At 44.5% G+C, this 72,089-nt stretch overlaps 1 protein-coding gene across 2 annotated transcripts; it reads right to left on the reverse strand.

The window, feature by feature from the left end:
• Positions 1-5,182: 5,182 nt before the first annotated feature.
• Positions 5,183-25,487, reverse strand: ECHDC1 (ethylmalonyl-CoA decarboxylase 1). Of its 2 annotated transcripts, none has more exons than XM_040426974.1 (6): positions 25,404-25,487; positions 22,483-22,698; positions 20,701-20,843; positions 17,592-17,644; positions 13,456-13,536; positions 5,183-5,737 (listed from the first exon to the last, which is right to left on the reverse strand). In XM_040426974.1, the coding sequence occupies exons 2-6, from the start codon at positions 22,694-22,696 to the stop codon at positions 5,335-5,337; spliced, it is 894 nt and encodes a 297-aa protein (XP_040282908.1). In that variant the 5' UTR covers positions 22,697-22,698; positions 25,404-25,487; the 3' UTR covers positions 5,183-5,334. The 2 variants fall into 2 exon arrangements, with proteins under 2 accessions (XP_040282908.1, XP_040282909.1); XM_040426975.1 differs by having other exon boundaries at positions 22,483-22,701; positions 25,403-25,472.
• Between the last annotated feature and the right edge of the window lie 46,602 nt (positions 25,488-72,089).

A 72,089-nucleotide genomic window follows, 5' to 3' on the forward strand; every position in this document is an offset into this window, starting at 1 on the left:
GTGACTCCCATGCAGACAGATATGATCAATCATCTGTAGCCTGTGTGTGATAAAGGTGGGTTTTGGTTGGTTCCACGTTAGTGATATCATTTTGGTGGCTCATGATCGTATAAGAAAGAGTTGTTGAGTGATCTTCAACATTTGGGGCAAGTGGATATTTAGGAGAGCGGCCGGCCTAGTTAACCCCTTCAGGACACAGCCTTATTTCACCTTAAGGACCAGGCCATTTTTTGCAAATCTGACCAGTGTCACTTTATGTGGTGATAACTTTAAAACGCTTTTACTTAGCTAGGCCATTCAGATTTTTTCGTCACATATTGTACTTCATGACACTGGTAAAATTGAGTAAAAAAAAATTCATTTTTATTTATAAAAAATACCAAATTTACCAAAATTTAGAAAAATTTAGAAAAAATTTGCAAATTTCTAACTTTCAATTTCTCTACTTCTACAATACATAGTAATAACTCCAAAAATAGTTATTAATTTACATACCCCATATGTCTACTTAATGTTTGGATCATTTTGGGAATTATATTTTTTGGGGATGTTACAAGGCTTAGAAGCAAATCTTGAATTTTTTCATAAAGTTTCAAAAACCCAATTTTTAGGGACCAGTTCAGGTCTGAAGTCACTTTGCGAGGCTTACATAATAGAAACCACCCAAAAATGACCCCATTCTATAAACTACACCTCTCAAGGTATTCAAAACTAATTTTACAAACATTGTTAACCCTTTAGGTGTTCCACAAGAATTAATGGAAAAAAGAGATACAATTTCAAAATTTCACTTTTTTGGCAGATTTTCCATTTTAATATTTTTTTTCCAGTTACAAAGCAAGGCTTAACAGCCAAACCAAACTCAATATTTTGGAAGGCAGGTTTTGCTGGACTGTTTTTTTTTACACCATGTCACATTTGAAGCCCCCCTTGATGCACCCCTAGAGTAGAAACTCCATAAAAGTGACACCATCTAAGAAACGACACCCCTCAAGGTATTCAAAACATATTTTACAAATGTCGTTAACCTTTTAGGTGTTCCACTTAGAGTTATTGGCAAATGGAGATGAAATTTCAGAATTTAAATTTTTGGGCAAATTTTCCATTTTTCCCAGTAACAAAGCAAGGGTTAACAGCCAAACAAAACTCAATATTTATGGCCCTGATTCTGTAATTTACAGAAACACCCCATATGTGGTCGTAAACTGCTGTACGGGCACACAGCAGGGCGCAGAAGGAAAGGAATGCCATACGGTTTTTGGAAGGCAGATTATGCTGGACTGTTTTTTTTGACACCATGTCCAATTTGAAGCCCCCCTGATGCACCCCTAGAGTAGAAACTCCAAAAAAGTGACCCCATTTTAGAAACTACGGGATAGGGTGGCAGTATTGTTGGTACTAGTTTATGGTACATATGATTTTTGGTTGCACTGTATTACACTTTGGCAGTTTTTATTTTTTTGTTATTTACAACATTCATCTGACAGGTTAGATCATGTGATATTTTTATAGACCAGGTTGTCATGGATGCAGCGATACCTAATGTGTATACTTTATTTTTATTTATGTAAGTTTTACACAATGATTTCATTTTTGAAGCAAAAAAAAATCGTTTTAGTGTTTCCAAAGTCTGAGAGCCATAATTTTTTCAGTTTTTGGGCGATTACCCTGGGTAGGGTATGATTTTTGCGAGATGAGAGGACTGTTTTATTGGCACTATTTTTGATCGCTTGCTATTACACTTTTTGTGTTGTAAGGTGACAAAAAATGGTTTATTTAGCACAGTTTTTATTTTTAATTTTTTACGGTGTTCATCTGAGAGGTTAGGTCATGTGATATTTTTATAGAGCCGGTTGATACGGACGCGGCGATACCTAATATGTATACTTTTTTATTTATTTATGTAAGTTTTACACAATAATATTTTTGAAACAAAGAAAAAATCTTGTTTTAGTGTCTCCATATTCTGAGAGCCATAGTTTTTTGGCGATTATCTTAGTCAGGGTCTCATTTTTTTGCGGGATGAGATGACGGTTTGATTGGCACTATTTTGGGGTGCATATGACTTTTTGATCGCTTGCTATTACACTTTTTGTGATGCAAGGTGACAAAAAATGGTTTATTTAGCACAGTTTTTTTTTTTATGGTGTTCATCTGAGGGGTTAGGTCATGGGATATTTTTATAGAGCCGGTCTATACGGACGCGGCGATACCGAATATGTATACTTTTTTTTTATTTATGTAAGTTTTACACAATAACAGCTTTTTTGAAACAAAAAAAATTATGTTTTAGTGTCTCCATATTCTGAGCCATAGTTTTATTTTTTGGGCGATTGTCTCAGGTAGGGGCTCATTTTTTTGCGGGGTGAGGTGACTGTTAGATTGGTACTATTTTGGTGGGCAAACGCCTTTTTGATCGCTTGCTGTTGTACTTTTTGTGATGTAAGGTGACAAAAAAATTGTTTATTTAGCAGTTTTTATTTTTTACGGTGTTTATCTGAGAGGTTAGGTCATGTGATATGTTTATAGAGCCGGTCGATACGGACGCGGCGATACTTAATATGTATACTTCCCCTCCCCCCCCCTATTTTTTACCAATTTTATTTTTACTTTATTTCGGGAAAATTTAATTTTGGTTTATTTTTACTTGAAACTTTTAATTTTTTGGGGGGGGGGGGAACTTTATTTTTTAAACTTTTTTTTTCACTTTGGGACTTGAACTTTTGGGGGTCTAATCCTTTACAATGCATTCCAATACTTCTGTATTGGAATGCATTGGCTGTATGAGTAATACTGTGTGTATTACTCATACAGCTTACGGCCTGTGAGATACAGGGGGCTGGATCTCACAGGCTCGTCACCGGAAGGCAGCGCGATGCCTTCCATGCCATCGGGTCCCCCCTACAGCCGCATGGGGACCCGATGGCACCGCCGCCAGCAGCGTAAAGCCGCAAACCGCAGGTCGGAATTGACCTGCGGTTTGCGGCGATCGATGACACGGGGGGGGGTCACGGGACCCCCCCGCGCATTTAGCCAAGGTGCCTGCTCAATGATTTGAGCAGGCACCGGGTTCCGATCACCGCTCGCCGGTGATCGGAAATACACAGGACATACCCGTACGCCCTGTCCTTAAGTACCAGGACATCAGGGCGTACCGATACGCCGTGTCCTGAAGAGGTTAAAAAGAACATTGCCACCACATATGAATGTAGGTTCCAGGCAAGTGTGCACCACCAATGAGGCCCGGTGAGGCGATTGCCTCAGGCAGCACCAGGTAGGGGCAAGAGGGGGGGGGCAGCGGAAGGGCCATGGGCAATGAACGCTTTCATTGTGACAAAGGGGTTAGATTAAGAAATTGGCATTGGGGGAGCGTTTCAGTTTTCGCCTCAGGCAGCAGAAAGGCTAGGTGCACTCCTGGTTCCAGGTTCTCATAGACACCTTCAGCAGGTATCAGATAGTAGTCTATTCATTAGTTTGAGTTTAGCCAGAGTGTAATACCACTGAGAGATTATTTTATGAGTTTTTTTGCATATAGATACAACATGATGGACCATGAGACCTCAAACTTATCTGTTTTATTTCTCCTGTATTTAGCGAGATTGATAAATATTTTCCCATGAAGAGATAAAGGGCCTCTTGGAATATTTAAAGAAGCATTCTGGAATTTTCTTCCCCTTTCCCTATATAGTACAGGATAGACCATTATTAAGATAGAGGCTCTTGTGTATACCTGTTTTATTTGATGTGTCATTTGTGGGTTGTTGTCCATCTTGATTCCTTTCTCCCCTCAGCTATGGTTTTCCTAATGGATCCTACATTTCCCATCATGCCTGGCTTTGCAGAGACATAGGGGGTGCAGTCTCGCCACACTGCATTGCTCTGTGTAATGGCAGCCAGAACAGATCAGTGACACAGAGCTGCTGTCCCTTCACACTGCAGGGTCTCCATGCTTTCCTATGCGATGCACATTCATCCTGTCTGCCCTCTCTCTCTCTCCCCATTAGCTCTTACATGCAGAAGGCATGGAGACCAGTGTGAAGCTGCATCTTATAGAACTAAACAGTATAGACAGGCAGTGTGAGTCAGGAGGTTTACATAACTGCAGCTAATCACTGTAGACACTCACTCACCTACTATATATCTGCACTCCTGGTAATTTACATAGGGGAGACGTTATATCATCAACAAAATACAGAGATATACAGCGGCGTGTGGGGATGGGCCTGAGAACTGCCAGGAAGGATTTGATTGGTGAGGATGTCATCCTGTAGTTCACAGGTAGTCAGCCACAGCGGAGAGACCGAGTCAAGGAGTCTTGAGATCACATGACCAGATTCCCATAATGAAAAGGTTCAAAACGTACAGCTAAGGCTACTTTCACACTAGCGTTCAGAGCGGATCCGTCTGGGGTCTGCCCAGACGGATCCGCTCATATAATGCAGACTTAGGATCCGTTCAGAACGGATCCGTCTGCATTATAGTTTAGAAAGTGTTAAAGGAGCTTCAGACGGATCCGTCCAGACTTTACATTGAAAGTCAATGGGGGACGGATCCGTTTGAAGATTGAGCCATATGGTGTCATCTTCAAACGGATCCGTCCCCACTGACTTACATTGTAAGTCTGGACTGATCCGCTTGTCTCTGCACGGCCAGGCGGACACCCGAACGCTGCCTCACTGCGTATGCGCCGAATACTGAATGGCCCGGCCATTGGAGGTGAAGGCTGCCTGTCAATGTAGTGTAGCAGGGTATGACCAGAGGTGGGGGAACGGATCCTCTAGGAGCAGGGGCAACACCCCTCCTGCACCTAGAGACTAATTAGCATATTATAAAAGTTATATTTCTGGAGTAACGGGGGCATAGATAAAAGTAGGAATAGACTAGTTAGGTTCAGCTGATGGATTGAGATACCAGAGCCCAGCATTCAATCTCATTTGACCTGCCACCTCTGTGTCTTTCTCTGGTCTTTGTTTATATAACTGCAGAGGTTACATGCCCGTATACATACATGACCACTGCAGTCAATCATTGGCCTCAGCAATATTTGTGCCATATGCAGCTGAGGCCAGTGATTGGCTGCAGCAGTCATGTGCATATATGAGTATCTCACTGCTGCACCTAAGTAAACAGAGACCAGCAGGGAGGACTGGAGCTATGGCTCTGGAGGACGCTGGACAAAGAAAGTAGTCAAACATTTGTGTGTGTGTATTTATATACGTCATCAGTCTCTGCCTTTGGCCACATTTTGGCATAACAACTTGGCATAACAAGGAGATCCCCTTCAAGCAGATATTATTAAAATATGTACAGTGTTTAATAACACCTGATGCAGAACTAATTTGGCTTCATTGCTTTTGACAAGGCCTGTAAATGGGCAGGACTACCCCATACTGTTCCAAATATGTCTTTTTCCTTCCTCAGTGTGTCTTCGAACAAGTGTTCTCTCCCAGAGGCAACTATTTTTTTCATTGCCCTAGTTGTATCGGCTGGCCCTTTAGTATATGGTGTTAACCACGTCTTGGCTTCTTCCAATGCTCTGTCTGCAGCTGAAGATAAAATGTCATCAGTCAGTCCTATGCGTAAAGCATATTCAGGGTGAATTCCAAGAGCACTGCTCAATAATTTAAGAGCTTGTCTACTTCCAACGAGCTGAATTAATCTTGATGCTCCACCCCAGCCTGGAATTATTGCCATATGCTTGTGGACAAATCTTATTTCACTTCCTTCAGTCATCAACCTGCAGGATGGAAATAATAAAGAAAAAATCTGTAATATTCACACATGGTACATTTGCTCTGTTACATTAATTTCAATGGGTTTATTTTGGCAGAAAGCACATGGACCTCTGTAAGCCTTAGGGTGCAAATTGTGGGTCTGCATAAGGCTACTTTCACACTAGCGTTTTTCTTTTCCGGCATAGAGTTCCGTCACAGGGGCTCTATACCGGAAAATAACTGATCAGTTTAATCCCCATGCATTCTGATTGGAGAGCAATCCGTTCAGGATGCATCAGGATGTCTTCAGTTCAGTCATTTTGACTGATCAGGCAAAAGAGAAAACCTATCTCTGGCGAAAAAAACGGAAGACTTGCCTGAATGCCGGATCCAGCATTTTTATCCATAGGAATGTATTAGTGCCGGATCCAGCATTTAAAATACCGGAATGCCAGATCCGTCCTTCTGCATGCGCAGACCTTTAAAAATTAGGGGGGAAAAAATACCGGATCTGTTTTGCCTGATGACACCGGAAAAACGGATCCGGTATTGCAATGCATTTTGCTGACTGATCAGTCTGAAAAATGCCTGATCAGTCTGAAAAATGCCTGATCAGGATCCTGATCAGTCTGAAAAATGCCTGATTAGTCAGAAAAAATGACATCCGTTTGCATACAGTTTGCCTGATCAGGCAACAGAACTGCCTGCCAGAATCAAACAACGCAAGTGTGAAAGTACCCTAACACAGATACCGACCCTGTGCATTCTGCATTTTGAGAACTGCACATGACCAGCGCTATATAAAAATACCGCAATTTGTGGTCCCCAATGCACAGGCAACATCCATGGGGCTGCCACAACGGATCCAGACCCATTCAACTTAAATGGGTCCGTGATCCGTCCGCACCGCAAAAAAATAGAACACGTGGTACTTTTTTTGTGGTGCTGAGGCACGGAGAAAAACCCCACTGAAGCACTCCGCACCTTCTGGATTGCGGACCTATTCAAGTGAATGAGTCTTCATCTGAGATGCTGTGCAAAAAGGCCAGGGCCCGTATATTGCAGACCCGCTATTTGCAGGGTGCAATACGGGCACGGCCGGCACATGGTCATGCTCGCATAAGTCCTTATTCAGATGAATGGGAGAGTCACATACTATATATCTGCAACCCTTTGTAGGTTTATAGAAATACAGTGCAGATACCAGCTCACTCAAATCTGCAAACGGATATACCCGCGTGCACGGTGCCCGGTTTTTCAACCTCCTTTGAAGGGTGCAACAAATGAATAAAAGAATGTAGGCTCCAGCACTCACTCTTGTTGAAGTGTCTTTTTCTCCATGCTTTATTGGCAAATATTCACAGACATATGGGACACAAATATCTCTCAGGTATATCGGCTGTTGATGCGTTTCTAAAACTTCTTATTTGTAACAGACTGTTACGAATAAGAAGTTTTCGAAACGCGTCAACAGCCGATATACCTGAGAGATATTTGTGTCTCATATGTCTGTGAATATTTGCCAATAAAGCATGGAGAAAAAGACACTTCAACAAGAGCGAGTGCTGGAGCCTACATTCTTTTATTCATATATATCTGCAACAAATTAGGGATTTCTGCAGTGGAATTTTTACTGCCGTTTTCCACAAAGTTTATTCTACGTATTACAACGGGTGAAATCCGCAGCATAAATTGACATGCTGCGGATTTAAAATCTGCACCACAGGTCATTTCCACACAACTTTTGATGCTGCTCTAGTGGGTTTTAGTCCACAATTCTAAGACAGAAAATTCACAATGTATCCCCGCTCCCCCCACATGGAGATGGGATGGCCACTGATCATCTGTTAGCAGGCGCCGCATCCACCGAAACTAACTCAGTGTATGGAGATGCTAACTTTCAGCTGCTGTCACTTCCAACCCACGTTCTAAAGGCTATATTTCCTGATGTAGAGGAGATAATGCTGGGATTCTGGTCTTGTTTCAAATCTTAAATGGCCAGCTTTCAAACAAGACCATGCACATATATTTCTTTCCTACAGATTCGGGGATTTTTAGACTTAAAGCAGCTAGGTCATCAGTATGTGATCGGTTGGGGTCTGACATCTGGCACCCACTGCCAAACAGCTGCTTGAAGAGGTTGCAGAACTCCTGTGCGTGCTCCTGCCGCCTTGCAGCTTAACAAGCACAGAGTAGTCTATTGGATTGCAGCCAGAACTCGAGTCGAGGGGGAACGGGTGGGAACGGCGTTCCTGCACTTTTTTCACAGCAGGAACGCCGTTCCCGTTCACAGGGCCGGCTCTTCCATAAGGCAGACCAAGCGGTCTTTTTTTAATCACTTACTTGCCAGCAGCGCAGCGCTGCCGGGCGCCCTCCCCAGCCAGTGTTCACTCTAAGCCACAGATAGGAGCAGGAGGCTGCTGATTGGCCAGTATCAGCTAGCTGCCCTGCCATTGGTCCATCCTTTCACACCCCCTTCTCTCTGGAGCTGAACACAGCAGGAGGTTGTAAAGCCTGCGTTCTCACAGTGGATCATGTGACCATGAAGGAGCATGTGACCAGTGACGTCACAGACCTCCTTCTAACAAATCCATTCTAGCATCTACCCAGCATGTATGGCAGGACTCTGCAGAGCAAAGACCATGTGCCCAGGTGAGGTGACCACAGAAGTGCCCTGGCATCTGTCTGCTGCTGGAAGCTCAATGTGGAGCTTTATGAATGTAAAAACTAATGCCCAAGAGGCTAAAGAAAACCCTGCTTGTCTGCTTCTGACCCTAATCTTAACACATAACGTTCATTTGATTCCAATCTACCCTAACACCTAAAGGGATTTTTTTAAAGCCTGCTGTTTCTCTAGACGACCTTATGTTGATAGTAGTGTTAATAGAGTCTCAAAGGTCTGTAAAAATAGGGTAACGGCTTTTATAGACCCTTGAGACTCTATTAACACTACTATAAATATAAGGTCACCTAGAGAAAGAGCAAGTTTTTAAAATATTTTTTTTACTATAGGTGTTAAAACATAACTTATTTGATTGCTTGAACACCTAAAGGAAAACAAATTAAAAACCTGCTGTTTCTCAAGATGACCTTATGTCGATAGCAGTGGTAATAGAGTCTGAAAGGTCTATAGAAGCAGTTACCCTATTTTTACAGACCTTTGAGGCTCTATTAACGCTACTGTCAACATAAAGTCATCTAGAGACACAGCAGGTTTTTAAAATGATTTTTCCTTTAGGTGTTAAAACATAACTTTCATTTGATTGCTGTAACACCTAAAGGAAAAACAGAATTAAAAAAACATGCTGTTTCTCTAAATGACCTGATGTTGATAGTAGTGTTAATAGAGTCTCAAAGGTTTGTAAAAATAGTGTACCTGCTTCTATAGACCTTACTATTACCACTACTTTTAGCATAAGATCATCTGGGGAAACATCAGGTTTTTTAAATTATTATTTTTTATTTAGGTGTTAGAGCAATCAAATGGAGGGGGAGAAATGTGACCTGGGTGAGGATGGGGTTACATGATGGGCCGGAGACAATGTCTGTAGTCTGTCTGTGCCATGGACGGGGAGAAATATGACATGGAGGGCTGATGGCTGACATGGGGGTCTGATCTGAGGCATTGGGGCTGTGCCTGCGAGCTGAGGTCTAATTAACATTGCGGGTCTGACCTGAGGTGGAATGAAAAATATTGTTTCCTATTATCCTCCTCTAAAACCTAGGTGCGTCTTATGGGCCGGTGCATCTTATAGGGCGAAAAATACGGTACTTGCTTGCTCCTCCTCCCAACCTCCCCTGCCCTTTGTGTACGCTGCGCGCCGTGACGTCACGCGGAGGCATTTGGGTGAGTTCCCACACTTTTTTTCCCCAGGACTTGACCCCTGATTGCAGCTGTGTTTGGAATTCTAGTTCAGCTCTAGTTAGGGATGAGCATTATGTCACGTGTCTAGGAAGAGCCTGTGGTGCTCAAGAGGTGCCCTGGTCTCTTCAGACAGCTGCTTAGCAGGGGTACCGGCAGTCAGACCCCCACTGATCAGATACTGATGACCTATCCTGAGAATAGGTCATCAGTACTACTCAGACAACCCCTTTGAAGAGTCAAAACCGCCCAAACTGTAAGGGGAATTTATCATGAGGGGAATATTTGAGGTCAGTTTTGCTTGAGTCTGCGCTGGAGTACTTTATGCCACATTTATGGCAATACAGCCACGGCTGCCCAACGCCGTGTGCATGAGGCCTTAAGCACTTTTGTCTAGAAAAACTACTCCAGTTTTCTTACTTCACCCTCCTATTGGAATGAGATGGCAACTTTTTTTTTTTAAAAAGTCTCACTGAAATCTGGGGTGAAACTCATTAACATAGTTAACCACGCCAACATTCCCATCCATATTTCAAAATTGGAATGAGTGATGTAAAAACGCAAGAAGTCGCTTAATTTTGGTGCAAATCAGTCCAAAAAGTAACTAAAGCCCCATTTTGCGACTTTTTGAAGAAAAAAATTCTGGCATGAAGGCATGATTAATCAGGGCCTGTATGTTTATCAGGAAATTAGAACACTTCCCTGTGAGAAGGAAGAGCGTATAAAAAAATAATAGTGATGTCATAGCGTACACCTGAAGGTAAACTGGCCCTATCCTTGTAAAATGAGCAAATACTGACCAACTAGCTCATGTAATGACATTGAAGGCAGCAGAGAAAATCAATTCTGGGCTCATGTGCATGAATGCATAATTATTTGAATGGTGGCTGATTTCTACATACCATACAGCGTCTGTAGACACCTCTGGCTATGTATGTATATGTCACGGTGGGGAGTGGGGGAAACTCCCCACCGAACATCGTGGGAAACAGGAGTAGAAACTAGGCCAGGATGCCGGGATAAAGGAGCAGGTCACCTCCTATTGCAACCCTGATCCTAGCCCTGACTCCTATCCATATGAGTGGACCCAGATGGTAGGAGGGCTCATACACAGGAACCTCGGACCCCGAGTCGCCCTGATGATCCCTGAAATTAAAGGTCAGGAACTAGAGACGACCTGTTCCTCCACAACACGGACGAACAGGAGTCTCCACAGGCCTAGCAGCAAAGATAGGGTAAGACAATGAACAGCAACTGGATCGGCAGGTAAGAACCCAGTGATACAACACACGGAAACAACAAGCACTTACCTGCCGCAGCAACAGGGTGGAACAACACCAATAACTACCTGGACCCCCATGCAGACAGGATGCATGGCGGCACCAGGCAGAGCTGCTCATTGACTTGTAGTCCCCCCTCCGGGGAACTCAGGAGCCCTCTCGCCGAAGGCACAGACAGGCAGGGGAATGTCTAGCAACTATGCTGGACTACAAACACCAAACTAGACATAACAACAGACCCTGAACATAACCCACACCAAACATATACAAGAGACAATAGAGTAGAATACATAGAAACATAGGGATGACATTGATGTCTAACTAGGTGGCCCTCACACTGGACAGAAAGACTATCCAGACAGAAGTAAAGGTCCATCACTAACCAAGGCAGGAATACCACCGACCTTACGCTCACAGCAACAGGATAAGTAGGCCACACCCAGAACACACCTAGATCCACACCTTAACCCCACACACACACCAGACTGGGAAGGAACAAATACATATCTCCCCACAGCAAACAAATAACTGTTCCATGCTTGGACTCTACTGGTAGCTGGAACCCAGGCGAATCCATTGGTCCCAGAACCACCTCCCTGCGACATTCTGGTCTGGAGCCATGAGCCCTAATCGGTTTTGTGGCTCATGTGCTGCCAGCCCAGAAGAGGGGGGTGGACCCCTCCCAGAGGGAAGGAGGGGAGGGGCCGGCTACAGGTTAAAAGGCTTCTGCCAGCAAGCGTGTCTTTTCTCTGAAGGAGGGTCACATCGTGCCATGCGTTTAGAGGGACCTGCAACCTGCTGACATCACTGCTCGCCATGTGACTACAAAAAAGGATTCATCACAACCCAAAAGGACTCATCCATCTGGTAAACTGACTTTTGCTCTGTTTAATCCTGTTTTTACCATACCACCTGTATTTGTAACCTCAGACCATTGTATATATCCTTGTGTGTGTATAGTGTATTATCTAGTGAGCCCTTAAGGCGATTAAATATATAATTTAATCTTGTGCTGTCTGGTATCTCGATCACGAATCCCCACGTCCGTGTTTCGGCCTAGTAATACGCTACCGCGGGTTGGTTTCTTACCCTATATAATCCCATTAGCAGACCGGGCTTATATTAAACAAGGAACTGGTGGCAGTATACCCGGGAAGAGGAAGCGCTGTTTCACTGGGGCAGTGAAAAGGGTCTCAGCTTGTTGCCTTTCTGTGCCCATGTGGACAGGAGGAATCTGTGAAAACTATACCAAGACTGATCTTATCCGCTCCTCCAGGAGAGTGTAATGTCACGCCTTGGTAACCAGTGACCATACCGTATCTCGTAGGCTCGACGTAGTTGATGTTAAGCGGGTACGAGGGGTGGTATCCCTTACAACTCTTTTAAGGACAAATAGGACATTATTTCTTACAGTCATTAATATAAAAAATAGTTAAAGGTGAGTGGAACTGGATCATCAGGTAAGAATCAGGATTCAAGACATACAGTTTCTGGCTCGCTGAGATGAGAGGGAAGGAGTGCTTCCCACCTTTGAAGTCACAGATGAAAGGGTTTTCAAACATAATGAAATATCTTTATCTGGTGAAACTATTACCTTTACATAAAAAAAATATGGCTTTTTTCAAGAATCAGCAACAGTGATGTCCTGTTATACCCTGTATTGCAGCTCAGCTCCACTGAAATGAATCAGGATGAGCTGCAATGCGGACATATGTGGCACCAGAACAAAGCAGCCATGTTTTTTTTTTTTTTTTTTTTTATCCTTTAGAAACCATGCTGGTTGCTATTCATTTCACATTTGTCACTGGTGTGATGTTGTCTCGCTAGGGCTCTTCATTTGCGAATGGGCAGATGACTTAACTTCTATGCAGTGTCAGATTATAATATGGGTCAGTCTCATCATCTTAAGGGTATGTCCCCACAAGATGGATATGCTGTGGATTTGCTTCCGCAAATCTGTGTGCAGAAAATTTGCAGTGTTTTATCGCAGCAAAGAGGATAAGATTTCAAGAGATTTTATCCACACACTGCAATCCACATTCCACCGTGTAAATTCATGGCTGTGGCAGTCAGTGTGACATGCTATATATGTGAATTCCTTCCAGTCGTCAGCTGCCTCTCCACGTGCTGCTAACTGCCGTAAAGGCAGCGCACCAGCGGGCCAAGTAGATAAGAGGCCCGGCTGGCAGCTGCCCTTATACCCTACAGTAAGTAAGATAAGGTGATGTTTTTTGTCTTTCTGGCTCCTCAAAGGCCCAGCATTCTGCACCTCGTCCTTTTTTCAGGCTTCTTTATAGGGGAAAATGCCATAAAAAAACACTAGTGGGCAAAACACATTGTTTGCAAAAAAGAGTCAGGAAATATACCACAAAGCTGTGTCAAAAAATGCAGGTAAGCAATAGAAAAACACATGCAATTATTCTGGCATTTTTACTGCCCCCAAAAAGCCCCAGCGCAAATGTGTGTGTATATAGGGAACCTTAGCTAGTATTGAAAAACTTCAGCATGCTGCGTTTTGGGGAGGGGGGTGGGGGGGAATGACACTGGCTGAGGATTACTTTGTAATTATGGAGTCAACACTATCTTGAAGGTAACATACCTGAAGTCACACGCCGTGCATAGCTCAGCTCCTCCCCCGAGTGCTTTTCCTTGAACCAGGGCAACACTGATGAGAGGTAACCTTAAATAAAATATTCCTATAAATACATAAACCCTCTTACAACTAAGCATATGTAATTCACAAGTAGGAATATAAAACCATAACCATAATGTGGCCATTATTTCCCATGTTACAGGAGTTGTCCGGCCAGTATATTAAAATAAAAAGGCTCAAAAATAAAATAAAACAGGGGTATTCATCAATTCCCTGCCTCTCCCATCCCATCCCATGTCCAGCACCAGCCCCTATTGACACAGAAATGTAAACATTCAGCCAATCACTGGCTCCAGAGGTGACCTGCCAGAGCAGTCACATGTCCATGTTCTGAGGGACCTGGCAAGCACTGGAATGGGAGCAATGGGATTGGTGAGGCATTGTGAGCCTTTCCCTTTAATGAAATATGTACGGTACATTTCCTTCTATACAGTATATCAAGTTGAATACTCACAATAGATCAACATTTTAAACTAAAAGTTCACACAGGGTGGATTTGTCATGTAAATTCTGTATGAAAGTCTACAGCAAACCACAAAGCAAGCCAAGCAAATGGTAGTTTGAAAACCTTGACAGGGGAAAAAAATAGGGCCTAGGGTTGCTTCACACTGTTTTTGTTTTGTTTTTTTAAAAACACAGCGTCGCTGGTTTTGATGCACGTTTGAGCCAAAACCAGAAAGTGATTAAAAAAGGCAAGGCAAATATAAAGGAAGGACTTATACTTTTCCTTCCTGCTGGATCAATTTATTACTTTTGCTAAAAAAAATTTAAAATATAAAAAAAAAAAAAAAAAAAAAAAAAAAAAAAATGCATCTTTTTTCCCAAACACACCGTTTAAAACCATCCTTTTAGGGTATATTGACACATTGCAGATACACTGTGAATTTTCAGTTGCAGAGTTGTTTGCTGCAAATCCACAGTGTTTTACAGGACCAGAAAGTGAAAGAGATTTTACTTAGACGGGTTGTCCGGGTTTTTACCATCTATGACCTATCCTCAGGATAGGTCATAAATATCAGATAGGCGGGGGTCCTACACCTGGCAGCCCCGCCGATCAGCTGCATGAGGAGACGGCGTGTGCGGTGTGCACGTGCTGTCTCCTTTCCTGCTGCTATATTTATGGCAAAGCAGCAGCGAGAAGGAAGAGAGACGGGAGACAACACGTGCACACTGCGCGCGCTGTCTTCTTATACATAGAAACATAGAATGTGTCGGCAGATAAGAACCATTTGGCCCATCTAGTCTGCCCAATATATCTGAATCCTATGAATAGTCCCTGGCCCTATCTTATATGAAGGATGGCCTTATGCCTATCCCATGCATGCTTAAACCCCTTCACTGTATTTGCAGCTACCACTTCTGCAGGAAGGCTATTCCATGCATCCACTACTCTCTCAGTAAAGTAATACTTCCTTATATTACTTTTAAACCTTTGCCCCTCTAATTTAAAACTGTGTCCTCTTGTGGTAGTTTTTCTTTTAAATATGCTCTCCTCCTTTACCGAGTTGATTCCCTTTATGTATTTAAAAGTTTCTATCATATCCCCTCTGTCTCTTCTTTCTTCCAAGCTATACATATTAAGGTCCTTGAACCTTTCCTGGTAAGTTTTATCCTGCAATCCATGTACTAGTTTAGTAGCTCTTCTCTGAACTCTCTCTAAAGTATCTATATCCTTCTGGAGATATGGCCTCCAGTACTGCGCACAATACTCCAAGTGAGGTCTCACCAGTGTTCTGTACAGCGGCATAAGCACTTCACTCTTTCTACTGCTTATACCTCTCCCTATACATCCAAGCATTCTGCTGGCATTTCGTGCTGCTCTATTACATTGTCTTCCCACATTTAAGTCTTCTGAAATAATTACTCCTAAATCCCTTTCCTCAGATACTGAGGTCAGGACTGTGTCAAATATTCTATATTCTGCCCTTGGGTTTTTACGCCCCAGGTGCATTATCTTGCAGTTATCCACATTAAATTTCAGTTGCCAGAGTTCTGACCATTCTTCTAGTTTTCCTAAATCCTTTTCCATTTGGTGTATCCCTCCAGGAACATCAACCCTGTTACATATCTTTGTGTCATCAGCAAAAAGACAAACCTTACCATTGAGGCCTTTTGCAATATCACTTATGAAGATATTAAACAAAATTGGTCCCAGTACAGATCCCTGTGGAACCCCACTGGTAACATGACCTTGTTTTGAATGTTCTCCATTGACTACAACCCTCTGTTGTCTGTCACTCAGCCACTGCCTAATCCACTCAACAATATGGGAGTCCATGCTCAATGACTGCAGTTTATTGATAAGTCTTCTATGTGGGACAGTGTCAAAAGCCTTACTAAAATCTAGATATGCGATGTCTACTGCACCTCCACCGTCTATTATTTTAGTCACCCAGTCAAAAAAATCTATAAGATTTGTTTGACATGATCTCCCTGAAGTAAACCCATGTTGTTTTTCATCTTGCAATCTATGGGATTTTAGATGTTCTACAATCCTATCCTTTAATAGGGTTTCCATTAATTTGCCTACCTTTGATGTCAGACTCACTGGTCTATAGTTGCTCGATACAGCTGACTGGCGGGGGGTGCCAGGTGTAGGACCCCCTCCGATCTGATATGGATGGCCTATCCTGAGGATATGTAATCCATAGTAAAAACCCGGACAACCCCTTTAAAGAGGTCGGGAGTGAATGGGAGATGTTCAACCAGCGAAGCAGAACAAGCTACACGGCTTCCGTAACTCCAGCTGTTTCCGTAGGGTCTAGGGCCGGTACTTTGTCTGATCTCACCATGGAAACGACAAGATAGCACAAGCCCTTTAATTTTATCCATGAGCTGTGTAAACAAAACTAAGAATTACGAGTGGAAACTGACATGGTGCAGATTTTCATGCAATGCAAAGAAGGAAATCTGCGCCATATTATCAGCAGCATTTTCGCAACAAAATCCACACTTACTGTGGATATAGAAATCTGCGGCATGTTCAATTCTGCTACCAAAAAGATTTCGCAGAAAAAGCTCTTGCCATTACAAAAGGTTACAATCTACTGTAAAATCCACAAGGGTAAGTATGTAGATTTATGATGTGGACTTAAACGCAGCAAATCTGATCTGTGTGAACATACCGTAAGTGGTGTAACTATACAGCAAATAGGTGAGATTGTTATGATACTCAAGCAAGAAAATATCTACGGTGCATAGTCTAAAAGAAAAAAAAAATCAGGTATTTTTTTTTACCCGCATTATGGGACTGATTTCGAAAAATCCCAGTTACAATGAAAAACCCTTGGTAAATGGATTACACCTACAATACTAAATTAGTCTACAGTCTAAAATCAACTGCATTAATAAAGCAGAAGCTCCATGCTGTCACCTTTGCATGAGCTTCTCAGAAACCGTCATTTTGAGAATATATTCAATTAATAAAATAATAATACAGATGTCATAACCAATATGGCTGCCCTTCCTGTTGTCCCTTTTCAAGCACATTCAGAGGTGCAGATTTCAAACTTCTGGGGGCTACTGAGCTCACAATTCCCAGCAAGGCCTGCTAACTCAGTGTCTGTATTGGACAGTTGTGATTTGCATCCTAAGAACAACATTATGAAATCAGGTTGATGCCCAGAGAAATGGTATCTGCTGATGGTTGTGTTGTGTGTGGGACTGGTCATTTTGGGAGGAGAGGACAATAATTTCACAACTGTAACTGGATATCAGATTATCCACACAGTTTATAAATGCTTACACTTTGCTTTCTAGCAAATTGGCATTGGCACTTATCTTCAGATTACTGTAAAGGGAACCAGTATCCACGAGATCACTCCCAATGATGCTGACTGGTTGGGAGCCATAGAGCTCCCTACAATGCACCAACCAGCCTTCCATCTCTCGGTCCTGTATAGTGGGCAGTCTCAGCACCCACTGAGTTAGCCCTTTAAAGGACTCTTATTCAATGTACGCCTGTCTCATGACAGGTACAGCAAAACGCAAGGCCTGTATATGCCTGATCATTATAGACGTGCACAAAGGTGGACTTTTACAACCATTCTACTGCTATCACACTGGTAATGGGAGGAAAGTACCTCTGCAGCCTTGTCAATGTGTTCTGCATAAACATGCACATCATAAGACCATCCTGTGGATATAACAAAAAGACAAACATCCGTGTACTGTTAGAAAAATGACATTAAATATTTATTATTAAATATTAACCCCTTAAGGACCTTGTCATTTTTTACCTTAAGGATCTTTTGCAATTCTGACATGTGTCACTTTATGTGGTGATAACTTTAAAATGCTTTTACTTATCCAAGCCATTCTGAGACTGTTTTCTCGTGACATATTGTTCTTCATGACAGTGGTAAAATTGAGTAAAAAAAAATAATTTTGTATTTATAAAAAAATACCACATTTTGAAAAAAAAATAATTGAAACATTCGCAATTTTCAAAATTTCAATTTCTATGCTTTTAAAACAGATAGTGATACCTCCTAAAATAGTTATTACTTTCCATTTCCCATATGTGTACTTCATGTTTAGATCATTTTGTGAATGTCATTTTATTTTTTGGGGATGTTACAAGGCTTAGAAGTTTAGACGCAAATCTTGAAATTTTTCAGAACATTTCCAAAAACCCACGTTAAGGACCAGTTCAGGTCTGAAGTCACTTTGTGAGGCTTACATAATAGACACCACCCAAAAATGACCCCATTTTAGGAACTACACCCCTCAAGGTATTCAAAACTGATTTTAAAATCTTTGTTAACCCTTTAGGTGTTCCACAAGAATTAAAGGAAAATGGAGATGAAATTTCAGAATTTCACTTTTTGGGCAGATTTTACATTTTAATCAATTTTTTCCTGCTAACAAGGCAAGGGTTAACAGCCAAACAAAACTCAATATTTATTACCCTGATTCTGTAGTTTACAGAAACACCCATATGTGGTCATAAACTCCTGTATGGGAACACGGCAGGGCGCAAAAGGAGAGGAACGCCATATGGTTTTTAGAAGGCAGATTTTACTGGGATAATTTTAAGTTGCCATGTCCCATTTGAAGACCCCCTGATGCACCCCTAGGAGTAGAAACTCCAAAAAAAATAAAACATTTTGGAAACTACAGAAGGTGGCAGTTTTGTTGGTACTATTTTAGGGTGCATATGATTTTTGGTTTCTCTATATTACACTTTTTGTGAGGCAAGGTAACAAAAAATAGCTGTTTTGGCACTGTTTTTATGTATTGCTATTTACAATGTTCATCTGACAGGTTAGATCATGTGGTATTTTTATAGAGCAGGTTGTTACGGATGCGACAATACCAAATATGACTACTTTTTTTGTTTGTTTCAGTTTTACATAATAAAGCAATAATTGAAGAAATTTTTTTTTTTTGTGTCTCCATATTCTGAAAGCCATAGTTTTTTGTATTTTTTTGGGCGACTGTCTTATGTAGGGGCTAATTTTTTTCGGTATGAGATGACAGTTTGATTGTTACTAATTTGGGGTGCATATTATATTTTTGATCGCTTGGTATTACACTTTTTGTGATGTAAGGTGACAAAAAATGGCTTTTTTTTTTTTAAACGGTGTTCACCTGAGAGGATAGGTCATGTGATATTTTTATACAGCAGGTTCTTACGGACGCGGAGATACCTAATATGAGTACTTTTTATTTATTTAAGTTTTACACAAATAAACAAAAAATAAATCATGTTTTAGTGTCTTCATATTCTGAGAGCCATAGTTTTTTTTTTATTTTTTGGGCGATTGTCTTAGGCTACTTTCACACCTGCGTTTAGGTCGGATCCGTCTGGTATGTGCCCAGACGGATCCGCACCTATAATGCAAACGCTTAGATCCGTTCAGAACGGATCCGTTTGCATTACCATGAACAAAAAAAAAAATTTTTTTTTTTATTTGTTTTTTGTTCATGATAATGCAAACGGATCCGTTTTGACTTTACATTGAAAGTCAATGGGGGACGGATCCGTTTGAAAATTGAGCCATACTGTGTCAACTTCAAACGGATCCGTCCCCATTGACTTACATTGTAAGTCTGGACGGATCCGTTTGCCTCCGCACGGCCAGGCGGACACCTGAACGCTGCAAGCTGCGTTCAGGTGTCCGCCTGCTGAGCGGAGGACAAACGGAGCCAGACTGATGCATTCTGAGCGGATCCGCATCCACTCAGAATGCATTAGGGCTGGACGGATTCGTTCGGGGCCGCTTGTGAGCCCCTTCAAACGGAACTCACAAGCGGAGCCCCGAACGCTAGTGTGAAAGTAGCCTTAGGTAGGGGCTCATTTTTTCAGGATGAGATGACGGTTTGATTAGTTAGATTTTTGGGTGTGTATGACTTTGTGATCGCTTGGTATTACACTTTTTCTGATGTAAGATGACAAAAAATGGCTTTTATTAGCACCATTTTTATTAATTTTTTTTTATGGTGTTGACCAGACACTGTGGATCATGTGATATTTTTACAGAGCAGGTTGTTATGCGTGCAGTGATACCTAATATATGTCTGTTTTGTTTTGTTTTTTCTCTATTTTTTTACAATTTTATATGTCTCTTTTTTTGGGAAAGGGGATTTTTTATTTATTTAATGAAACTTAAATTTCTTTTTGTTAAAAACAGTTTTTTCACTTTTATTATTTTTTTTGTCCCACTATGGGACTTCAACATTAGAGGGTCTGATCCCTGTTTCAATGCAGCACAATACATCTGTATTGTACTGCATTGACTATCAGTGTATTTCACAGCGTAATACACTGATAGTTTGCCTATGAGACCCAGCTGGGCCTCATAGGCCTCCGTACATGCTGGGCCCCAAGGCCTTGGAATGGCTTGGGGCTGCCATGGCAACCATCGGGTCTCTGCCACCGCGGCGCGGGGACCCGATGGTTAAGGAGGAGTGCAAACCTCCCATATGCCACCATCAGTGCTGACCGTGGCATATGAGGGTTCCACCGGCATCGGCGTTATAACCGATGCTGGTGAATGCAGCAGGGATCCGGATGTCAGTAACAGCCGAATCTGTGCTGCTGATTGCTGGACCACACATGAAGGACCGCAGGACGAGAATGCTCGTCCTGGGGCGCAAAGTACCGGCCATTTAGGACGAGCATTCTCGTCCTGGATCCTTAAGGTGTTAAATGAAAAGACTAGCAATGAAGATGACAATCCAGATTACCTTAGGACTAGAGAGCGCTTTAACAGAATGCAAGTCTCCACCAGAACAGAAAGTATGCTCGGCACCATAAACAATGAGGCCCTTCCCTTCTTTCCAGTTTTCCAGATCACTAACCCGTTCCTCCAACTCTAGCATCATAGATCCTGGGATACAAATTCAAAGTCTGTTAAATCTTTCATAATCATCTGTCAGCCCTGAAAACATAGGGGGAAGTTTATCAAAACTGGTGTAAACTAGAACTGGCTTAATTGACCATAGCAACCAATCAGATTCCACCTTTCATTTTTCAGAACTCCTTTGGAAAACGTAAGCATCAATCTGATTGGTTGCTATGGGCAGCCAGTTTTCCTTTACGCCAGTTTTGATAAATCTCCCCCACAGTGTCTATTTGGGTTTCTACCACCACATTTTGACCTAATTAGCTGTCAGACACTAGCGATCTGCTCGTGTCTGCTCTACCTAACCATGCTATTGTAATTCCTTTCTGTGCAGCAGTTACCCTAAAAAACGTAGTTTTATTGGTATGCAAATGAGCCTCTAGGTGCTATGGGGGCGTCTTTTCAGCCCCTAGAGGCTCCGTCCACTCACCATTTCTGCCGCCCAGCGCGCATGGTTAGGTACAGCAGACACTAGCAGATCGCTAGTGTCTGACAGCTAATTAGGTCAAAATGTGGTGGTAGAAACCCTTTAAGGCCTCTTGCACGCAAAGTTTTTTTTTTCTCCGTTTATGTCCCGTTTTTTGCGTTCCATATACGGACTGTATACAGAACCATTCATTTCAATGGATCTGCAAAAAATAAAAAATAATGGAAGGTACTCCGTATGCCTTCCGTTTCCGTTCAAAGATAGAACATGTCCTATTATTGTCCGCATAACTGACAAGGATAGTACTCTTCTATCAGGGGCCAGCAAAATACAGAATGCACACGGACGTCATCCGTATTTTTTCCGGATCCGTTTTTGGCGGACAGCAAAATACTGAAAAAGCCATACGGTAGTGTGCAAGAAGCCTAAAAATGAAGAAAGAAGCTATTTGGTGTGAACTATGGATATGTTTAGAAAATTGAAATACAATTGCCGTGGAATCTGCAACAGTAAGCAGAGGCTCATTTCTGCCACAAATTTGAAGTTATACATGCCACGGATCCACAATTTAGTCCAACTGAATGGGGCTGATCCCTGTGCTGCCATCTGCCCTGGATTCCATGCAGAATCTGCTGCAAGAAGTGACGTGGCTTTTTGGCAATTGGATTTCCCATTGATGACAATAGGGTGCACATTTTTAGCATATTCCACATGGACTTTGGCATGGAATACATGCTGAAATGCTAGTTTTCTGGGGCAGGAGGGGCCCACAAAGCTGTCATTATATGGTTGTGCCCTTTATTGCTTCTGCTGGGAGAGCTGGAACCGATGCACTAGACTAGGCAATGATTAAGGCATCCAGCCACCAAATTTTCAAGGAAAGCAAAACCTGGTTGTGCCAATTTTCTATTTGCCAGCTAGATAGATAAGAGATATATCTATGATAGAAAGTATAGGCAGGGTCGGTCGACAGACGAGGCAGGGTCGGTCGACAGACGAGGCAGGGTCGGTCGACAGACGAGGCAGGGTCGGTCGACAGACGAGGCAGGGTCGGTCGACAGACGAGGCAGGGTCGGTCGACAGACGAGGCAGGGTCGGTCGACAGACGAGGCAGGGTCGGTCGACAGACGAGGCAGGGTCGGTCGACAGACGAGCTAGATAGAATAGTTAATGCATGTTACATGTGGACAACTCTACCTGAAATTGCATTCTTCCGGGATGGATGATTTATGCACAGCTCTGCTATTCCATTTTCTCCTTTGCAGAGATTAATGGACCCTCCTGACCACTGAGCCAGCTTCTTCTTTGCTTCAGTTTCATTAAATCCATGGCTACTATTATATAGACGTCTGTACAGACACCATCTGGCTGTTGCATTCTTCGGCACACATTTCAGTATGGTAAGTGCCATGTCTAGAAATAAATGAATGCATTTATTGTTCTAAAATGTTACTAAACACAAAAATACTTAGATATTGGGAGTGGTGTGTAATAATCTTAGGCACCAAACAATGGGAATGTTCCACCAGGTAAGAAAAGATCCCTACAACCACAGAAAATGGCAGGAGCCCGTACCAAACGTGTTCCGGCACATTGCAGAAAGTGCTTACACTGCAGAACAGGTATTAGGGGGGCGGCCACACAGGACGGATGTGAGTGGAGCATATACAGGGACAACAAATATGATGAGATTTAAAAAATGTATTTAATCTGCGATGCGAAAGTTGGCCCTACTTAATGAATGGGGGAGCCTTAAATTTTTGCTGCAGATTCCACTGCACCCATCTCTAGAACGGGTCCCCCAGAGTGAAAGAGAGTGCACCTGGCAAGTGCGGCCACCCTCCATTCAGATCACCAATACTGATGACACACAGCAACCCCACTGAGCAGCCGCCCCACCAAAACGAAGCAGACGCTCCGTCCACTGCAGCAGATGGAGTTTCTGATTCTGCTCCGTCTTCTGTGTTCATTTCCGCCGTAGTGATCCGTAGTTTTTATTGATACCATTATGGGGTATTTATGACTTTTTAATTTTTTTAGATATTTTTTTTAAGGCATAGCACCTAAAAAGGTCAGTGTGGCCATTATGATTGTTTTTTTTCCCCAATATGCCATTCACCATAAGGGATAAAAACTTTAGGGCACATTTATTAATAAAGTTTTTTTTCCTGCGCCAGAAATACGCCTATTTTAGGCGTATTTCTGTTTGATAAATGACCTTCTTTATTTTAATACTTCGGACATTTTTGGACTCTGTAATGTCAATTACGTTTTTTTATTTCATTTTTGAAACATAGATTGTTTACTTTTATATCTAGAACGCGGAAAGGAGGTGGTTTGATTTTTTTTTATTTTACCCATTTTGTTCACTCAGATCTCCACCGATCAATACCTGCCACATCAAAAGGTTTTTTGAGAGCTCAGCGATACTTTAACTACGTTGGCACAATAAAAACACTTCTTGGCTGCATTCCAAGACCCATAATATTTTTATAACATTTACGGAGCTGTGTGAGGGTTTACTTTCTGCAAGAGGAATTATCGCTGCTATAATACCATTATACCATTTTGGGGGCCCGGAAGAACAAAAAACACAGCATCCCTGGCATAATGTTGTTTAGTAGTTCACTGGGTGGGAATAATAAAGCAGTTTGTAGGAGAAAGGCTTTTATTTTTCGTACAAACTTTATTGGCCTTTTCTTTACCATTTTTAATTCACATTATGTGACTTGATCCTATATAATACAGCACTGTACTACAGTAACGCAGTCAATTCTGCCATTGCAGGGTATTTCACAAACCCCTACCTCTGTAATGCACTTAGGGCCTCATTCACATTTCGTTGTCAGTGACACGTCCGTGAAAAAAAAGTGTTTCATCCGTGAAGCTGTCCGTGGTTGGTTTCGTGTGTCCGTTTTTACCATCTGTAATTCACTGACGTTGCTCAGCTGAAAATTCATTTCCAAAGAATCTCCTATTAGTCTTCAGTGAAAAACGGACGTGTGTCAGTGATTTTCACGGACCCAGACACTTTAATGGGCGTGATTGGTCCGCATCACGGATCAGCGGTAGTGCATGTCTCCGTGATGACGGACGACCCATGGTCAGTAAAAAAAAAAATACTGAAATGTGAACAGATACATTTAAAGCGAACCTTTCACCAGGATTTCACTTAATAAACTATTACCAGTACCTTATAGATTATCCTCATTGTGTTTCAATGCATTCTTGTCCCGCTTTCCTGGGATGTATATTGATGAAAAAAACGATTTATAAAGTCCTCGTCTCCAGCTCCTGCAGTCACGCTAGAAGTCAAGGGGGTAGCCCTTCCCTCACTCCGGGCTGTAACTCCCCTGCCCTAACCCCTCCTCCAAGTAGTGTAACTGACACCCGGCTCAGTCGCCGGGACCGCGCTTGTACTGGCGGCGCATGCTCCGTCGGTCTCAGTAGCAGCGCGCCTGAAGAACAGAAGACAGGCAGGCATCGGGGACGGACGGCGCATGCCCCATTCAGTTACAGCATCGCGCTTCAGTCCGCACGATAGACGGGATCGCGCTGCTACTGAGACCGACGGCGCATGCGCCGCCAGTACAAGTGCGGTCCCGGCGACTGAGCCGGGTGTCAGTTACACTACTTAGAGGGCAGGGGAGTTACAGCCCGGAGTGAGGGAAGGGCTACCCCCTTGACTTCTAGCGTGACTGCAGGAGCTGCAGACGAGGACTTTATAAGTCGTTTTTTTCATGAATATACATCCCAGGAAAGCGGGACAAGAATGAATTGAAACACAATGAGGATAATCTATAAGGTACTGGTAATAGTTTATTAAGTGAAATCCTGGTGAAAGGTTCGCTTTAAAACAATTGGTAGGTGTGCTGTCCATGGAAAATGCAGACAGCACGCGTCAGTGAAAAACGGAAATGTGAATCTATTAGTGCCAAAAAAAAGGCATAACGACAAAACAATCTGCACACTATACATGTGTACTACTAGAAGGGTACATTCATACCCGGCAGACATTTCTGAGACTGTCTCACTCACGGGATAGAACACTATTCAGAAGGATGGAATGGAGTTTTCAGTGGCAGAAGCTACAATTGCACGTGAATGCACCCACTCACCTCCGGAAGGTCGGTGTCCTCTTCTGCAGGCTCCCGGCTCACTACTCCTCCAGGTGACTGAGAGAGTGGCACGCAGGCCCTTTGATGACGTCACAGTCACGTGACCAGTCCTGGGCGGGAGGCAGTGAGCTGAGAGGCGTGCACGGCTGCTGGGCTGCACGGTGGTGTTGCTTCACACACCCCATTTTATTTGGGGAAAACACCGTTTTTGTGCCAGATTTTTTTCATGCATGTTTGTTTTTTTGCCAAAGCCAGAAATCGATTCAAAAGGAAATAGAAATATATATATATATATATAGTAAAAACGTATTTTCTCCTTTCTGCTGGATCCTCTGTGTGAATTCAGCCTTTAGAGTAATACAGAATGGTTGTGTCTAAACTCCAGACACCAAACGGACCTGGTCCTTTTGCACTCCAGTATGGGAAATAGCCAGGTCTCGAAGAGCTGTCTAAACTCCAGACACGGTACGGACCTCTCAGCCCCCTGGTGGACGGGTCCGGAACAGAGCTAGTGTTTAGCCAGCTCACATTGATTTTTGCTAAACTCCATACACGGTACGGACCTCTCAGCCCCCTGGTGGTCAGGTACGGAACTATGATGGGATTTAGCAGATTCAAAGTGAATTGGCGAAACTCCATACTCCGTAAGGACCTTCTTAACCCTTTGTGGTATGTGATCCATTACAATTAATTTTGCCAAATAAAGTTGAACAGATGAGTGGTAGAAAATCTCTTTTTTATTTTTAATCCTTATAAGGCCTCCTGCAGAAGACCGGATGGTTTTGCGGTCCGTTTTTACATTTTTTTTTGTTTCAGTACTGTCTCAGTTTCCGTTCCATTTGGTTTGCATTTATTGAGGAACTTAAACAAGGCATATACAGTAATTACATTCTAAAATTCGGCTGGGCATAACATTTTCAATAGACGTTCCGCAAAAAAAATGGAACAAATACGGAAAACATACGGATGCATTCTGTATCCATTCATTTTACAGCCCCATTGACTTGAATGGAGCCACGGGACATGATTTGCAGGCAATAATATGACCTGTTCTATCTTTGAACTGAAAAACGGAAACTGAATGCATACGGAGTACATTCCGTTTTTTTGCGGACCCATTGAAATGAATGGTTCCATATATGGAATTGAAAAAGCGTTCTGCCAAACGGAAAAAAAAAACGTTTGTGTGCAGGAGGCCTAAGGGCTCTTTCACACTTGCGTTATTGTCTTCCGGCATAGAGTTCCGTCGTCGGGACTCTATGCCGGAAGAATACTGATCAGGATTATCCTAATGCATTCTGAATGGAGAGAAATCCGTTCAGGATGCATCAGGATGTCTTCAGTTCCGGTACGGAACGTTTTTTGGCCGGAGAAAATACCGCAGCATGCTGCGCTTTTTGCTCCGGCCAAAAATCCTGAAGACTTGCCGCAAGGCCGGATCCGGGATCAATGCCCATTGAAAGGCATTGATCCGGATCCGGCCTTAAGCTAAACGTCGTTTCGGCGCATTGCCGGACCCGACGTTTAGCTTTTTCTGAATAGTTACCATGGCTACCGGGACGCTAAAGTCCTGACAGCCATGGTAAGTGTAGCGGGGAGCAGCATACTTACCGTCCGTGCGGCTCCCCGGGCGCTCCAGAGTGACGTCAGGACGCCCCAAGCGCATGGATCACGTGATCACATGGATCACGTCATCCATGCGCATGGGGCGCTCTGACGTCATTCTGGAGCGCCTGGGGAGCCGCACGGACTGTAAGTATACCGCTCCCCCGCTCCCCGCTCCTACTATGGCAACCAGGACTTTAATAGCGTCCTGGGTGCCATAGTAACACTGAAAGCATTTGGAAGACGGTTCCGTCTTCAAATGCTTTCAGTACACTTGCGTTGTTACGGATCCGGCAGGCACCTCCGGCAACGGAAGTGCATGCCGGATCCCAACAACGCAAGTGTGAAAGAGGCCTAACTGTTTAATATCACCATAAAACATGAATCCATATCATGGACTCCCTTCACCCCGAGTCCTGTGAGAACAGGGTCTGAGCTCAGATGATCCTGCAGATGAGCCTCTAATCACGGAGAAATGTCCGCCGTCCAGTGTCCGAGAAAAGTAACGTATAGGCTCAAATTTTCTATTCATCAAGAGTTATCTGTGAAATGTTCCCATCAAAGTATACATTAAGATTGCAATACTCTGGCGGTAACCTGTGATTTCACCATCATCATGGTCAAAGGAAAGATCAGCATGTGGCCCCATCAGATCTCCTGCTGGTGAGGTCCTCTTCAGGTATGGAGTTTAGCCTGCTCACAGTGAACTATCTATTTCCCATACACCAGACGGACCTTTTCTATGTGTTATCTACAGAGAGGTTCTCCTGCTGGTGAGGTCCTCTTCAGGTATGGTGTTTAGCCTGCTCACAGTGAACTGTCTATTTCCCATACACCAGACGGACCTTTTCTATGTGTTATCTACAGAGAGGTTCTCCTGCTGGTGAGGTCCTCTTCAGACATGGGGTTTAGCCTGCTCACAGTGAACTGTCTATTTCCCATACACCAGACTGCAATACAGGTGCAGAAGATGTCTGGCTTTGCAGTTGGTTGCAGCAGTGACGGTGTCGAACATGACGGACAAGGTGCAGGAGATGATGTCTGGCTGTGGTGGGTTTGCAGTGGCGGCAGGAGCGGTGTGTTACTAGTGGACGAACCTAGAAATGATTTTTTTTTTGCCAAACATTTGCTAACCAAATCTACCTCTGTCTACCACACACACAATTTTTTCCAGAAACAGTTGCTTTACACCCACATTTTTTACTTTCACAAGGGGTAACAGGACAAAATGCACCCCACATGATGTATAGCCGCACGGCAGGCTTCAGAGTGGAAGGAGCACCATATGGCGGTTAGGAGAGAGGATTTAGTTGGAATGGTAATTGGGAGCTATGTCGCATATAAAGACACCCAGAGGTGGCCCTAGAGTGGAAACCCCCAAAAGTGACCCCATTCCAGAAACTACACCCCCGTACGAACATTTTAAGTTGTGGTAAGGGTAGTTTTTACCAAACAGGTGTCTCACAGAAGGCAGAAATACTAGAGAGGATTTCAAAGCACACATTTGTAAAAATGAAAAATTACTAGCAGACCCAAATTTTTCACTTACACAAGGGGTTAAAGGAGAAAATGCACCCCAGTATATGTTCCCCATTTTGCGAACACCCCATATGTGCTCGTAGCCTGCTGTATTGGCACACAGCAGGCCTCTACAGGCAAAGTGCAAAATATGGTTTTTGCAGGCCTGAATTGGCAGACATGGATTTTTGCTGCCATTCAAATCGCTCCCAGGTTATGGTCTGACTGTAATTTGGAGTCTGGTAGAAAATGTCCTAACTCCAATATTGTCTGACGTTTGGCTTCTTTACTACGCCCGTATGCAGCACGAGTCCCCAAAACTTCATCATCTCTGCTGCATCTACTGGGGTCCAACCTAGGGGTCTAGCATATGGCGAACTAGGGTTCTGAGCAATGAATTGTTGGGCGTATAAGTTGGTTTGGGCCACCATTAGATTTACAAAATCTTCAGAGAAGATTTTGAAAAAAATCTAGCTCAGTGAAGTCCGCACAATCTATCAGAATTCCTGGCCCACAAACTCCGGAATTTGGGGCTGATAATTGTCAGGGGGTGGGGTCCATGTGGGCTCACTCTGGGGGGCTGCCTCCGCTGCTACCCTGTGGCCCCTTCTAAAGCAGGCATGCTCAACCTGCAGCCTTCCAGCTGTTGCAAAACTACAACTCCCAGCATGCCCGAACAGCCTACAGCAGGGCATTGTGGGAGTTGTAGTTTTACAACAGCTGGAGGGCCGCAGGTTGAGCATGCCTGCTCTAAAGGGTCCCTCATCAGCGGATGATGATGAGGGGGTAGAGAAAAGTGGCATCCTCTTCTTCCCCACTGGCAGACTCTGTATCGGAGGCAAGCATGGCGTATGCCTCTTCAGCTGAGTATAGTCGTTGGGATGAATGGGACATTTTTATTTTATTGGGGTGTGACGTGTGAAACGTGTAAACCTTTATTTAGTGTGGGGAGTGTATGAAGTGTTTTCACACGTGAAGGGGTTTGTAATAAAATAGAAATTTACATTTAGAAGAAAAGTTCTAAAAAAAAATTCGGCAAAAAAATAATTACTTGCAAATGGACACTACTGATCGGTGCTCAGTGGTTGCAAAATGCACGCACGCAGATGGTGCGTTCGTGCTGAAATCTAAACTGACACTAACTGAAATTGAGATAGAGATATATATATATATAATAAAGAATGACACCGCAGCACGTCCGTACGCAGTGCTGGGGGGGCATTGAGTACAGAGGTTTACACGAAACCCACTGACCGGAATACCATCTTGAGGTTTGACAGTGCTCATCCTCGGATGATGGTGCGGTCATTACCCTACAGCCAGTTTATTAGGGCTAAACGTATAGTCAGTGATACCTCTGTGCTCGATGCTACTCTGGAGACTATGACACAAAACTTTAGACAGAGACAATACCCAGCTCCTATATTGCAGCGACAACGCAAACGGAGTAATCTAAAAGAGAGAAGCGAATTGCTTCAAGGCACTCAACGTGAGTATTCTCAAAGAATACCTTTTATTTCTACCTTCTGTGAAGCAAGTTCACATGTCAATAAAATAATTAACAAACACTGGTCAATTCTCAAAACTGAGCATAAAAACATTCCTGAATTCTGCAATAGACCACTTACTTCTTACAAAAGAGGCCGTAACATAAAAGACAGATTAGTCAAAAATGATATAGGCTCACAAAAAAGTACACGTCAACTACTTTTGGCCCCTAAAAAAACTGGAAGTTACCCGTGCCTTCACTGTGTAAACTGTAAATACATGGTGAAGGGACGGGAATTTATCCACCCACAAACTGGGATCTCTTACCCCCTTAAATTTTATTTGACCTGTGACTCTAGTTTTGTGATTTATGTTTTATGGTGCCCCTGTAAATTATTATATGTGGGTGAAACCACATGTGATTTCAAGTCCCGGTTCAATCAACATCGATTTTCCATACGGAAAAAACGTAAAGACCTGCCTGTCTCACAACACTTCGCGGCCATGGAACATGTTGAAGGAGATCTCAAGTTTATGATCCTGGATCATGTTCCGTTACCGCGGACTGGTGGTGACCGTATCAAAATGCTCAAAAAACGCGAATCCGAATGGATTTTTAAGCTACAATCCATTCGTCCGATGGGCTTGAATGTAGAATACAGGCCATGGCTTTTCATATGATTCCCTTTGGCTTTGTCCTTGTCGGCTTAAGTGTTGAAAAAAATGTCTTCTTGTTTTTAATGAATATATTTGGATAATATATTTTTTTATTGTTTCACTTTTCAGGACCTATTACTGGATGGGCTTAGCTCAGCGGGAGGCGTGATGCTTACTTTAAACGTGTGTGGCTTATTCCTGGATTACTGCTTATTGTACTGTTAATTACAGCTATATTTACTATTGTCACTTGCATACTTAGAAAGTTACTGTGCAGGATTCCCACCCGATAAGGGGTTAACTGTGACGAGCATAGTGGGAGGGTGATGGCTGCCGCTGTTTCACCTTCCCCCTTTTCTGTGCCCGTTGACGCCGGACGACAGCGCATCGCAAGATGGCATGTCGCCCGACCACATACCCTGGGTGTTCTATCCGTGTACTGCCACAGAATTTCTTGTTTTGTTGTTGGTTTTACCTTTACTTATGGCATTGTTATGTTACGTTGCCGCGTCACGTGACGCTTCACTAGGTGATCATGTGTTTGACCTACAGTGACGTCACGGACATGCGCAGTAGCAGTTCCGGGACGCCACTTCCATGCGGCGCATCACGCTACAGTTCATCCTCCCACCATCGAGCACGCCCCACTCCATGTTCGGTCCTGTCAACATCACATATTCACAGGTGATAATGATTCACTATTAATTGTCACTTTTTTATTTTTACTGTATTTATGACTAGTATGTATACCTGGAAGCCTTTTGTACGCCGTTTACGGCTTTGAGTTTAACTACCCTCCGGGCTTGTCACATTTGTATTTTTCTGTTACTTACTATATCTTCTGTATTTTGTATTTTTTATCGATTGCCACTTGTGCATGTTAATTAACTATGACTGCATAAAATGCTCACAGTTCCCACAATGCTGTATTGCTTGAGAATGGTCCCAGTAAGCGGACCGAAACGTCGCACAGGTGAATAAAGGGTCCCACTTTTTTCACCAAACGGATGTGCTGCGGTGTCTTTCTTTATTCTATATATATATATATATATATATATATATATATATATATATATATATAAACTAACTAAAACTAACTACCACTAACTGCAGTTATTTTTTCACACACAAATGTGAAAAAAAAACAACTCAAATGTGCAGATGCTACTGAGCACACTACTGATTGTGCGTGCTGCAGAGCACCACAGATCGTATAAAACATTACTACATTGGCTAAAATTTTTACTTATATCTTTATATATAGAAATATATAACTATATATATTTATATAAAGCCCTAACTACCAGTTCTTTTTTAACCCCAAAAAATTAAATAAGAAAAAAATTTGCAAAAAAATCAGCACAAATAATTCGCAGGTTCTGATCATGCAGGTATGCACTGAAAAGCACTTGGCGGTCACAGCTCACACACAGAAAAAGTGATGCAGAGCTGGAAAATGGTAAAAAAAAAAAAAAAAAAGTGCACGGACCAAATGGTGTCCGTAAAAAAAAAAAAAGGACGGGGGGGGGGACGACAGGAACAGCTGCAAATGAAAAAAAATGCATGCAGGGACGTTTTGCCTCTTCCTGTGCAGCTAAAGCGCTGCCATTGGCTGGAGCGTTGTTTCAGCCAATCGCAGCGCTGCCAGGGGACCCAAAGCACTGGTGTCCCCTGCCTCACCTTGGATGTGACCGGCCACTGTCCCCTGACCTCCTCCCGACCCTCCCCGCAGCTGCTGACAGCTTCCTGTGCTGTGATGTGACCGACACATTGATCATCCAATCGCAGCGCTTGGAGCTGCAGGGGGTGGATCGGCACCATGCTGCTCTTTCCCAGCATAGCTGCCTGCCGGTAAGAGCGGCCATAGTGCAGCGATTCCACCCCGATCTTCCCCCAGACCTCATGAAGTACATGTACGTCATGGGTCTTTAAGTCCCATCAAGATATGACGTACATGTACGTCATGGGTCCTTAAGGGGTTAAAACGGCACTCAGCAGCTATGGCGCTCGCGAGCTTCCGCCATATTTAAATACCCACTCACCGAGGTACAGTCTTGATTAAAAGTTTAAGACCACTTGAAAAAAAATCATATTTTACATTGTTGGATCTTAACAAGGTTCCAAGTAGAGCTTCAACATGCAACAAGAAGAAATGGGAGTGAGACAAAACATTTTTTGAGCATTCAATTAATTGAAAATAACGGTTAAACTGAAACGGGCTGTTCCAAATTTTAGGACCACATGCCTTTAAAAGGCCAAATATGTGCAAAGATGTGGATTCATTGTCATTTTCTGTCAGGTAGTCACACGTTGTGATGGCAAAGGCAAAAACTCTCCCTTTTTGAACGTGGTCTGGTTGTTGAACTGCATAAGCAGGGTCTCTCGAAGCGCGCCATCACTGCTGAGGTGGGACGCAGTAAGACAGTCATTTGGAATTTCTTAAATGATCCTGAGGGTTAAGGAACAAAAGTCAAGTGGAAGACCCAAAAAAATCTCATCAGCACTGAGCCGGAGGATCCAATTGGCTGTCCGTCAAGACACTGGACGATCCTCGACCGAAATTAAGGCCCTTACTGGTGCTGACTGCAGCCCCATAACCATCAGACGGCATCTGAGACTGAAGGGCTTCAAAAACAAAAAACTTCTTCAAAGACCTCATCTCCTTAAACGCCACAGAACTGCTCGTTTGGACTTTGCAAGAGAGCACCAAACATGGGACATTCAAAGGTGGAAGAAAGTTTTATTCTCTGATGAGTAAAAATGTAACCTTGATGGTCCTGATGGTTTCCAATGTTACTGGCATGACAAGCAGATCCCACCTGAGATGTTTTCTACGCGCCACAGTGGAGGGGGCGCCATAATGGTCTGAGGTGCTTTTTCCTTCAGTGGAACAATGGAGCTTCAGAAAGTGCAGGGGCGTCAAACGGCCGCTTGCTATGTCCAGATGTTGCAGAGAGCATTCTTCATGACTGAGGGCCCTCGTCTGTGTGGTAACGACTGGGTTCTTCAACAGGACAACGCTACAGTACACAATGCCCGCAGGACAAGGGACTTCTTCCAGGAGAATAACATCACTCTTTTGGCCCATCCTGCGTGTTCCCCTGATCTAAATCCAATTGAGAACCTTTGGGGATGGATGGCAAGGGAAGTTTACAAAAATGGACAACAGTTCCAGACAGTAGATGGCCTTTGTGCGGCCGTCTTCACCACTTGGAGAAATGTTCCCACTCACCTCAAGGAAACGCTTGCATCAAGCATGCCGAAACAATAACAGGGAGCTACTCATTACTGAGTTCATGTTTGGAAGTTGGATTTCTGTTTTGGGGGGGAATTTTTATTTTTTTTGGAGGTGTGGTCCTAAACTTTTGATCAGCTGAAAAACAGCCTGTTTCAGTTTATTCGTTGTTTTTATTAAATTGAATGCTCAAAAAATGTTTTGTCTCACTCCCATTTCTTCTTGTTGCATGTTGAAGCTCTATTTGGAACCTTGTTAAGATCCAGCCATTTAGGATTTTTTGCCATTTTTCAAGTGGTCTTAAACTTTTCATCAGGACTGTATATTTACGTTGGGTGGTCAGAAAGGGGTTAAAGCATTGTACAGGGAAGTCCCCTTGTAGCAGTAAATGCTGCTCCTCACAGATCCGCAGGGCGGTGTAATGTGTGCGTCTGTTAGGCCATTGTTGGTGTCAAGGGCAGTGAGCGTTGGAGGCTTCATCCGAAGTCGCTTTGTTTAAAACTTCGGATTAATACTGTACAGTGATTAGTCTACGTACAGTCTTAGAATGTATGGGCTCCGAGGAGCCGAAGTAAGTTATTCACGAAGTTGCGCGAGACTCCATTAAATAACTCAGGTAGTTGATTTTTAAAGTGGAAAAACACTTTAAAACTTGAAACCGAACTTGGCTTCGGTCCTGTCTAGAACCTCTGAACGAAGTTCTGTTTAAAGTTTAAAAGTGTTTTTCCACTTTAAAAATCAACTACCTGAGTTATTCAATGGAGTCTCGCGCAACTTCGTGAATAACTTACGAATCACTGTACAGTATTACTCCCAAGTTTTGAATGAAGCATCTGAAGCTCGCTTCACTCAACACTGACCATAATAGATGTCTGCGTCCGTCTCTACGCACAGCTACAAGCGCTGAGAATACAGAACTGCAATAAATATAATTAATAAAAAATTTATAGAGAAATGAACATAAATATATAGAATACTTTTTTTTGTTCAACAATAAGTTTTTATTAAAAACAGTAAAACCTGCAGCTTTCACTTCGACTTGTACAGTAGAAAATATATAAGAATAAATATCGGGTGCGGAGAAGATGAAAACCTGTTCTATTTATTAAAACATGTGACATACAACGTGGCCTCCCCAGATAGCAGACGGCAAACAAAATCACACTGCGCCCCCCCCCCCCCACATACCAAATCACACTGCGCCCCCCCCCCCACATACCAAATCACACTGCGCCCCCCCCCACATACCAAATCACACTGCGCCCCCCCCACATACCAAATCACACTGTGCCCCCCCCACATACCAAATCACACTGTGCCCCCCCCCACATACCAAATCACACTGCGCCCCCCCACATACCAAATCACACTGCGCCCCCCCACATACCAAATCACACTGCGCCCCCCCACATACCAAATCACACTGCCCCCCCCACACCAAATCACACTGCCCCCCCCCACATACCAAATCACACTGTGCCCCCACTGCATCCCAAAAAATCACACAGCGCCCCCCCTGCATCCAATATTACTCGGCCCCCTCTCTGCACAATATTACAATGCCCGCCCCCTGCATACAATATTATACGACGACCCCCCCCGCATACAATATTATACGGCCGCCCCCCTGCATACAATATTACACAACCCCCCCCCCCCAAGAATACAATCCCACATGGCAGCCCCCCATCATACAATCCCACACCGTAGTCCCCCCATCCCACACGGCAGACCCCCATCATACAATCCCACACCGTAGTCCCCCCATCCCACACGGCAGCCCCCCCATCATACAATCCCACACCGTAGTCCCCCCATCCCACACGGCAGCCCCCCCATCATACAATCCCACACCGTACCACATGGCAGCCCCCATCATACAATCCCACACCGTAGTCCCCCCATCCCACATGGCAGCCCCCCATCATACAATCCCACACCGTAGTCCCCCCATCATACAATCCCACACCGTAGTCCCCCCATCCCACACGGCAGCCACCCATCATAAAATCCCACACCGTAGTCCCCACATGGCAGCCCCCCCATCATACAATCCCACACCGTAGTCCCCCCATCCCACATGGCAGCCCCCCATCATACAATCCCACACCGTAGTCCCCCCATCATACAATCCCACATCGTAGTCCCCCCATCCCACACGGCAGCCCCCCCATCATACAATCCCACACCGTAGTCCCCCCATCCCACACGGCAGCCCCCCATCATACAATCCCACACCGTAGTCTCCCCATCATACAATCCCACACGGCAGTCCCCCCATCATACAATCCCACACCGTAGTCCCCCCATCCCACAATCCCACACCGTAGTCCCCCCATCATACAATCCCACACGGCAGCCCCCCCATCATACAATCCCACACCGTAGTCCCCCCATCCCACAATGTAGTCCCCACAATCCCACACCGTAGTCCCCCCATCATACAATCCCACACCGTAGTCCCCCCCATCCCACACGGCAGTCCCCACATCATACAATCCCACACCGTAGTCCCCCCATCCCACACAGCAGCCCCACCCTATCATACAATCCCACACCGTAATCCCCCCTCACACCTCATAGAATTGTCAGCCCCCTCCACAGGCTTCACATGTACCTCTCAGGCAGACACTCTCCCCTGTCAGTGCTAAAGACGCTGGTGCGCAGAACAGCCATGCCTAACCTTCCTACTGTAATGGTAGCACTGTAATAGAAGCGCACGCTGGCTGCCGACCCACATGACCTAGAAATGTCACGTGATAGTGTGACGTCAGAAGGTCCGTTTGGTGTCTGGAGTTTAGTCGCTACCAATACAGAATAAAGGATCGATTACAAGAAGAATTTCACCAGCAAATATTATCTGCTGTGAGTTGTGGTTCCAGCTCCTAATAAATTCCAAGATGTTAGAACAATTATGAACACGTGGTATTGCTGGCAGCCCTGGCATGCTTGGACTTGTAGTTCACTCCTGTTAGGCACTCCTTGGCGGTAATGTCCCCTGTAGGCGCTGTCTCATTTAGATCCAGGGTTGCCAATTTCTGGACACTGTCTAAATGCTCACAGTAAATGCTGATAATGGGTTCTTATCAGTAAGTTTGAGCTATAGGCATGCATTGCTTCTAATCTTTAGAATTCATTATGGTTTTACAATTTGTTTGTAAAAAAATGTTGGCCGTCCGTGATTCTGGGATAAGTTGTCCAGAAAAAAAAAAGAATTCTGGTTGGCAACCTTGTTAAGATCTTGGCTTTAGGGTTTATTCACACGAACGTAAGGGCTCCGTGGCCGTGCTGTGGACCGCAAATAGCGGTCTGCAATGCACTGGCACCGACCGTGGGGAAGCCGCATGTAGAAGATGATATCTGGTCTTATGGAGTATTCAGGCCACACATTAAGGCTAGGTCTACACGACGACATTTGTTGCGCGACAATTTTTATAATCGTAGTCTATGGTGTCGCACTGCAACATGCGACATGCTGCGACTGCGGCGCGACAGTCGCAGAAAAATCCATCTCGAATGGATTTTTTGCGACTGTCACAGTCGCAGCATGTCGCATGTTGTAGTGCGACACCATAGACTACCATTATAAAAATTGTCGCGCGACAAATGTCGTTGTGTAGACCAAGCCTTAATGTGTGGCCTGAATACTCCATAAGAATAGATATCACCTTCTACATGTCTAAGGCCTCTTTCACACGACCGTATGGCTATTTCAGTGTTTTGCGGTCCGTTTTTCATGGATCCGTTGTTCCGTATTTTGTTTCCGTTCCGTTTTTCCGTTCCGTTTTTCCGTATGGCATATACAGTATACAGTAATTACATAGAAAAAATTGGGCTGGGCATAACATTTTCAATAGATGGTTCTGCAAAAACGGAACGGATACGGAAGACATACGGATGCATTTCCGTATGTGTTCAGTATTTTTTGCGGACCCATTGACTTGAATGGAGCCACGGAACGTGATTTGCGGGCAATAATAGGACATGTTCTATCTTTCAAAGGAACGGAAACACGGAAACGGAATGCATACGGAGTACATTCTGTTTTTTTTGCGGACCCATTGAAATGAATGATTCCGTATACGGACCGTTTACGGAACGCAAAAAACGGCCCGCAAAACGAAAAAAAAAACGGTAGTGTGAAAGAGGCCTAAGGCTGGTGTCACACGTAGGTTTTTGATGCGTTTTTTTTAAGCCAAAGCCAGAATTAGACCCAGGAAGTAGAAGGGTAGGTTCACACACAATGGATTCTGCGGTGGGTTTTCATTTTGAATGGTGAATACCCGCTCTCGGTTTAGCCTGTGCCAAAAAAACTGTCCTAACATAGCTTAAAACTGCCACAAAATCCGATGTGCGACACCGATGCATGCCATATTTGCACTATAATTTGGGACTTTTCAGGGCTCCTGCCACAGATTTGCCATTGGCAGAAATTGGCACACATCATAGTACACATCTGCCCAATACATGCACTGAACTCCAGTGTATTTTACTTTAAGACCCGGATATGAAATACCAGTCTTAAGAAATTTCCCCAAGGGTGTTTTTTTAATTTGTACAGATAAAGTTCACTCTTTGTATCATGATTCTGTGTCTGTTTTTCTGATGGATTGCAAAAAAAAAAAAAAAAAGTGGACGTACATTGCTTTTAAAAGGTTCACCCAATTTCAGTTTCGCCCAATAAATCTTTTCCCATTCAAGTCAATGGGGAAAACATTGGTAAAGTCACAGCAAACACCACAAAACAGCACCCAGTAGAGCTAGCTGAGGTAGTAAGCCCTTACCACCCTGCGGCATAATAGTACATCCAACATACTATTATGCTATGGGGCACTATGAATTATAGTGACGCCCCTGACTGGCGGGTACTGTGATCAGTAGGATGGCTCCCCAGCAACTGAGCTGTGGATGGGAAGGGTGCTACTGATAAACTGGCCATATACATGGGAACATTCACAGAAGGAGCTGTGGTGCCCATAACCTTAGGAGACTGAGAAATTACAAAGATGAAGATATGGAATGCAGAGGATTAAAGATGTCAGCAGATTTGTACCTATAAACTGGCTGACCTGCTGCATGGGAGCTTGGCAGCTGAGGGCATCTGTGTTGGCCCCTGTTCATATGTGCCCGCATTGCTGGGAAAAATGATGTTTTAATTTATGCAAATGAGACTGTAGGAGCAATGGGGGCGTTGCCATTACACATAGAAGCTCTGCTCTCTCTGCAACTGCAGCGCCTTCTGCACTAATTGACAGGACCAGGAATAGATGCTTTCAGATGCCAAGTGCACATGCAACAACTCTGCTAACAGATGGCCTCTAAAGATCTACCTAAACATGGGTGTAACTACCAGGGTATCAGGCCTAGAAGCTGAAGGGGCCTATCTCCAATACATTATTTCTGTACTGTGACATCACTGATTTATTCTGTATGTCACCATGCATGTTATCATACTGTGGTGATATCACTGTGAGCCTTACTGGTGTACTGTGACATCACTGTGCACATTATGCCTGTGTAATAATGTCACTGTGCGCATTATACCACTATGGTGACATCACTGTGTGCATTATCACTGTGCATTAGGGAAGCCCATATAGTTATCAGCAACTGAATGTGGTGGAGTAGGCCCATTCCAAGAGAGAGAGAGAAGTTGCAGCATAAAGAAGAAGCTAAGTTATACAGCAAGCCTGTCAGCACAGCAGAGCCAGAGAGCAACAGATGTAGCAGAGTTAAGTTTGCCTGCCAGAGTTTTAATGCTAAAGCCTGCTGGGACCAAGACAAAGTTGGAAGATTGTTTCTGATGAAAGTTTATCAAAGTAAAGCTGCTATTAATCTTCATCACAAGGTCTAGACTCAATTATTTCTTCAAATTTCTCAACTATTCCCCCCTATTTGTCTGCTTCGGAGCCACAGCTTGGGATCCAACCGTATCCAGGTAGGAGCACCATGACACTCACTTACACTAGAAGGGACATTTTAGGCCACCCTATACCACTCGGCCATTCTTACACCTGGGTACCAACCCTCTAATAGGGCCCCAGGGGGCTGCCCGCTGCAACTGTAACTTGAAGCTTTTTATTTTATCTATGATGCTGTTAGACTGTGTCAGTAGACCCATGGTCAGCCTGGGATTTGTGACCTAATACAGGCACAAAGGTGTACCCATGTTATGCTTACATGAAACTGGCCATGAGCTCCAGGACACTATTAAACCTCAATGAGAACTACCATGTCCAAGTGGAATAAACACGGAACAATGGTGACCCTTCCCAGGAGTACTCAAAATAACTCCAAACTGGCAATTCCCAGGCGCGTACATACAGGGGTCGCAGCGGTCGCTGTTGCGACCGGGCCCGGCACTCCAGGGGGCCCAGCCGCCTGTGGACCCCTGGCCCCTGCAGTAGTGCTGTACCCAAGGCAGCTGGGGCAGCCCCACCGCAAATGATTTTAAAAGTTTTAATAGTATATGGCCGGTCGGGCCCCGGCCTCTGTGTCTGGCCGGCAGTGCAGCACTGCGCACTCGCAGTTAGTACCTTACGCGGCGGCCCCTCCTCCACCCATCCTGGGCTGCTGCCAGTGCCTTGCTCCAGACCCGTGACCCTCGCGCCAGGTCTCGCGGGATCACGCTGGTTGACGGGATGACGCGGCCGACGCACGCCAGAAGACGAGATTATGAACAAGACGGCGGGAGCAGAGCAGGTTCAGAGTAGGTAAGTTTTTTTTTTTTTTGTATGTGCCGGCTCATAACACAGGGAGCATCTGGCAGTGCAGCAAATCCTTCATAGGGGCCCGACCCCGGGGTCAAATTTAATGAAATATTTGGCAAAATACAAAAAATGACAAAAATTTAATATATACAGAGGGGGTAAAAAATGGAATACATACACAGGGGACAAATGGAATATATACAAAGGGGGCAACATCGATATATATACAGGGGCCCTGTATAATATGTATATATATATATACATATATACAGGGGCCCTGTATAATATATATATATATATATATATATATATAGAAACAGAAATGGCGGCACTGGCTCCAAAGGGAAATGGCGGGTGCACGTCCCAAAGAGAAAGGACTGGTTTCCCTGACGGATAAATTCAGAAAAATGAGCGGCACTCCAAGTATAAAAGCAGTGAACCCTTTATTCACACCGGTGGTGCAACGTTTCGGCTCTAGTCACGAGCCTTCCTCAAGCAAAGATACAACTCAAATAACAGTGATTATATAGGGAATACAGATCATGTGGTCACAGCCCAGTGGGTGTGTTCAACAAATCATAACAATACATAACAATAATTTGCAGTGAATACACATAGTACCTTATAGTGCAGAGAACTATGCTGATCATCATTGAAAAACAGTGATATGTGCTAAATATAAAGCAGTATACGGATCAAGTACATAGACATGATCAAATAGTGTGTCAACATATAGTATATTCATTATACATAAGTGTATGAAGGGGGAGGAGCAACAAAGTAAGATCGCAGAACATACCCATCCAGCAAGGAGGCTCATTCAGCGCCGTGAAGTCGGCGTTGTAGATGTCATTCTGCGCAGGCGTGGCAGCGCACCAATAGCAAGTACTCAACGAGCCAAGAATGCTACGCGTCATCACAGTGAGCCGACACCCCTACGTCACTGCAGACGTCCTCCCAGAGGGACACAGTATGTAATCCTATGCGCATGCTCAACAAAAAATCGAGCTAGACGCGCCATCTTTGTTACTGGAGAGCTGCCCATAAAACACCATTGTGCATATCGCACCCAACCAAAGACTAAAGCGGGCATAGGGGGTTAGAGAAGGGCGAAAGGAATCCCATATGACAGGGTACCCATAAGCCCCACCCTGGCAGAAAATCCACCGCAGCCACGATAATCCGCAGTACCTGCAGGGATAACGCCAGGGATTCCAACCTCCCATCCTGCCCGAGAGGGATCTCCTCTGCTTGGTCAACAGATGCTGCACAAGTGTGTACAGTTCAGCTCCCAATACCGGAGAAAAAATGTATATAACAAAAAAGGATTTAATAGGGTGTCATCACACGGTGCCTGCCATGCCTGCCAGCAACAGAACTGAACCAAACATAAATATAAAATGTAAAGTGTAATGGAATGAACCCCTTCCATGGTATGCTGCGTATACTCCGACCATATGTTCCATACCCCAAGGTGCAGAAAGCCATGAAACTCGGCCAAGTCGGTCTCAGATCCTGTCCATATGAGGAAGATGTCGTCTATCTGTCCCACCACTTCAGCCATGTGCTGAGGTGGTGGCGATATATCAACGACATCTTCCTCATATGGACAGGATCTGAGACCGACTTGGCCGAGTTTCATGGCTTTCTGAATAGCCATGATCCCGACCTACAGTTCACCCTTATCCATTCTCGAACTGAGATCCAGTTTTTGGACACACGAGTAGTGTTCAACGAGGGTGTGTTGCACACCGAGCTGTACACAAAACCCACTGATACCAACACGTTTTTGTGTTATAACAGCTCACACCCTCGGAGAATGATCCGGTCGCTGCCCTTCTCCCAATTTCTCCGTGTCAAACGTGTGGTGTCTGATGAGAGCAAACTTGATGCAACTCTGAATTCCATGGCTGTTAAGTTCCAGGATAGGGGTTATCCCAAACCACTATTGAACGAACACATGGACAGAGTGCGCACGCTTGATAGGACTGAGTTACTGACGAAACGGGGTACTGTCCAGAAAAAGGCCAGGATTCCGTTCGTAACAAAGATGGCGCGTCTAGCTCGATTTTTTTGTTGAGCATGCGCATAGGATTACATACTGTGTCCCTCTGGGAGGACGTCTGCAGTGACGTAGGGGTGTCGGCTCACTGTGATGACGCGTAGCATTCTTGGCTCGTTGAGTACTTGCTATTGGTGCGCTGCCACGCCTGCGCAGAATGACATCTACAACGCCGACTTCACGGCGCTGAATGAGCCTCCTTGCTGGATGGGTATGTTCTGCGATCTTACTTCGTTGCTCCTCCCCCTTCATACACTTATGTATAATGAATATACTATATGTTGACACACTATTTGATCATGTCTATGTACTTGATCCGTATACTGCTTTATATTTAGCACATATCACTGTTTTTCAATGATGATCAGCATAGTTCTCTGCACTATAAGGTACTTTGTGTATTCACTGCAAATTATTGTTATGTATTGTTATGATTTGTTGAACACACCCACTGGGCTGTGACCACATGATCTGTATTCCCTATATAATCACTGTTATTTGAGTTGTATCTTTGCTTGAGGAAGGCTCGTGACTAGAGCTGAAACGTTGCACCACCGGTGTGAATAAAGGGTTCACTGCTTTTATACTTGGAGTGCCGCTCATTTTTCTGAATATATATATATATATATACATACATATATATTATACAGGGCCCCTGTATATATATATATATCGATGTTGCCCCCTTTGTATATATTCCATTTGTCCCCTGTGTATTTATTCCATTTTTTGCCTCCGCTGTATATATATTCCATTTTGCCCGCTGTCCTAGGGGGACACATATCTGGCCATAACTACAGTGAGGGGGCACATATCTGGACATAACTACTACTGTGAGGGGGACACATATCTGGCTATAACTACTGTGAGGGGAACACATATCTGGGCATTACTACTGTGAGGGGGATACATCTGGCCATAACTACTGTAAGGGGGGCATATATCTGGCCATAACTACTGTGAGGGGCCACAAGCAGGACATAACTATTTTGAAGGGACCACAAGGTGGGCTTAATTATTGTGAGGGGCCACAAGGTGGGCATTAGTACTGTGTAGTAGCACTTAGGGGAAATGTATGCTATACATTGGCATGGCTCAGTGTTACAGGCCAGCACAGCGCCCCCTGCTGGTGATTTCACTGGGGCAGTCACCATCCCTTCACTATGTGATTATTCTTTTTTTCTCTATCACCACAGGGACCTTGTTCTGGATCCAGCGGACATCACGCCGACGCCAGCGACACCCTGGATGAGGTAGGACCAGATTTTATTAGTTAGGACTGGGTGAGTGTAGCCTTGCATTGGGCTCAGGGCTCTTTCACATGAGCGGATCCTGTGCGGGTAATCTGCTGCATGAAAGAGAGCCAAGCCCCGTACTGGACAGCGGAGAAACAGAGCAGTAACATGATTAATAATGCTCTTTGCCTCTCTGTGATCTATTTGCTACAAAATCACAGTGACCACTTTATCTCACTGTGATTTTGTAGTAAAAAGGTCACAGAGAGGCAAAGAGCATTATTAATCCCAATCCAGGGGGCCCAAGTAAATTCTTGCGATGGGTTGGGGGGGGGGGGGGGGCGACAGGGGGGGGGCCCAATGGATCAGTTTCGCACCGGGGCCCCCATGGATTTTGTGTACGCCACTGGCAATTCCCTATATTTCTTTTATTAAAGGGGTTTTCTGAGAGTTTTCTACTGATACCCTATCCTCCTCGATAGGTAATCGGTATTTGATTGGTGGGGGTCCGAAATTCGGGACCCCTGCTGATCAGCTGTTTGAGAAGGCACCGGTGCGCACAGTAGCGCTGCTGCCTTCTCTCTGCTCGCCAAGCGCAGCTCCGTACATTGTATAGCGGCTGTGCTTGGTATTGCAGCTCGATGCCTAGGTCATGTGATGTCACATGGCCTAGGGCAGTGGTGGGCAACCTTTATTTTCAACTGAGCAAAATCTCGCCAAAACCACAATTGAAATTTATTTTGAGAGCCACATTTTTAAAACCGAAAATACATAGGATGGTACACTGTTTTTAGTTTCAATAAGTTTTTATTGAGAATATTGGATGACGCACTGTTATTTATCTGTGGAAGACGCACTGGTAGTTATCTGTGGATGACGCACTGTTATGGGGGATCTGTGGATGACGCACTGGTATTTATCTGTGGATGACGCATATATGGCATCTTATGTGTGTGTAAATAGTATTATAAAATTAGTGGGGCTCATCATGGATATTTTAAGCAGGGTTCTCCACCTTGATGGATACACCCAAACAGTAGGCAAGAAGTAAAAGTAATAAAACAGGCATGCACACATTGCACTGGCTCTGCAGTCAAGTTGAATAAAAGTAAAAAATGACAACATAAAATGAAATAAAAATCAAGATACAACTAAAAAAGTACATATAAAAGTATGTGAAAACACACTCAAATAGTCCTCACTGGTACTGTTATATATTGACCTCAGAACCTGGCCACTAACTTATTTTAGGTCCACACCCCCCTTTTTACATCAACCCTTTTTATGTCAATCCCACAATGTCACATTTCTGCCCCTCATGTCACATTTCTCCCCCCCCCTCCATGATGGCCATCACGCCTTTCTTTTTACCCTGCCCTGTTCACATCATCTCTCATTTCCATAGTTAGGCACACTTAATTCATAATCACCCCCCCCTCCCATGATGGCCATCAGTCACCCCTTTCTTTTTGCCCTGTTCACAGTTCACATCTCTCATATGAGTACATAATTCATAATCATCCCCCCCTCCATGATGGCCATCAGTCACCCCTTTCATTTGTCTCTCCCTGGCCCGGCCCACATCTCTCATTTCCAAGTTCCAGAGGCATATAGTTCATATTCATCCCCTCCATTCCCGCCCAACCCTTCCTTTTTCTGTCACAGAAATTGAGTCCCCAGAGGCAGGCAGGCCAGGCCATTGCTACACCTACCGGATGACACGCTGCTGATTTGGGAGGCACAGTCTTCTTCTGAGGGCGGTAGACAGAGAGAGGATGGTGCCTCGCCGCCGCGGCGCTACACAGAAAGTCACGCCCCCCCTATACCACATGACCCGACTGGAGCCGCATTAAAGTGTGTAAAGAGCCGCATGTGGCTCGCGAGCCGCGGGTTGCCGACCACTGGCCTAGGGAAAGCTTAGAGAAGACCACAGCACTACTGCGAACACCTATGCCTTCTCAAACAGCTGATATGAGGGGGTTCTCGTGTCAGACCCCCACCGATCACCTATGATGACCTATCCAGAGAAAAGTCACTTTCTTCTATCATCCTACAGCAATTAGTGAATCATATTTTAGTATTAACCCCTTCCAGACATTTTTCACCTTCCTGACAAGGCCAAATTTTGCAACTCTGACAACATAGAAACATAGAAGTCTCACTTTGTGTGGTAACTTTGGAACGCTCTTACTTATCCAGCCAATTTTTTGACAGTTTTCTTGTGACACATCATACTTCCAGTTAGTGGTAAATTTCCAGATGTTTTACCATTATTTATAAAAAAAAAGCTAAAATTTACAGCAAATGTGGAAAAATTTGCAATTTTCTAAATATGAATCTCTCTCTGCTTTTAAGACAAATAGCAATACTTCATTAAATAGGTATTAACTAACATTCACCATATGCCAGTTTATGTTGGCATAATTTTGGAAATGTCATTTTATTTTTTTAGGACTTTATTAGGCTTAGGCCAAATGCACACGGCCGTGGAACACGGCCCTTGAGCGGTCCGCGGTATCCCGGCCTGGCATCCTGCTGAGAGCAGGAGCGCACGGCGTCATTGGTTGCTATGACGCCGTGCACTTCATGCCACCGCTGCACAAATGACGCCGTGCGCTCCTGCTCTCAGCAGGATGCCAGGCCGGGATAACACGGACCGCTCACGGCCGTGTGCATTCGGCCTTAGGCTGCTTTCACACTAGCGTTAAAGCAATCCTGCAGGCTGTTCCAGCAGAGGAGTTCTCCGGATCTGGCCTAGCCAGATAATGTTGTTCACCGCTGGGGCTCATTGACTATAATGGGAACCAGCAGGGATCTGGCCGCTCCCTGGCAATTATGTTGAGATTAGGCTGGACAAAAACTGTTGCGTGCAGTGATATTTGTCTGAATGTCCTAAATGTCGGATTCCCGTCTATTCCCATTATAGTTTATGGTCTGACGGGCACACAGAATGGGAGCAACGGAGCTGGGCGCAGCCTGGGCGTAGTGCTCTTTGACTTGGGGGGAATAGTGCTCTTTGACTTGGCGGGCCTGGACAGCAGGCGGAAGTGGAGGACGGCGAGGTGAGCCAGGACGACTCTGGAGCTGACGACGGGCGGATGGACGAGGATGGAGCCGGTCCGGCGGCTGCGCAGCTGAGCGGACCATCGATGGCGGGAGTGTCCGGGCGGACCGTGGCTGCTGGGCGGATACCTCAGGGCCGGTCAGGTGAGGGGCCTTCGGGTCAGCAACGGGCTCCTGTTGAGCAATCGGTGGGGGGGGGGGGGGGGTTTTCAGGGCCAGGGGTTGGCGCAGGAATTGCTAGAGGGGATGGTGTCGCTTTTGTCTAGGTTGGGGTCGGGTGTGCGGGAGTCACCTGCAGCGGTATGGGCTCCAGAGGTGTCCGGTGTTACGAGGTGTCAGTCTGGCGGGGTTGGCTCGAGTAGCGTTGGGGCGGATGTGGAGGCGCTGGGGACTGGGGATGTGTCGGTCGGTGTTGGGGAGAAAGGAAAAGTCGGGGACGAGGTGCGGTTGGCGGACGCAGCTAAGGGCGAGGTCTACGTCTGTTTTGAGGGGCCGCTGGGGGCTCATTTGAAGGCGGAGGTTAAAGAGAAGATCTGGAAGGACGAGTATGTGGAGATATTCTCTTTGCTTCAGTTGGAAAAGTTTAGTTTGGATAGGGTTAGGCCTGATGAGTCCAAAAAGGAGGAGGAGGAGAAGCGGCGGTATCGGTTGATACCGCGGACGTATTTGAATTGGCTGCAGGCTTTTGCCATTCTGGCAAGTGTGGTGGGAGAAAAAGCGCCGGAGCACTGTTCTGCGCTTTTTTGTTACATGGATGCCATTGGTGAGGCCTATAGGACGTATGGGGGTGTGGCATGGTTGAGGTACGATGAGCAGTTTCGTCAGCGGAAGGCGGTCCGGGCGAGTATTCGCTGGGATCACAAAGATATCGGTCTTTGGATGCGGCTTATGGCGGCTCCGAAGGTGGGGCATCAGTCCTTTCGTGGGGCAGCCGGGGGTCCCTCGGCGTCCGAACCTGGTGTTGGGCAAAAGAAGGGTTGCTGTTGGCAGTTCAATGAGGGTTATTGCAGATACCTCGCCGACTGTCGGTTCAAGCACGAGTGTTCCGGATGCGGTGGGGCGCACAGTCTGTCACGGTGTTTCAAGCGGGGGCGAGGAAAAGGAGTTGATGGGGCGCAGAAGAGGGGCGACGCCGGTGAAGGTGGAAGAGATGTTGCCGTGGTTAGAGAGGTACCCAGATAGGGCTGCAGCGGCTTTGTTTGTTGGTTTCAGGGATGGTTTTCGGATCCCGTGTTTTTCGGTCAGCCCGGTTGTGGCTCCCCGTAACTTGACGTCGGCTTTGCGTAGGCCGGACGTGGTAGCGGAGAAGATTGGTAAGGAGATCGCGGCGGGGCGGGTCGCTGGCCCATTTGCGGAATCCCCGTTGTCAGGTTTGTGGGTGTCACCGTTGGGTTTGGTCCCAAAAAAGGAGGCGGGCAAGTTTAGGCTCATACACCACTTGTCGTTTCCTGAGGGTAGTTCTGTTAATGATGGTATTGCTGAGGAGCTTTGTTCGGTTTCGTATACTTCATTTGATGAGGCGGTTCGGTGGGTGCGTCGTTTTGGAAAAGGGGCTTTGTTGGCGAAGACGGATATTGAGGCCGCTTTTCGTTTGTTACTCATTCATCCGGACAGTTTGCATTTGTTGGGGTTTACGTGGGAAGGCAGTTTTTATGTTGATTGTTGTCTGCCGATGGGTTGTGCAATTTCATGTTCTTTGTTTGAGAAGTTTGCTTCCTTTTTGGAGTGGGTGGTGAAGCAGGAGGCGGGTTGGACTTCTGTTTTACATTATCTTGACGACTTTTTGTTTCTGGGACCCGCTGGGTCGCGAGTTTGCTCGGTGTTACTTCACACGATGGAGAGCATTGCTGGTCGTTTGGGTGTCCCGTTGGCACCGGAAAAGACGGAGGGCCCGGCGACGTCTGTTAAATTTTTGGGTATAGTGATAGATAGTGTGGCCATGGAGTGTCGGTTGCCGGCGGAGAAGGTGGCGGACTTGCGTGAGGATATTGCCTTTTTAAGGAGGGCGAAAAAGGTGCAGTTGCAGCGTGTGCAGTCGGTTCTAGGGAAGTTGAATTTTGCATGCAGAATTCTGCCAATGGGCCGGGTGTTCTGCAGGCGCTTGGCCATGGCGACGGCTGGGGTGCGGAGGCCCTTCCATTTTTTGCGGTTATCATCTGAGGTTCGGGATGACCTGTTGGTGTGGGAGCGTTTTCTGGAGGAATTTAATGGGCGTTAGGTGTGGATGAAGGCGCCTGTGTCCAGTTTTGATTTGGAATTGTGTACGGATGCGTCGGGGTCTTGTGGTTACGGGGCCTTTTGCCGGGGGCAGTGGAGCGCTGGTGCCTGGCAGGAGGTTTGGGTGGAGGCAGGTTTTTTGAGGAATCTGGTTTTGTTGGAATTGTTTCCGATCATTTTGTCTGTTGAGTTGTGGGTGGGACGTGCTCAGAAATAAAAGAGTGAGATTTTGCTGTGACAACATGGGGGTGGTTCAGGCGATTAACAGTCAGTCTGCTAATTCGCCCCCGGTGGTGCGCTTGCTTCGCCATTTAGTGCTTAGTGGCTTGCGGTTGAATGCCTGTTTTGTGGCTGTGCATGTTCCGGGTGTTGATAACGACATTGCTGATTCACTTTCTCGCTTTCAGTGGGATCGTTTTCGCGGGCTGGTGCCGGATGCGGACGAGACGGGTCTATCATGTCCTCAGTGGCTCTGGAACGTGGCCTTGGGGTCTCCTCTGAGTTGATTCGCTGGTCCGTGAGTAGGAGTACGTGGTTGGCGTATTCTTCGGTGTGGTCCCAGTGGGAGCAGTTGTTGGATCAGGTGGGGGGTTGTGAGGTAGTAGAGGATTTTCAGATGTTGTTGATATATTTTATAGGTTTGTCTTATAGTTCGGGGGTGTCTGTTTCGGTGGTTTCCAAGCGAGTGGCAGCCGTCAATTTTTGGTTGCGGTTGCGGGGTCTCATGGATGTGTCTAACTGCTTTCTGGTTAGGCAAGCTTTGAAGGGTTATAGGCGTAGTGCCGCGCGGCCAGACACACGTAGGCCGGTTTCGTGGGCAGTGTTGCAGTCGTTGTGGGAGATGGTTGGTGTGGTGTGTTTGACGCCTTATGAGGTTTGTTTGTTTAGGGCTGCTTTTTCCTTGGCCTTTTTCGGGGCATTCAGGGTGTCGGAACTGGTGTCGGGAAATCGGTTGTGTGGGGGAGGTTTGTTGAGGCAGGATGTGGGTTTTTCTGGGGGAGGTTTGCGTTGAGTATTGCGTAGGTCTAAGACGGATCAGGAGGGCAAAGGGGTGGTTATTATATTGCGCCCTTTGGTTGGGTCGGTCTTGTGCCCGGTCAGGTGTGTGGAGAAGTTGTTGGTGGTTAGGCCGGATGAGGTGGGTTCGTTGTTGATGCATGCAGATGGGTCGGCATTGTCAAGGTATCAGTTTGTTGCAGTTTTTCGGAAGTGTTTGTTCGCAGCGGGTTACCCGGCTCAGGATTTTGCGTCCCATTCTTTTAGGATTGGTGCGGCAACGGAGGTGGCCAGATGGGGCCTGGGGGAGGAGGCCATTAAACGTATTGGCCGGTGGGAATCTAGGTGTTATCAGTCGTATGTTCGTACTCACATGTTGTGAGTGCCAAGGGGATCAATGTTCGGTTGTCCATACAGTATTTTATTACGCTGATTGGTGAGTTAGGTTTTAATTTTGTGTTTACAGGGTCGGCTTGTATGGCTTGGATCTTCGGACACTCCTACGTGTACTGGGGAGCATTGCGGGCGGACGTGCGGAGGAACGGACGGCAGTTGTGGTTCGACCCGGCTGACATGCAAGTGCGCTGGATCGGCATACGGGGCCTGTTGTGGGGTAGGGTGCTCCCGGAATTTCATGCTTCAGTTTCGTTAGATAGGTCACCTGATATTGTTGTGTTGCACGTTGGGGAGAATGACCTGGGTGTTCGCAGTACTAGGGAGGTGATTCGTGATATGAAGCTGGATCTTTTGCGTTTGTGGTCGGATGTTCCGGGTGTGTTGGTGGTTTGGTCCGAGGTTGTGGCTCGGAGAGCCTGGCGTTTTGTGAGGTCGGGTGACCGGCTTAATAAGGCCCGGGCTAAACTTAATAGGGAGGTTGGACGTTTTGTGAGGCGCCATGGTGGAATTGTGGTGCGGCACCGGGAGCTGGAGGCGGCATCGCCTCAGTTCCTTAGGTCTGATGGTGTTCACCTGAATGAGGTGGGTATTGACATTTGGGCCTTAGGGATTCAGGAGGGTCTGGAGACGGCTTTTCGGGTGTGGCAGGACTCCCATAGGTGAGGTTTCTCCTATGGTCGTTCGTGGCGTGGTAATGGAGGGTCCTGGAAGGCAATGATAGGTTTAAGAGGTGCATGCCAAGGTGGAGTGTGCATCTCAGGAGGTTCGGTAAGCTTGTGCATGGGGCTCCTGTGGGCAGATGGGCCTACAGGGGAGACTAATTTGGAGTTGGAGTATTCGGTGCTCTCGGGTCGGTGACCGCGGCCGAGGGTAAGGCGATATTACATGTGGAGGTGAATGGTGGAGAACACAGCTTACCTGTTGCCTTCTAGGATCCTATTCAATGGTTCAGATGTTATGATAATTGTTATGGTAATTGATATGTTATGCGTGTTATTACGTATTTTCTGTGAAGTGATAATTAATGTTGTTGAATAAATTGGCCGAGAAGGCTCTTTTCCCAAGAAGATGTCTCTGTGTGTTAATTGGGGAACAGGAAGGGGCTGTAAGGTAGATGGGTGGTTTATTGCCTGGGTATCTTCCATCCTTTAAGTCACTATCCAGCTACAGTGATGGCCAGTTCGCATTGTTCGCCCACGAACATATGCGGGATGCCATCTTTCTTTACAAGTCCAGCGAGGCACAGGTAAGCCCTTACCTGTGCCTGTGCCGCGAGCCGGTCTGAAAACAAATGCGGTCACCGGGAGCAGGCTGTTCCGAGAACAGCCCGATGAAGGCCCCCTGTGGCTGTTCTCGGAACTGCCTGCTCCCGCTGACCGCACTTGTTTTCAGATCGGCTCGCGGCACAGGCACAGGTAAGGGCTTACCTGTGCCTCGCTGGATTTGTAAAAAAAGATGGCAGCCCGCATATGTTCACGGGCGAAGAATGTGACCTGCCCATCACTGTACAGCTATGCTACAGCCATTTCCATAAATATTGGGACATCTACACAATTCTAACATTTTTGGCTCTATACACCACCACAATGGATTTGAAATGAAACAAACAAGATATGCTTTAACTGCAGACTGTCAGCTTTAATTTGAGGGTATTTACATCCAAATCAGGTGAACGGTGTAGGAATTACAACAGTTTGCATATGTGCCTCCCACTTGTTAAGGGACCAAAAGTAATGGGACAGAATAATAATCATAAATCAAACTTTCACTTTTTAATATTTGGTTGCAAATCCTTTGCAGTCAATTACAGCCTGAAGTCTGGAGCGCATAGACATCACCAGATGCTGGGTTTCATCCCTAGTGATGCTCTGCCAGGCCTCTACTCTCCTTTATTTAAAAGGAAAAAGTAAAATTTGGTATGGGTATACGTATTGTTTCATTTTGCTATGGCACTTGAAATTTTGCTCTGGGGGCCTCCCATTTTTCTTGATCATCTCTGACATGTTTCTGCATCTTGATTAGAGTCCAACTGTGGTAAATTCAGTTGATTGGACATGATTTGGAAAGCCACAGCCCTGTCTATAAGGGCTTATGCACACAATCGTATGTATTTGTCGGTCCGGGTGACGTCCGCGTGCATTCTGTATTTTGCAGAACGGAACAGCTGGCCCCTAATAGAACAGTACTATCCTTGTCCGTGATGCAGACAATAATAAAACATGTTTTATTTTTTTGTGGACCCTAAGCACACAGCCAACACAACACAGGAGTGGCTTAAGGACAACTCTGTGGATGTCTTTGAGTGGCCCAGCCAAAGCCCTGACTTGACCCCTGTCAAACAAACATCTGTAAAAACACTTAGCTATGAAAAGGAAAAATTTCAATTCTTCCAACAAAATGTTGCATAAGCCCAAATTTTTTATTTCACAAGGAGTAACAGGAGAAAATCACTAACAGCGGCTGCTGTACGCCGCTGTTCCCCAGCTTACTGCCGTGGTCCTGGGCGCCGTGCTCAGCGGTGATCCTTTCCATCCACCACTGCAGTCCTGGGCTCTGTCGCTGTACATGCTGTGGTGCTGAGGATTCCACTCCACAGGTTCCACTCAGCCCTGGCCACAGCATGCTTGATGCTGTGCCGTGTTACACTGCCCTAGGGGCGGCGCGCATCACTCCCTGGGCTGCATGGGTTGGGTCATGTGACCTCGCTGACCAACCCAGGCTCTCCTGTAGGTATTTAAGGGGCTCAGCCCCCTTCCCAGATGCCTCAGTGTCAAGGTCCTTGTGTTTGCTAAGCTCCTGATACCTTGTTCCTGGATTCTGTTACTCCTCTGATCCCTGCCTGCTTGCTTTGACTCCCCTGTTGCCGATCTGGATTGCCTGACCTGACCTTTTGTCTGTCTGACTACTCCTCTGCCTCATCCTTTGGTACTGCACGGTTGATCCTGATAGCGACCCCGCCTGCCTGACTACGCTTGAACTTCTGGTACCTACCCAGGTATCTCTTGGTCCGCCTGGACCAGCTGCCTCATGTGCCTTCCCTCCTCAAGAGGTAGTGACCTGGTGTTCCCCTCTGGAAAGTCTATCCCCACCATCAGGGGTACTGTGAAGAATCACATTACATGGCAACACCCCATATGTGATCATAAACTGCTGTATTAGCACATCACAGGGTTCACAAGGGAAGGATCACCATTTGGTCTTTGGAGGACAGAGTTTGCTGGAGTGGTTTTAAGACACCATGAAGAGACCCTGAGGTAACCCCTACAGTGGAAACCCCCTAAAAATTACCCCATTTTGAAAACTGCAGCCCTCAAATAATTGTTCATGGGATGTAGAGAGCATTTTGACCCAACAGATGTTTTCCAGAAATGAATGTGTAGTGGTTGATGAAAATCCATTAAGTGCATAATATGTTGTGGTCAATTTGTGCCACTGTGAAAAGTCAGCTCTCTAATTATCATACTGTGTTTCCTTATTGTAGAAACACACTGCATGTGGCCCTGTACTATTTTCTAGGGAGGGGGAGTAGAAGACAGGAATTGTGGTAGCAATGATGGTGGTAGTAGTAACTAACAGTGGAAGACCTCACTCTGATGCTCCCTGGTGCCATGCAGTGATGGAAAGGTCACACCATTTCTTTCCTTCGGGGCCCTTCCTGGCTTTGGAGCTCCTACCTGGTGGAGTTGAGGTGCAAGGCAGGGGTCCCACGGACGGGCCATAGAATGCATGATATGGTGATGCAAATGGCAGTGTAGTGCAAGGCAATGTGGTACTGTCGCAATGCAGGTGTTGGTGCATGCAATGATGAGGTCAGTTTTGCAACAAACAGTTCTTTACTGAACATGGCAGCAGAATGCAAATACTTGTACTCACAGTAGTTCTCACAGTTCAGATGATGCATGGATCGGCAGATCTTACACAGGTTACAATTTCCACAGTTCTAAGGTGGTAGACAGGCCTAGATGTTTCTAGTATCTGTACTCTCTCTCTCTCTCTCTCTCTCTCTCTCTCTCATCTAGGTGTCTCTCTCTTCACTGTCTCAGCTTAAACTCATTACATCAGTGATCCCAAGTGACCCCATTTTGGAAACTACACGCCTTTCAAGGGGTTTAGTGTGCATTTTATCCACAAAGGTACTTTCCGGAAATGAATGCGTAATGAATGGTGAAAAGTGAATGTGTAAGCTCTTAACTCGTATGTAAGCTGTGCAGAGTCATCAGAGTATAATAAAGTGATAAAATTACAGGGTACATAAAGGATAACATTAATAATTTATGGCTGAGTGGTACATTTTGAAGCAAGCCCTTTATACAGAGGCCATGTTTTCCAGGGCAGGTTTCACAGTGATAAGTGGTGTCTTTTCATATCCCCCTTTTGGAACACACTCTGCCTCTTTTCCATTCCTTGGTGTTTCGTTGACTTCACCAGGCAAATACTGCCCTGGTACAAAACGGGCACTATCACTTCCAGAAGTACTGGGGTCCTCCCATCCCCCACATCTTGAAACGAAAGGAATGTTCCTGTCTATCCTGGAGCTCGAAAAAACACACATAAGAGTTATACAACGTTGCGTGGCCAGCTTCTAGAACCACACTTTCGTTATTGCACGGCACTGTATGGCTTCAGTGCCTGATCTCAAAGATCAACGCCTCCCATGTTGATATTGTAGTTCAGGATGAAGTCTGGCTTTAGGGTATTGATACCACATACAGGGGCATGAAAGCTGCTGTTCCTGTGAACTGTAGTCAGCGCAAGGATTTCCCTCTTGTCCCTGTACTTAACCACTTTCAGACCGGGCCATTTGACCCCTTCCTAACCAGGCCTAATTGTGCAAATCTGACATGTGTCATTTTATATGGTAATAACCTTGGAACGCTTTTACTTATCCAAGCTTGTTTTCTCGTGACACATTATACTTCATGTTAATGGTAAATTTGAGTCGAATATATTGTACCTTTTATTCATAAAAAAATCCAAAAGTTAACGAAAATTTGGAAAAATTCACTATCTTCTAAATATGAATCTCTCTGCTTTTAAGACAGATAGTGATGCCTCATAAAATACTCATTAATTAACATTCACCATATGTCTACAATTTTTTTTTTTAGGGTGTTAGAAGGTCTAGAATTTTAAAAGCAATTTTTTAAATTTTCAAGAAAATTTCCAAAATCAACTTTTTTAACCCCTTAAGGACCTAGGACGTACCGGTACGCCCTATTTCCCGAGTCCTTAAGGACCTAGGACGTACCGGTACGCCCTATTTCCCGAGTCCTTAAGGACCGAGGACGTACCGGTACGTCCTGACTTAAAATCTGTATTCCGGCGCCCCAGGGGTTAATTGGAACGGGATTTCGGCTGAAATCATTCAGCCGGCATCCCGTAACAATGCAGGGGGGGGTCATTTGACCCCCCCGTATCGGCGATCGCAGCAAACCGCAGGTCAATTCAGACCTGCGGTTTGCTGCGCTTTTTGCAGTTTCTGATCGCCGCGGTCCCTGACCGCGGGGATCAGAAACTTTAGAGTGGCTAAAATCATTATTTTTCACCCCCCCCTGCACCCCTGCACGATTTGATGCCGGCGGGTGGTGCGGGGGGGGTGTCGCAGGCGGTGGGGGCGTTGCGGGAGGCGGGCGGTGCGGCAGGCGGGATCGCGATCCCCCGCCCGCCTCCCCATGAACGATCGTTGGCTTCTAGTGGGTATACCAGGGTGCCAGCACATTGCTGGCACCCTGGTATAAACGGCTGACATCTGTGAAGATGTCAGCCGTTTAACCCTTTCCATACCGCGGTCCGTACGGACCGCTGTATGGAAAAAGTTAACTGTCATCGGTCAGGGAGCTCCCTCCCTCTCCATCGGGGGGCTGCTGTGGCTTTGCAGCCCCCCGATGGAGAGGGAGAGAGCCCCCAGAGAGCCCCCCTCAGCCCCGTGCTTACCCTTCCCCGTCTGCGAAGTTCTGAGCAGACGGGGAGGGTTCCCATGGCAACAGGACGCCTGCTCAGGCGTCCTGCTGTCCATGGTGCTGAACAGATCTATGCTGAAAGCATAGATCTGTTCAGTGTAAGTAAAATACAGTACAGAACAATATATATTGTTCTGTACTGTATTATACAGACACCAGACCCACTGGATCTTCAAGAACCAAGTGGGTCTGGGTCACAAAAATGTAAAAAAAAGTGAAAAAAGTTAAGATAAAAAAAAAAACATTTATCACTGAATAAAAATTAAAAAAATAAAATAAACTACACATATTAGGTATCGCCGCGTCCGTAACGACCTGATCTATAAAATGGTCATGTTACTTTCCCCGCACGGTGAACGCCATAAAAATAAAAAAATAAAAACTATGAGAAAATTGAAATTTTGCCCACCTTACTTCCCAAAAAAAGTAATAAAAGTGATCAAAAAAGTCGCATGTACGCCAAAATAGTACCAATCAAACCGTCATCTCATCCCGCAAAAAATGAGACCCTACTCAAGATAATCGCCCAAAAGCTGAAAAAACTATGGCTCTTAGACTATGGAGACACTAAAACATGATTTTTTTTTTTCAAAAATGAACTCATTCTGTAAAACTTACATAAATAAAAAAAAAGTATACATATTAGGTATCGCCGCGTCCGTATCGACCGGCTCTATAAAAATATCACATGACCTAACCCCTCAGATGACCACCGTAAAAAAATAAAAATAAAAACAGTGTAAAAAAAGCCATTTTTTGCCATCTTACGTCACAAAAAGTGTAATAGCAAGCGATCAAAAAATCATATGCACCCCAAAATAGTGCCAATCAAACCGTCATCTCATCCCGCAAAAAATGAGACCCTACTCAAGATAATCGCCCAAAAACTGAAAAAACTATGGCTCTTAGAATATGGAGACACTAAAACATTTTTTTGGTTTTAAAAATGAAGTTATTGTATAAAACTTACATAAATAAAAAAAAATGTATACATATTAGGTATCGCCGCGTCCGCGACAACCTGCTCTATAAAAATACCACATAATCTAACCTGTCAGATGAATGTTGTAAATAACAAAAAAAAAAAACGTGCCAAAAAAGCTATTTCTTGTTACCTTGCTGCACAAAAAGTGTAATATAGAGCAACCAAAAATCATATGTACCCTAAACTAGTACCAACAAAACTGCCACCCTATCCCGTAGTTTCTAAAATGGGGTCACTTTTTTGGAGTTTCTACTCTAGGGGTGCATCAGGGGGGCTTCAAATGGGACATGGTGTCAAAAAAAACAGTCCAGCAAAACCTGCCTTCCAAAAACCGTATGGAATTCCTTTCCTTCTGCGCCCTGCCGTGTGCCCGTACAGCGGTTTACGACCACATATGGGGTGTTTCTGTAAACTACAGAATTAGGGCCATAAATATTGAGTTTTGTTTGGCTGTTAACCCTTGCTTTGTAACTGGAAAAAAAATATTAAAATGGAAAATCTGCCAAAAATGTGAAATTTTGAAATTGTGTCTCTATTTTCCATTAAATCTTGTGCAACACCTAAAGGGTTAACAAAGTTTGTAAAATCAGTTTTGAATAGCTTGAGGGGTGTAGTTTCTTAGATGGGGTCACTTTTATGGAGTTTCTACTCTAGGGGTGCATCAGGGGGGCTTCAAATGGGACATGGTGTCAAAAAACCAGTCCAGCAAAATCTGGCTTCCAAAAACCAAACCGCGCACCTTTCACTCTACGCCCTACTGTGTGCCCGTACAGTAGTTTACAGCCACATATGGGGTGTTTCTGTAAACGGCAGAGTCAGGGCAATAAAGATACAATCTTGTTTGGCTGTTAACCCTTGCTTTGTTAGTGGAAAAAATGGGTTAAAATTGAAAATTAGGCAAAAAAATGAAATTCTCAAATTTCATCCCCATTTGCCAATAACTCTTGTGCAACACCTAAAGGGTTAACGACGTATGTAAAATCAGTTTTGAATACCTTGAGGGGTGTAGTTTCTTAGATGGGGTCACTTTTAGGGAGTTTCTCCTCTTGGGGTGCATCAGGGGGCTTCAAATGGGACATGGTGTCAAAAAACCAGTCCATAAAAATCAGCCTTCCAAAAACCATATGGTGCACCTTTCACTCTACGCCCCGCTGTGTGGCCGTACAGTAGTTTACGGCCACATATGGGGTGTTTCTGTAAACGGCAGAGTCAGGGCAATAAAGATACAATCTTGTTTGGCTGTTAACCCTTGCTTTGTTAGTGGAAAAAATGGGTTAAAATTGAAAATTAGGCAAAAAAATGAAATTCTCAAATTTCATCCCCATTTGCCAATAACTCTTGTGCAACACCTAAAGGGTTAACGACGTATGTAAAATCAGTTTTGAATACCTTGAGGGGTGTAGTTTCTTAGATGGGGTCACTTTTAGGGAGTTTCTCCTCTTGGGGTGCATCAGGGGGCTTCAAATGGGACATGGTGTCAAAAAACCAGTCCATAAAAATCAGCCTTCCAAAAACCATATGGTGCACCTTTCACTCTACGCCCCGCTGTGTGGCCGTACAGTAGTTTACGGCCACATATTGGGTGTTTCTGTAAACGGCAGAGTCAGGGCAATAAAGATACAGTCTTGTTTGGCTGTTAACCCTTGGTTTGTTAGTGGAAAAAATGGGTTAAAATGAAAAATTTGACAAAAATATGAAATTCTCAAATTTCCTCCCCATTTGCCAATAACTCTTGTGCAACACCTAAAGGGTTAACAATGTATGCAAAATCAGTTTTGAATACCTTGAGGGGTGTAGTTTCTTAGATGGGGTCATTTTTGGGTGGTTTCTATTATGTAAGCCTCGCAAAGTGACTTCAGACCTGAACTGGTCGCTAAAAATTGAGTTTTTGTAAATTTCTGAAAAATTTCAAGATTTGCTTCTAAACTTCTAAGCCTTATAACATCCCCAAAAAATAAAATATCATTCCCAAAACAATTCAAGCATGAAGTAGACATATAGGGAATGTAAAGTCATCACAATTTTTGGGGGTATTACTATGTATTACAGAGGTAGAGAAACTGAAAATTTGAAATTTGCTAATTTTTCAAAATTTACGGTAAAAATTGTATTTTTTTATGCAAAAAAATTAACTTTTTTGACCCAATTTTAGCAGTGTCATGAAGTACAATATGTGACGAAAAAACAATCTCAGAACGGCCTGGGTAAGTCAAAGCGTTTTAAAGTTATGAGCACTTAAAGTGACACTGGTCAGATTTGCAAAAAATGGCCTGGTCCTTAAGGTGAAAATGAGCCTGGTCCTTAAGGTGAAAATGAGCCCGGTCCTTAAGGGGTTAAGGACCAGTTCAGTTCTGAAGTCACTTTGAGGAGTGGACTTAATAGAAACCACCCATACATTACCCCATTTTAGAAACTACACCCCTCACACTGTTCAAAACTGGTTTTAGAAATGTTGTTAACCCTTTAAGTATTCCACAGGAATTAAAACAAAATGGAGGTGAAATTTCAAAATTTCAAAACTAACTATAAAGACATGGAGAGCGGCGCCCAGGGATCTCCCTGCACTTACTATTATCCCTGGGCGCCGCTCCGTTCGCCTGGTATAGGCTCCGGTATCTTCATATGTTAGGCTCCACCCAGTGGAACCTGCCGGCGTCTCCTTCTCCCATGCTGTAGCGCTGGCTGAGCGCTGCGATTGGCCAGCGCTGCAGCCTGGGAGAAGGAGACCCCGGCAGGTTCCACTGGGTGGAGCCTAACTATGAAGATGCCGGAGGCTATACCGGGAGAACGGAGCGGCGCCCAGGGATAATAGTAAGTGCAGGGAGATCCCTGGGCGCCGCTCTCCATGTCTGTATAGTTAGTTTAGATTTTTTATTCTAGTGAAAGGTCCTCTTTAACTTTTTTGCTGATTTTCCATTTTAATCCATTTTTTTCGTTAACAACAAAACAAACCTCAATATTTATTACCCTGATTCTGCAGTTTGCAGAAAACCCCATATGTGGTCATAAACTGCTGTATGGGTACATATGGTTTTTAGAGGGCAGATTTTGCTAGAATTTTTTTTAGGCGCCATGTCACATTTGAAGAGACCCTGAGGTATCCCTACAGTGAAACCCCCCAAAAAGTGACCACATTTAAAAAAAAATACACCACCCAAGGAATTTTTATGGGGTGTAGTGAGCACTTTGACTCAACAGGTGTTTCATAGCATTTATAAAACTTGGCTGTGAAAATTAAAAATTATATTTTTTTTTATAAGAAAATTGTGCTTTTTCACAAATGATAACAAGAGAATATACCCCCACAATTGGGGAAAAAGACTTTTTATTTTTATTTTTTATTTTACACTTTGTGTCCCCCATAAGGTCATTCAAGACCTCTGGGGACATTTTACTTTCTTTTTTTTTTTAACTATTTATTTCTCCTGTAGCTGGGGCTGACATATTAGCCCCAGATACAGAGGAAATACAACCACCAAAGAGGCTGAACAGCACTATACAGTGCTGTACACCCTCAGTGCAGGGATGATCATGGTCTATGGAAGACCCAACAGCTCTTGCACTCCCCCAGCCCCAGCAGTCACATGACCACCGGAGCAGGAAGCAGCATAGTGCTTCTTGCTGTATACACAGCGCGTACACACAGGAACGGTCCCTGCCTTCTCTATGGGGTGCCCTGCTGTCACCGACAGGAGGCCCACAGCACAGCAGCTGCCCAAACTAGAGTAAGTGGTGTATAGTGTAAGTGACACCGAGTCCGGTAATGTAATTTTATCTTAATAGTCACTTGCATTCCGACACCGTGCTCAGCATCATTTACAGTATACATCGCTTACTCTAGTTTGGGGGGTATTTCAGAGTTGACAGATTCCCTTTAACCACCACCATGTTCTCATTAAATAGAACCTGCTGTTGCCCTGTTAACTGCATTTGGATATGTACTTTACAGCACCCACATGGACCAACATGAACCTGTAGACTAGAGATGACTTGTTAACTGCTATGGAGGAGTTTTCTAGCTATACTGTCACCTGTGCAGAAGTGAATGTGCAGGGAGGGGGAGTATATAAGCTGTGACCATCACCCATTGTTAATGGTGGATCCTGTGTTATCTATATATAGACAATACCTTTGATTGTAATACTGCCTGTGATGATAATGATATCTCTGCTGAATGGTGATCTTTACAGAATAGGAATCGTTAGGGAATTATGAGGCTGAGTGGCCAGAGCTGTCAGAACTATTGGATATAAAAGGAGGCCATGGCCGAGGGAGCATGTGAGCGTCTGACGCTAGGCCCCGCCCCCCCTCCCCCTGCTCGCTCGCCTGCCGCCGCCGGGATGCGTTTGTTGCGGACGCTGATATCATCGATACCTGAATGGTGACCGCCCTTCCTCTGCTTGTTTGTCCACCTGCTGTTGCTGGACGCTGGATGCCGACATCTTCATGCCTCGAGGGTGAGGGTGAGATTCCTTCTGTGTGAGGAGCGGAGGGATCCAGCCTAGCTTTCGTTCCTGTGAGTTGAGTGAGGCTGGGAGCTGGGGGTCTGGACCGGTGCTGGAGAGGGCAAAACTCAAAACGACCTGTGAAGTTGTCTCTTCGTGCTGCCTGAAGTCTGGCTGAGAGTCAAGTCTGCAGAGGGAGGCCATTGCCAGTGAGCGTTTGTTTAGAGGAGAGAAGTGGGTGTTTTTCCGGATAAGTGGGACTCATCTCGCAATAGGGAAGCTGTGATACAGCCGCAGAGGTATGAGAGGGGTTGGAAGTCGGAAATTGGAAAATGGAGGCTGTGTGGACATTTGGCAGCTTTTGGTATATTTGTGGGGAATAAGTTGTCCCTTGTTGAAGGAAAGAGAGAAGAGGGAAAGGAGGAAGAAAAAGGGGGTGAAGATATACAGACGGCTGTAGAGTATTGTATGTAGTGGACTGATCCATATATACTGATTTCGTACAGTCTTGATTCTGCCCTTAACCCTTTCCGGAATTTCGCTTGTTGGACTAATCCCTTCTAACCCCTTAGACTAATCACGGACTAACCATTCCTAATCCCCTCCCTCAAGGTATTACGCTGGCACCTCTCTTGCTGGTTTAGCTATTGTGAACCTTTGGTTTCCCCGTCCCTCCCTCCTTGACCAAATATATTCAGACTAAGGAACTGTCCCAGAGGTGTCATATTCGAATATCTGGAAAGATACTAACCTTTTGCTAAACTGGACTCTTATTCGAACATGTGGAATTATACTAACCATTTGCTAACTGGACCTTTTTTTTTTTTTTCTCTCTCTAATATTGTTTGCCTTAAATATTTTATTTTATTTTTCCTATTTCCTAACAACAATAATATTAGGACTAAGACGCAGTTTATGGCCTTGTTTAACTGGACTATTCGTCGATAATACACCAACATATTGCAAATAGTATTTTTGACGATATCTGGTTTAATGCTTGTGATTAAGATAATTCCTAATTATAGCTTTGAGATAAGTGTTGGGTAATAGTTACAATAGCTGAGAGTGGAGAAAGAGGAAGAGAAGGGAAGGAGAGAGAGAGGGGAGAAGGGGGAAGAAAAAGGAAGGTAAAGGAAAGTATAAAAATGCCTCCAAAGAAAAAAGAGGAACAGCGCGGCCTTACAGGTGCTAGCGGTAGGAGATCAGTAACAGGGTTAGAGAGTGGGCAAAAACAGCACAGTCTAAACAAATTTCTGATCCCTAATTCCCCAGTCTCCAGTTCTTTACAGAAAGAAAAAACTATAGATACCGAGACACATGTTCTGACACAGGAGAACGGGACTGCAGGTACCACTGGAGAACACGGAGCCCCCGTGGTAGCCGCAGAGATGGATGTAAAAATGATGAAAGACATATTTTGCACTGTCTCTAGGATGGAAAATGTAATGGTGAGTATAGTGACACAGATTGGGGCAGTGCAAACGGATGTTAGCGTAATACGTGATGAGCTGGAGAAAATAAGACAGCGATTGCATGAGATGGAAAAAAGGATCCCGTCTCTGGAGCATTCTGTTGAAAAATTAGAGAAGGAGGTTGTATCTCTAAAACAGATAAATAATAAGATGGAACAAAAATTAATAAGTCAAGAAGATAGATCGAGAAGAACAAATATAAGATGTGTAGGGATTCCAGAACGGGAAGAAGGGGACAATTGTATAGAATTCATTGAGCGATGGTTAAAGGAGAATTGTAAGGAGGGTACCCTTTCTCCCCTGTTCGCTATTGAAAGAGCACATAGGGTTCCCACAAAAGAGGGTTCCAGGGGACCATCCTAGACATATGCTGGTGAAATGTTTACTTTCTAAGGATCGAGATACAATATTGTCTGATGCTAGAACCTCTGAAAAATATCAGATACAAGGTGTAAAGATAAGACTTTTTCCAGATTATTCAGCAGATACAAATTCATGTAGGAAGGAGTTTATAACTGTAAAAAAGAGATTAAGGGAAGCAGGCCTGAAGTATAGCTTCCTTTTCCTGCAAAGATAAGGGTGGAATATAAAGGAAGGGTCGAATTTTTTCAGACTCCAATAGAAGCTAACGAATGGGCGGAGAGGATGGGTTTTTGAGGGGGTGGGGTAGGAGGGGGGAGAGGGAGCCTCTCAGGGGCGGATTAAGTGCATGATAGGCCCGGGGCTGTTTTCCAAAAGAGCTGTCAAATATGAAAGGTGGAATCTGATTGTCTGCTATGGGCAACTAAGCCAGTTCTACTTTACACCGGTTTGATAAATTACCCCAAATGTTCCTATAGTGTCCACAGCAGCTATAATGTCCCCTAGAGACCCCCAGTAATAATACCATCCTCTATTGTGCTCCAGGCAATAATCCCTGTATAGTGTCCCCAAAAATAATAGAATTGCCCCTACAGTGCTTCCCCAATAGCAACACCCCCATATAGTAATTTCCACCACACTGCCCCATATAGTAATCCCCCCATAGTAATTTGCCCCCACACAGTAATTTCCCCTACATAGTAATTTCCCCCACACTGCCCCCACATAGTAATTTCCCCCACACTGCCCCCACATAGTAATTTCCCCCACACTGCCCCCACATAGTAATTTCCCCCACACTGCCCCCGCATAGTAATTTCCCCCACACTGCCCCCACATAGTAATTTCCCCCACACTGCCCCCGCATAGTAATTTCCCCCACACTGCCCCCACATAGTAATTTCCCCCACACTGCCCCCACATAGTAATTTCCCCCCACACTGCCCCCACATAGTAATTTCCCCCCACACTGCCCCCACATAGTAATTTCCCCCCACACTGCCCCCACATAGTAATTTTCACCACACTGTCCCCACATAGCAATTTCCCCACATAGCAATTACCCCACACTGTCCCTACATAGCAATTTCCCCCACACTGTCCCCACACAATAGTTTCTCCCACACTGCCCCCACATAGTAATTTGCCCCCACACTTCCCCATATAGTAATTTGCCCCCACACTGCCCCATATAGTAATTTGCCCCCACATAGTAGTCCCTCCCATAATAATTTGCCCCCACACTGCCCCATATAGTAATTTGCCCCCACATAGTAGTCCCTCCCATAATAATTTGTCCCCACACAGTAATTTGTCCCCACATAGTATTCCCTCCCATAATAATTTGCCCCCACATTCTCCCCCTTCCCATGTACTCGATGTCTCTTAATATGTCCTACTGTTTGTCCCCCACCTCCCACATGTCCCCCAAAGTAGGCACATGAAATAAAAAAATAAAAAAATAAAAAAAATAAAAAGCTAAATACTCACCTAGGGTATGTCCAGGGCCAGGCTCGCAGAGGAAGGCGGGATGAGGCAGTGCTGCGTCCCGGCACAGGCGCGCGATGATGTCATCACGCACGCCTGCGCCGGGATTTCACTACCGCATAGGCCTCAGGCCTATGTGCGGCCTGAAGCCTATGGCGGTGATCGGCGACGGGACAGGGAGCTATGCGCTCCCATGTCCCGCCGCAGTATGTGGGCGTTCGGGTCGGCGTTGGGCCCGCCAGCGGTGCTGGGCCCGGGGCTGGCGACCTGAACGTCCCTATTGTAATCCGCCATTGGAGCCTCTATGCAAGTAATGGAGCTGCCTCGACTGCTGATTAGCAGAGGGGGAGCTATTCAGAATGGAGGGGAGGGAGGTATTGTGGGTTTTTTTTCTTTTTTTTTTCTTCTCTCTCTTCCCTCTGTTAGATGATTAAGATTCTCTTGTTAAATATGAGAGGTTTGCGAGAAAGGATAAAGAGACACGCTATCTTTGAGTGAATGAAGAGGTTTTTGCCAGCCATTGTTTGCCTCCAAGAGACACACTTAGTTAAAGAATCCTTAAGGTGGTTGGAGAAGAGATGGATAGTGGAAGGGTACCATTCGGTATATGCAAATGTGATCGCACACTACATCCAGCACTCTGCCCTCCATGCTGGATGAGACATTGGTTTATATTTTGGCCAAAGCATAGTAAGCCACTCACCGCGTCAAGGTCGTCTCAATTGAGTGGTCCCTAACTCTTGTTCCTACCTGTTCATGGGCCATGACAGCCACATGAAATCCAGGGAATGCAGGTCAGCATGCAAGCCAAGTACACTTTACTTGTAACCCCGTCCGGTGCCATTACAGCTTTCATCGGATCCAGGGATGCAAGTACCAACATGCATGCTGAACCCACCATATACTTCTCCTGGAGCCAGATGGCTAATGGTAGGTTCTATATAAGCAGACTCAGTTTTATACTGACTTTAAAACCAGCCTCCAGGACATTCCACCATTCGGTATATACTACTTATTCTAGAGGGGTTTCAATTCTGGTACATGATAAGATTAAATTTGAGTGTGTTGCATATGAGGTGGACGACTGTGGTAGGTACCTCTTCTTACAATGTAATATAGAAGGGGTTAAAATGGTAATCGCAAATATATATATTCCGCCACTATATAAGCCAGATGTGTTGTATGAGCTGCATAGATTTATGTTGAATAGACAAGAATGTATAATGATTGCGGTAGGAGATTATAATGCTGTAATGGATCCACTCAGGGATAGAATGTCTAGCAGAGGGGGAAGAATACAAAATGTGAACTTTTTTAAACTGGCATTGGAGTTTAACTGGACTGATGTCTGGCGTTATTTGAACCCGGAAGAAACCATGTATTCTTGTTATTCTAAATCACATCAAACGTGGTCAAGAATAGATATGGTTTTGGGAAATAAAAACTTAATGACCCAAAATAGGATTAAGATAAAGTATTTGCCTATGGCCTTATCCGATCATAGTGCTGTGGTAATGGAATTGGACTTGAACAGAAAGCAAAATTTGCCAATGTTTAAGTTTAATCCTCATTGGTTATCGCTAATCCCAGATAAAGAAAGTATATTGGTGGAGTTAAAAAAAATTCTTTCAGGAGAATAATAACTCTGCTAATAGATTGATAGTTTGGGATACCGCCAAGGCATATTTAAGAGGATCTTTGTTTAAAAAGGTGAATTATTGGAAATTTTTTTAGAAGAAGCAAGATTAGTATGTATAACGAACCCCACTGGAAATAATAAGCAGAAATGGGAGGAGGAACATGAAAAGTTAAAAATATATCATATGGAGAGAACTAGGAAAGAATTGTTCTTCCAAGGGTTTCGGTTCGCCTCAGAATGAGAAAAGGTGGGGAAAATCTTAGCAGGTATATTAAAAAATCAGAGAGGGAAATCATGGATAGGGGCGATTAGAGATAATAGGGATGAAATAGTCAGTTCACCAGAAGGAATCAAAAAAGTTTTTGTGGACTACTTTCAGGAACTTTATAAGTTGAAGGTACAATATACAAAAAAAGACCTGGACCAATATCTAGATCAGATTGTCCTGACTGAGATATCTAAAGCCCTAAAGGAATACCTGGAAAAAGAAATATATTTTTTAGAAATAGAAGAGGTTTTGGGTATGGTGAAATCAGTAAAAGCACCAGGGTGTGATGGACTTCCTTTCGAAATATATAAGACCTTCGCGCAGGTGCTAATACCAGAATTAAGAGCGACATTGTGTGAGGCCCAAAAATAGGCGATCTACCAGACTCAATGAAAGAAGCACTTATTATATTGATTCAAAAAAAGGGTAAAGAACAACTATACCCCGGTTCATATAGACCAATATCTGTGTTAAACACGGATGTCAAAATTCTGGCAAAGGTTTTGGCAGGTAGGCTTTCTAAGGTGATTAAAGGTATAATTCATGAAGATCAAACAGGTTTTATACCCGGAAGAACGATATATTCAAATATAAGAAGGTTGTACCTTAACATCGAAGCTAATAAAACAGAAATCGGTGAGAAAGCCATACTTTCATTGGATGCCCAAAAGGCATTTGATTGTATCGAGTGGGAGTATTTATGGGCAGTTTTAAAAAGGGTTGGTATAGGGGAGGGATTTTTAAGATGGATTCAACTTATATATTCCAACCCGAGGTCTAGGTTGATGGTGGATGGGAGCTTGTCTCTATAGGGGCACTAGGCAGGGATGCCCTCTCTCCCCATTATTATTTGCTATCGCAATAGAACCCTTGGCATGTATGATAAGAAATGATAGGGAGTTCAAAGGTTTTCAATATGGGGAAGGAAATGAAAAATTATTAATGTACGCTGATGATATTTTATTATTTATGCACAACACTGGGGATAAGTTTAATAGAGTAATAGATATAATATTTTTTTTTTTTTTTCTGGCTTAAACATTAATTGGGGGAAATCCCATATGATGTTATTAGGGAAGGGGCAATTACAGAATGGCTCAAGGGTGCATGTGCTTGAGCAACACGAGAGTTTCAAATATTTAGGGATACAAATTTCTAGAAATATATAAGAATATAAAAAATATAATGTACTCCCCTTAATAAAAGAACTTAGAACTAAAATACATATCTGGAAAAGATTACTGTTGTCAATTCAGGGTCGGGTGAATTTAATAAAAAATATTTTTCTCCCCAAAATACTGTATGTTTTACAAAATGCCCCAATGAGGTTGCCGAAGAAAAACTTTAGGTTATTAGATAGTTTAATGGGGGATTTTATTTGGAAAGGTGCCATTCCTAGGTTAAAGAGAGAAGTGCTTCAGCTCCCAGTAAGAGAGGGTGGATTAGCAGTTCCTAACTTTTTTATTATTATTTAATAACACAATATAGTCAAATAAGAGGAAGTTTAAATGGTTTAGTGGGAAGGGAGGAATTAATGAAAATGGGGTGGAGTGGGGAAATGAATCACTTGGAGGTTTTGGAGTCAGGAACATTGGGGAAAAATATCACAGAAAATAGAATATTGAATTCAATGGAATAATATGGGTGGAAGTAAAAAGAATATTAGATATTAAAGGCTATTTGCAGTATGCACCTATTTGGAAAAATATTAATTTAAAGGAAGTGCAAATGATTAGGTCTTATATAGACTGGGATAAAAAGGGGGTGAAATATCTAGGTCAAGTATTTGAGGAAGATAAACTGAAGGATTTTGGCACCTTGGTAAGGGAGTTTGGGATCCCCCAAAAGGATATCCATAAATATTTTCAGCTCAAAATGCTATGAAGATACCGGTGAATTTAGATAAATATAGAAAGGAACATTCAGATAGAATAGATAAATTTACTAATGGAGGAGAAAAAAAGAGGAACAACGGCAAAAAGATATGGGATTTTGATGGATGGAAAAAAAAAACGGATTACAATACTTGCCAGAGGAAAATGGGAAAAAGAGCTCCCGTTTTTCACGGAAGAAAAATGGAAGGATGCTCTTAGAAGTTATATTATCGTGTCAGAAAGGGCCTCACATAAGATCTCTCAGTTCTTTATAGTTCACAGGCTACATCGATCTCCTTGGGTGTTAAAGAAAATGGGGGTAAGAACTTCTGATAAGTGCCTAAATTGTAAGGGAGAGAAGGCGGATCTAATACATTGCTTTTGGATATGCCCTAAACTTTTTAGGTATTGGAAAGAGATTTCAGAGATTATATCAGTATTTCTGGGTGTTCAAGTTTTTGAAGACCCAGTAGTTTGTATATTAGGGGCTACAGAACATCTCAAATTAAATAAAGAGATACGATTGGTTTTAGGCAAAGTACTATTTCAAGCCAGACTTCTCATACTTCGGAAGTGGGTAAATGGAGATTCCCCCACAGTGGGACAGTGGCAAGAAGCAGTAACTAATTTGATTAAATTGGAATGGGTGTCCGAGAGATATAGTGAGAGAGTAGGAAAAACTGATAAAATATCGAAAAAATGGTTGCACTAGGGCCAGATGTGTTTTTTTTTTTTTGTTTTTTTTTTCTCTCCCTCTCCCTCTCCCCCTCTCCCCCTCTCCCCCTCTCTCCCTCTCTCCCTCTCTCCCTCTCTCCCTCTCCAAAGGGTGTGGGGTGGGTACTTGGGGTAAAATGTTATTATAGTGTTGATTTATGTAATATGGATCTTTGGATGGTCTGATTTTGGATATGTTTCTTATATAATAGCTAAAAATAAAAATGTATATAAAAATAAAAAAAGAGGCCATAGTATAAGGCCTATATAGATATATGGAAATGAACATTAGAAGAAGCCATCTTGTCTGGTTTTGTCAAAAGGACAATTTGAGATCAAACCCTAACTCCGAAATTAAGGATTTGTGCAGAAATGTTTGTATAAGTATTCTCTTGAGAGAAGGGGGTTTAACACATATCATCAAAGTCTTCATGCATTTACAGAGACGTATTGTCACGATCATATTGGTGTTTGACCGTGACGTGGTTGACGTGCAGACTGGTTGCCAGGGGCAATGTGTATGTAGTTTGTGGTTTGCACGTGCACTTCCCCTTTAAGTTGTAGACTTCCCCTGTCTGGTGCTGTAAGGCTTAACTACCTTGCTGGGTGTGGTCACTTGTGCTTCTTATACCTGTGGCTTTAGGCCAGGAGTCAGTTGTACTCCAGCCTTGGTGTCTGCTTGAGTTATGCTCTTTGTCTGGTTGTTCCATCTTCTAGTGGGACATCGATGTCTCCAGCGATGTCTTCCCATTCTATCCACCATGTTCCCCTACCTTACCTGTGTGGTTGTTTGGTGTGGGTTTATATTCAGGGTTTGGTGTCCTGTCTTGTTGTTGTTACATGTCTGGTCAGTTGGTGTTTTATGTCCGGCATGTATGCAAGTCGTACCCTGTTTGTTGTGCCTCCGGAGGGGGGCTCCATGGTTTCTCGGAGGGGTGAACCAGAAGCCAAGTCTGTGAGCTGTTGCTGGAGTGCTGGTTCCCGTGTGTCAGTACGTACTGCATCCGCTTGCTGTTTGGATTGCAGTACGTTTGTATGGGTTCCAGTTTACCTTGGTGTGGTGTTCTGTTGTGCTGTCCAGCGGCTGCAACAGGTAAGTTACCATGCCTTTCTGGGTTCTTGGTACAATGGTTATCCCTGACACTGGATACTTATCTGTCATTCTACTTGGCTTCCTTTCCTTGCTATTTGGTCTGCAGAGACTCCTGCTCTTCCATGTCTTGGACGAACAGGTCGTCTCTCCCCTGCTCCTATTTGAGTGATTCAGGGTGAATCAGGGTCCTAGGTATCCTGGGTATGAGCCGTCCTACCATCCAGGTCCGCTAATATGGTGAGGAGTTAGGGCGAGGATTAGGGACACTTTAGGAGGTGACCTGATCCTGGCATCCTAGCCTAGCTTTTACTGTTATCCTTCTTACATTGTATGGTGAGGGGTTTCCCCCACTCCACACCGTGACACGTATCATAAAATGTTGTCTGTAGATAGGTAACCAAATGGAGGGAATGTGATGAGTTTTTGTTATTCCCAGTGAATAGGAGGATATAACTTTATTATTCATTGTAATGTTTATATTAATCATCATATGAATGGATTTGGGTTTTTATATGATATATGTTCTAAAATTGCATGTTTTAACCACTTCAGCCCCCCTAGCTTAAAGGGATTCTGTCACCAGTTTTTACCCCCTCTAGATAAAAATATGGTTATGTTCATAGAGCTTTAGTGATTCCTAATGTGGTCTTATAACTGAAATCTGTAGGCTCATTTTGCCTAAAAAACCCTATTACTAACCTGTCATTCATAAAAATAAGGTGCCCAAGAGGATGTAAATGGCTCCAAGCTGCCGCCTGCACCCGCCGCTGTGCGTGCCCTGCTCCTCCTTTCCGGACATCAGTGCCGCCTCAGAATCCTGTGTGACGCCTCCGGCTATCCCTCACTCCCCCCTCCTTCTTCTCTAACATCTCGCGCGTGCGCACAGGCCTCTGCCTGATGCGCCCATGCGGACTTCTCCGTTCGGCTTGATGGAGCGAAGTGCGCATGCGCCGGCACTTCGCTCAACCTCCCGATGTCCTGTACACTCGCTCCATGAAGCCGAACGGAGAAGTTCGCACGGGCGCATCAGGCAGAGGCCTGTGCGCACGCGCGAGATGTTAGAGAAGAAGGGGGGAGTGAGGAATAGCAGGAGGCGTCACACAGGATTCTGAGGCAGCGCTGATGTCAGGAAAGGAGGAGCAGGGCACGAACGGCGGCGGGTGCGGGCGGCAGCTTGGAGCCATTTACATCCTCTTGGGCACCTTA

This window comes from Bufo bufo, chromosome 4 (genome assembly GCF_905171765.1).
Source record: "Bufo bufo chromosome 4, aBufBuf1.1, whole genome shotgun sequence".
NCBI classification, from domain to species: Eukaryota; Metazoa; Chordata; class Amphibia; order Anura; family Bufonidae; genus Bufo; species Bufo bufo.

Coding starts and splice junctions, on each gene's coding strand:
- ECHDC1 (XM_040426974.1), bottom strand. CDS start 22,696: ATGGCACTTACCATACTGAAATGTGTGCCGAAGAATGCAACAGCCAGA. Junction 20,844..22,482: donor CCGGAAGAATGCAATTTCAG/GTAGAGTTGTCC, acceptor TTTGTATCCCAG/GATCTATGATGCTAGAGTTG. Junction 5,738..13,455: donor TGCACGGCGTGTGACTTCAG/GTATGTTACCTT, acceptor TCCATCCTGCAG/GTTGATGACTGAAGGAAGTG.